The 72089-nt window shown below is 38.9% G+C and overlaps 2 protein-coding genes and 1 long non-coding RNA gene across 5 annotated transcripts in view; all 3 read right to left on the reverse strand.

Moving 5' to 3' along the window:
- Nucleotides 1-12928: 12928 nt before the first annotated feature.
- LOC311071486 (transmembrane emp24 domain-containing protein 6-like) lies at nt 12929-16030 on the reverse strand. Its single transcript, XM_084095883.1, has 4 exons — nt 13996-16030; nt 13788-13914; nt 13385-13560; nt 12929-13172 (listed from the first exon to the last, which is right to left on the reverse strand). Exons 1-4 carry the CDS (start codon nt 14206-14208, stop codon nt 12942-12944), a joined length of 747 nt encoding a protein of 248 aa, XP_083952009.1. The 5' UTR covers nt 14209-16030; the 3' UTR covers nt 12929-12941.
- An 11249-nt stretch (nt 16031-27279) lies between these two features.
- LOC311071501 lies at nt 27280-33297 on the reverse strand. The gene is made up of 3 exons (XR_014603875.1): nt 33208-33297; nt 28857-28886; nt 27280-27937 (listed from the first exon to the last, which is right to left on the reverse strand). It is a non-coding gene; the product is annotated as an uncharacterized lncRNA (long non-coding RNA).
- A 23100-nt stretch (nt 33298-56397) lies between these two features.
- Nucleotides 56398-72089, reverse strand: part of LOC311071483 (NACHT, LRR and PYD domains-containing protein 3-like) — a 54195-nt gene continuing 38503 nt past the window's right edge. For 2 of the 3 annotated variants that reach the window (XM_084095879.1, XM_084095878.1), the window contains exons 7-10: nt 63502-63675; nt 58245-58418; nt 58115-58161; nt 56398-58042 (exon numbers count right to left, since the gene is read on the reverse strand). In XM_084095879.1, the coding sequence (XP_083952005.1) occupies nt 57510-58042; nt 58115-58161; nt 58245-58418; nt 63502-63675 (928 nt within the window). In that variant the 3' untranslated portion in view covers nt 56398-57509. The remainder of the gene's footprint in view (nt 58043-58114; nt 58162-58244; nt 58419-63501; nt 63676-72089) is intronic. The other variant, XM_084095880.1, reaches the window with a different exon arrangement.

A 72089-nucleotide genomic window follows, 5' to 3' on the forward strand; every position in this document is an offset into this window, starting at 1 on the left:
CATGACCTCGAGACTAGATTACTGTAATGCTCTATTAGCTGGTTGTCCTGCATCCTCAATAAACAAGCTACAGTTAGTCCAAAATGCAGCTGCTAGAGTTCTTACTAGATCGAGGAAATATGATCATATAACACCTATTCTATCATCTCTACATTGGTTACCTATAAAGTTCCGTATCAATTACAAAGTATTACTAATGACCTATAAAGCCCTAAATGGCTTAGCTCCTGGGTATTTAACGGAACTTCTATCACCCTATAATCCATCGCGCTCTTTAAGATCACAAAATTCGAGGCAACTGGTCATTCCTAGGATATCTAAGTCCACTAAAGGAGGGAGAGCATTTTCACATTTAGCTCCTAAACTGTGGAATGGCCTTCCTGATATTGTTCGAGGCTCAGACTCGCTGTCCCAGTTTAAAACTAGATTGAAGACGCATTTCTTTAACCAAGCATTCACATAATATTTACCTTTTATACTACAGGTGAATCAGAATGAATGCATTATTGTTATGAACAGCAGCTACGCTAATTATTTTCCTTCTGCTTTTCTTTTGTTATCTCGGGACGCTAGTCCCGAGGTAAATACAGATTGTCAGCTCCAGTTTGTATCCAGCCTCCCATGGAAACTACAGATGCCCCAACACCCGTGCAGAGACGATTCGAAGCCTGTGAAGAGACGACTCGACGCTGGCGATATGTTTATGCCCTAAATTATTGCATGTTTAACTAACTGTATTTTTCTATGTACATTTCTATGTCTTTTTCTATGTACAATTATGCCCTAAATTAATGCATGTTTAACTAACTATTTTTTTTCTATGTACATTTCTGAAATGCACTTTCTGTAAAGCTGCTTTGAAACAATATGTATTGTGAAAAGCGCTATACAAATAAATTTGAATTGAATTGAATTGAATGCTGCACAGACACAGGTAATTCACATATGCACAATCTTTCTCTCTCTCCCTCGTGTATTCATTCAAATAAATGTAGTTGAGCTCTGCAGCGATCTACTGATGATTTTTAACCTTTAAAACAGCATTTTCCACAAGATGGGCAAAAATCTTACACTAAACCATGAATGGAAGTTAGAAGTGTGGGTCTTTTATAAAGTGAATTTTACATAAAGAACTGTTTTTGTATAAAAAAAATATTTATTCACAATAAATAAAATAAAAAAGATGCACTGGTAACATGTAAAAACAGAAGATAATGAAACAGATTCACTCCCAGAATTTAAAAATGATTGTGTCTTTCTGCTTTTTTCCAGAAATGCATGTTATTGGGCAAATTGTGTAGACTGTCAATGGACAGAAAGATCTCAGATTTCATCAAAAAGGTCTTCAATTGTGTTCCGAAGATGAACGAAAGTCTTACGGGGTTGGAACGACACGAGGGTGAGTAATTTAACTTCTTTTACCTGGAGTGTTCAAACTTCAAAGCTATTATTAATGCTGAACAATAAACCATAAAAAAATAACTAATTAATATGAATACTTTCCACAAACACTTGCTGACACCAAGTTAAATTTAAGAGATTAACTTGCAGATTCATTTTAAGCATAATATATGACTGTGGTGAAGAGTGTAACTGAAAGAGTTTCTCTGATTCTTTTTGTTTGTTTTTCCAGACTACATCCAAAATATTGTTTCCACATCTGAGATGAAGGCAGTTAAAAGAACCAAGTGGAATAATGAGGATAAGCAATGGATGCAGTTGACGTTTAAGAATATTTACTGACTGCCGGGCCTCTGACAGTTACATATACTGCTGAAAAACATATTACAGACCTCACCGAAACCAAACAAGACCTCTCCTCCAAATCAACCCCTACATTGCCACAAAGCCAACCTGCAACAGCCAGTGACCAACCTAATGTAACCCAGTCAACTACAACCAGTGACCAACCTAACGTAACCCAGTCCACTATAACCAGTGACCAATCTAACAAGTCAACAACATCCTGGAACGACCAACCTTCAACCTCTGACCCACCTGCATTTCCTCCTGACCCACAACTCCACAACTCCACAAAAACGTCCTGCTGACAACAAGTGTCCAACACCACAAAAGATAAAAAAAAAAACGACTGAAACCCGAAGAGTCCTTACTATGACCGATGACAATGAACCCGCTCTAGAAGACATCACACAGATGTTTGTGGAAAGTTAAACACTCCACCACAATATACATGACACATATATCACACATATACACACATACCTGTTCTAATGTAATGCATTATAAATATGTTGTTATATTTTTCCTGTGTTAAAGTTTAGTCAAATGTTTTATTCTACTTTTCCACTATTAGTATTTAAAGTGTGTTTCCTTCCTTCCTTCCACATATTGTTATGTTATATACTACAATGTAAAATGTTACATTATTTACATTGGTTATGTTACATAAAAAGTTAAACTAAATACATACCACTACTTCTTTAACATGTTACTTTCTGTGCTTCCGTGTTTCTCAACCCTGTCCTGGTGACCCCTCACCACTGCACAAGTCTCCCTCACTTAACACACCTGATTCAACTTATCAGCTCATTAGTACAGATTGCAAGACTTGAATTGGGTGTGTCTCATGAGAAAGACATAGGTAGATTTATGAATACCTGCAAAAATTAAATTTCATTCTTTGCATTTGCAGTCTATTCAAATTCATGATATATATATATATATATATAAAATATATATATATATATATATAAAATATATATATATATATATATATATATAAAAAAAAAATATATATATATATATATATAAAAAAAAAAATATATATATATATATATATAAAAAAAATAAAAATAAATAAATATATATATATATATATATATATATATATATATATATAATATGATGAAAAAGGTCGTTTTTAAGTCTCAGGTTATAAAGGCTGTTTTACATTTTACACAAACCCTGGTTTACTCCAACAAACATAAGTTTTGTTTGATAGAAACAACACCCTCATCAGTTTTTGGTTTAATTTACTCTAATCAGTCCTTCCAGAAAAATGTGGAGTTTTTTTGTGATTGTTGCGGGCAAAAATCCTTGATTATGCGGCACATTCATGCACATTATCTTTAGGTCATGTTCCAAGAACATTTAAATTGGCAGTTATAAAACCACTCATTAAGAAACCACAATTAGATCATAATAATCTAGCAAATTATAGACCCATTTCAAATCTTCCATTTATGTCTAAAATATTAGAAAAAGTGGTGTCCGCTCAACTGGGCTCTTTCTTGCAAGAAAATGATATCTATGAAAAGTTTCAGTCAGGATTCAGGCCGCATCATAGCACTGAAACTGCGCTCGTTAAAATCACAAATGATTTACTCTTAGCTTCTGACCAAGGCTGCATCTCAATACTAGTTTTACTTGATCTAAGTGCTGCGTTCGATACTATAGATCACACAATACTCTTAGATCGACTACAAAATTATACTGGTGTTCAAGGACAAGCATTAAACTGGTTCATCTGACCGCTACCATTTTGTCTATTTAAATGGAGAAAAATCTATCATAACTTCAGTAAACTATGGAGTGCCGCAGGGATCTGTGTTAGGCCCTCTGCTATTCTCAATATATATGTTGCCACTTGGAAATATTATAAGGAAACATGGAATTAGTTTCCATTGTTATGCTGATGACACTCAAATATATATTTCATCACGGCCGGATGAAAACGCTAAATTATCCAAATTGACAGAGTGTGTTAAAGATATAAAAGATTGGATGACGCGTAATTTTCTTTTATTAAATCCAGACAAGACAGAGGTACTACTTATCGGTTCAAAAAACCGCCCACAAAACCTCTCACAATACAACTTTAACATAGTAAGATGTCCTGTTACTTTATCCTCTACAGTAAAAGACCTGGGTGTTATACTAGACTGCAACCTGTCTTTTGAAAATCATATTTCATATGTTACAAAAACAGCCTTTTTCCACCTTAGAAACATTGCTAAGCTACGTAATATGCTATCAGTTTCTGATGCAGAAAAGTTAGTTCATGCATTCATGACCTCGAGACTAGATTACTGTAATGCTTTATTAGCCGGTTGTCCTGCATCCTCAATAAACAAGCTACAGTTAGTCCAAAATGCAGCTGCTAGAGTTCTTACTAGATCAAGAAAATATGATCATATAACACCGATTTTATCATCACTACATTGGCTACCTATAAAGTTCCGTATTAATTATAAGGTATTGCTACTGACCTATAAAGCCCTAAACGGCTTAGCTCCAGTCTATTTAACGGATCTTCTATCGCCCTATAATCCATCACGCTCTTTAAGATCACTAAATTCGAGGCTTTTGGTCATACCTAGGATATCCAGAACCACTAAAGGAGGGAGAGCATTTTCACATTTAGCTCCAAAACTCTGGAATAGTCTTCCTGATACTGTTCGTTGCTCAGACTCGCTCTCCCAGTTTAAAACTAGATTAAAGACACATCTCTTCAGCCAGGCATTCATAAAATATTTTTAATCTTACAGTTCAAACTACAATCCGGTCTCTAGTTCATAAACACAAGAGGAGAACTGGCCCCCGACTGAGCCTGGGTTCTCGCAAGGTTTTTTTTTTTCTCCATTAGGTCACCTGATGGAGTTTCAGGTCACCATTAGGTCACTTGCCACTGTTGCCTTTGGCTTGCTCAGTTGGGGATATTTTGGGGATATTTAATTTAATTTTATCAATCAATAAATTCCACTAGAAACAAACCTTGTTGTATTATTTTAATTTAATACTGTGAAGCTGCTTTGATACAATCTGTATTGTGAAAAGCGCTATACAAATATACTTGACTTGACTTGACTTGACATTCATACCTTCATGTTGATGTAGGTCAGCAATGTTTAGAATTAACATTTAGAATTCCCTGTGGACCCGTATATCATGTCCTAGAAAGGTAGCAAATTGATCCATTTAATTTTCTTTTAAGTTTAGTACTGTTGACAAAGTGGCAACTTGTTTCCTCAATCTTGTTGAGGTGAGTGACTTTGGGTTTTTTTCACCACATCGTTTTGAATACTTGCGGAAGCAGTCAGAGCCTCTGTAATGGGAAAGCACACATGGGCGTGCAAACGAGTACACATTCTCTGTGTGGACTTCACACTCATTCCTGTTTTTAATGAGGAGGTCCATTGCAGTGATCATGTCAGGTGTTAGAAGCACGGGCAACATTCGTGACCTTTTACCTCGAATCTCAATTCTGTCAAAGTACTTTGCAACCTTCCTCTCAAACTCCCTCTTCATCATCATTAACTAACCACTTATAAATGCCTTACAACTGAACGTTATTATAAAGTGTTACCAAAACGAATATATATTTTTAAATATAATTGTAAATACATTTAGATGTCAATGTTTCTCAGATTAACCATCTTGAGTCTCGGGTGGACACTCCGTGCAACATATATTTTTGTGCCAAATACTAATAAAACAAATATTAGGTGGGTTCGGGGGACATCGGATGACTTTTATGGGAACTATTGATACTTTGAGATACATATATTTCACTGTTTACATTATAGCATATTACAATACAGCCTATAAGGTCAAAAGAAAACTAATTTATAATGAAAAAAAGTAGCCTAAGTCTACACAAGACTAAACCAGATATGGCTGAAATATATAGGCTATCATGATCATTTTGCCAACAATGATGTAGAACCATGGATTTTTTCACTTTATAACATGTTTTGTTTATAACTTAAAGGAGAAGTTCACTTTTAAAATGAAAATTCTGTCATCATATACTCGCCCTCATGTTGTTTCAAACCTGTATGAATTTCTTTCTTCTGATGAACAGAAAGGAAGATATTTAGAAGATTATCAGTAACCAGACAGTTTTTGGGTCCCAATGACTTGCATAGTATTTTTTTTTCCTACTATGCAAGTCATTGGGACCCAAAAACTGTCTGGTTACTCATAATCTTCTAAATATCTTCTTTTCTGTTCATCAGAAGAAAGAAATTCATACAGGTTTGAAACAACATGAGGGTGAGTATATGATGACAGAATTTTCATTTTAAAAGTGAACTTCTCCTTTAAACCAACATAAAATAAAAATGTTGACTACATTATTTAGTATAGGCCTACTTGATGATAATATGTAGCCTGCCCCCTAACAGTCCTCTGGGCATATGTACAAAATAGTGAATTATGTGATACGCCTACTGATACTGATGCTGCTTGAAGAGGTTGCAACTTGAAGGTTGTTGATATTTCAGTTCCAAAGAGAATCAAATTACATCACTCCCTCTCCTCCCAAAGTAACACTGTAGGCTCTACACCTCTCCTCCTAAAATAAATGGTAGGTCCTAACTGTTATAGGCTACTGTGCCAGGATTGTGTAGGCTAGGCTATATCACTAGTTTTACAAGCGCACACACTAAATGGAGAGCTAGGATTAAAATCATAGAAATAAAATAAATAGAAACGGCGTTGAACTGTTTGGCTCGGTCATTCATTGGTACACAAGAAAATGGCGACTGTTATTTATAATGGTGACATCAAGCGTTAGTTGAATGCGGAAGTAGGTCGCTAGCTCTTTGCAATACGGACTACCGGCACATCCGGGAACTTAACTGTAAATTTCGTCACCGCCCCTTTTTTGGGGAAAATAACTAGACTTCAGTACATAATAGCGACATAAAACAATGTCTGTACACAACCGGCAGGCGTAAATAACTTAAAGGTCACATATTTGCAAAATCGAAATTTCCTGGCTTTTATCATCATAACGAAGGTCTAGGCGCTATGTACTTACTGTCTAAGGGCCCTATTTTAACAATCTGAAACGCAAGTATCAAGCGCAAAACGCAAGTAACTTTGTGGGCGGGTCTCGGCGCTGTTGCTATTATACCGGCGGGATAACTGACTCTTGCACCCGACGCAAATCTAAAATGGGTTGGTCTGAAGTAGCTTCATTATTCATAGGTGTGGTTTGGGCGTAACGTGAAATAAACCAATCAGAGCGACATCTCACATTCCCTTTAAGAGCAGGCGTGCTTGTTCCATGGCGGATTGCGATTATAATGGCGGATTTGCCAGGAGCGGTTCACAGCCGAGGAGACCGACGTTCTCGTCAGGGCCGTAAAACATAGAGAAGTGACACTGGGGATGGAGAAACACACCCAAATCAGCTTCGGTTAAACAGGCGTATACAAATTTGGGTAAATGTGTAAGCTAGATTTATGCCTATTTTTTCACATCTTCATGGACACAACAATGATATTTTCCTCGTGTAATATTTTTCCATGTAATAATGTATGGTTTTCAAAAAATGAGAAGTTCTGCGTCTGTGTGTAGATGAGATAAGCAAAGTGCACACACTACATTGATTATGGCCAAGCATGCGCCCTTAAATAGCATATGAATAACATGCGCAACGCGCCACTGACTTTTGACTAGGTTTTTCCTGGTTAGTGGCGGAATTGCCTTCTAAACCGGCAAAATACGTTTGCGCCAGAACACGCCTCCTCTTTTCGCTGAACCGCCCCCGGGAGCGCAAATGCATTTGCTAGTTTACCGACGTGCGTCTGTGGAGGGAAAAGTCTGCTGTGCGCGGGTGCAAAATAGGAATGATACATGCGTCGGTGTACAAACTCAATTGCGCTGGGTGCAAGATAGGGCCCTAAGTGTCAACACTGTGGATCGTCAGACAAACGCACACTGCCTGCATTTAGATCAGATGTAGAAGATGTGGCTGAAAACGAGCCGTTTTGACTTCCTGCATTTTGTGACGCCACAAACGGCTGAGCTCCTCCTTCAGTCACTGCACACACACTACAGCTTGTTACCTGTGGATGCCCTGCTCATGCGTCTTTCCAATCGGCAAATCAGAAGAAAGGTTCGTGAACATTAATTAGATTAATTAGATGTTTTTAGCAGAGCTGCTGAGAGAGGAGCTGCAAAACGATATTTACCTGGTGTTTGATACTTACAACTGCAAATACCCCTAGCATTTGATAGATCTAACTACCCCTCAAAACATTAAAAATTATCTTAATTTTCACAAAATTCAATGTTTTTATCTACTTCAAACACATTTATTGCCCATGTCAGCTTCTGCTTATCAGTTTACATGGTCTAACTTCTAGGGAAGTAGATCCCTGTCCATTACTGTGGAGATTTTAGCTTTCTTTTACTACAACAGTATAACTTAGAAGACAGGAACGCTGACTCTTTGTGTTCAGTCGTCATGTCCTGTGAAAGATTGAACTGTGTTTCAGATGACGTCCTGATATTGTGTGTTATTGTACAGTTTAAGATAGTGTTGAATGAAAAGCCCAGGTCCTCATATTAGCTATTTTTACTACAATTTGTGTTCCTTAAATGCAAAGTTGACGCAGCCCTTGACTTCAGCAATGAGTCTCAGCCCAAAGGTGATTATGATGGAATGGGGGTGGGATTTCTTTGAACTGAAATAGGTCGGATCATTAGTTTGTTATAGTATATATGTTTCAATATGATCTTCATGTTTTAGGTGTAATATATGATCCTGTCAATCAAACTGAACAGACTGCATTCAGTCACTTCTGCTGTCTGGACGTGATGCTTTCCATTTGAGACACACAAACTTTTACATTCTTACACAATTACTGTCACAACGGATGATTCTTGATTTATGATCATGTATTATATTTTAAATAACATTTTCATATACAGTATATTTACACCATTGCCTATAAATGTTATGTAAATATTATGTAACAATTAGTGTCAGAATGGCTGATTCTTGATCTTGATCTTTTTTATGATATTTGTATATAATAAAGTTTTTAATCTCCTATAAATGATCAGTTTGTCTGCGCTGCTTCACTAAAGCAGAAGTGAAAGTGTTCCAGTCCAGATCATGTAACCAATCAAAGAGTGAGACTGAAACCCCATTTGCATTGTCAGGGTGGAGTGATTGTGATCCTCTCAGAATAGAGCAGCTCTGTCTCCAGAGACCATGTTCAAACCCCAAGAGCTTTATTTGACATTTACTGCTACATCAACCTTCTGAAAAGCACCTGCATCTTCATCTGTTAGTTGAATGATGTTGTCAGACACAAAGTGAACTTGTTGAGAAGCTTTATTGAATGTTGCAGCAAACACAGCAGATTGAAAGATCACACACACACACACACACACACACACACTCTCTTTCAGTATTGAGTTGTAAATCACTACAGCTGCAGCACTAGACTCATGTGAATCCTGCCTAAACTAAGTTAAAAAAAGTATTAGAAAGGCCAATCGCGTTTGTTTCCAGGAGTCTGAGTAAAGCTAAGGAAAACTATGCTCAGATCGAGCGAGAAGCGTTGAGCATTGTGTTTGGAGTGCGCAAGCTTTCTCAGTACATTTTTGTGAGAAAGTTCACGATGCTAAACGATCATCAATATTTGGTCCACACCATGGCATTCCCTCACTTGCTGCCAGTTGGATGCAAAGGTGGGCTTTGTTACTATCTGCTCACACCTATGACATCAAGTACCGAAAGTCAGAATTGCACAGGAATGCGGACGGTCTGTCCAGATTGCCGCTGGCTGACAGGGTAAAACCAGTAGCTGTCATTTTCTACTTCAGTCAAGTGGAAGAGGCCCCAGTAACAGCTGGGCAAGTATGCAAGGGCACACGCAATGACCCTGTCCTGTCCAAGGTCATGGAAACTGTCATGACAGGCAATGGTGTGAGCTATGACCTGGAGCTCAAACCGTATATCTCTCAGCATCATGAACTTCCACTGCAGTCAGGCTGTTTGCTGTGAGGTAGGAGAGTGATTATTCCACCGGCACTGCACAAATCAGTTACTTCTGGTGGCCAGAAGTAGATAGCCAAATTGAGGAAAAAGGACATGTACATCATGCCAGAGCATACGCAATGTACCACAACTGGCACACTGCACCCATGGGAATATCCTGAGAAGCCATAGCATCGCAATCATGTTGATTTTGCAGGCCCAGTTGAGGATTAAATGCTGTTGGTTGTTGTTGATGCACACAGTAAGTGGCCTGAGGTGGCAATCATGAATCAACCTTAGCTGAAAAGACAATTGAGAAACTGGAAGAAATCTATAGTCGATTTGGACCACCCATACAGTTTAGCCGCTTTCCGACCGGAGGAACCTTTTCACAGTTCCTAGAACTATTGGCTAAAGTACCCGGATGTCGGCGTGTTCGCACCGCAGGAACTAGGAACGATTTTAGTTCTAGGAACTCCATTTGTAGGAATTAATTTAGGTCCTACTTCAGAGTAGGGTCTAAACCAGCACTATAGGAACTATCCGTGACGTTAGTGTTCGCTGATGACCGAACGCACGCGGAACACCAGCACCCGCCATTTTTAAAACAGCTAGAATGTAAACACAGATTATAGCCTATATATTTACTCCAGAAACTAACTACACAAACATGGAAAACAGTGATAGATGGGTCCCCAAACCTTTATGCTGAAGAGAAAATCCAACACAACTTTGAGGGGACCAAGCCAAACATAATTATGTTTATCTGCCCAGCTAGCAACACTGGACATCAACCACACGGCATAGGCTAATAACCTTTTTTCATATACTGTCTACTTTCTATAACAGTTCTATCTAATAAGATATTAAACAGTACTGTTAGACAGATCGCTAACTAATAAACACAGAGAATGCGAGCATTGTTTGCTCTGGCGCTGTCAGCGCCGCCAAAATAAAGGTCCGTCGCGCCGTCAAAATAAAAGTCACCGTGCTTGCGTCACTCCCTTACCCCTCCTACCAGTTCCTATGGCCACTTGGCCAGTGCGAACGCAAACAGCAAAACCGAGTTTGGGGGAGAGTAGTTCTTAGAACTGTTTAGAAGTGGACAGTTCCTAGAACTAAGTTCCTGTAACTACTTGGTCGGAAAGCGGCTTTTGTCTCAGACAATGGCCCCCAATTTACATCTCATGAGATGGCCACATTTCTACTAGCAAACGGGGTTCAACATATCACGTCAGCGCCTTCCCATCCTGCAACAAATGTGTTAGCAGAAAGGTTTGTTCAGACCATGAATCATGCTTTGAAAGCTTCGCTTGGGCAGGGCACATTTCATCAACGCCTTCATGCAACAACTTCTTGCTGTGCTAGAAGCTAGAAGCAAGAAACTGTCCTACGACAAAAAGAGAATCAGGTACAGTGACAGAACCTGCGAGCCAAAGACAGAACCTTTTAGACAGGCTCACCAGTGCTGGCCCAGAACTATGGCAGTGGTCTGGAATGGGTTCTGGCTACTGTGGAGGCCCATACGGGTCCAGTAAAAACATAAAGTAAAAACTGCTGGCAATCTTTCCTGGAGGACACACTGATCAGTTGCTTAGTGGAGCCAATGCATTCACAGATTTTCCCGAAGTCACTGACGTTACTGACCAGATGAGTGACAGTACACCAGCTTCAGTAGTATTCACTTCTGAGCCTACAGCAAATTGCCCATCTGCTAAGGAACCGTCATCACCTGTTGTTCGGACAGAAAATTAAAACCAGACAGGCCAGCGATATCCAGTAAGGGAGTCGCGCCAACCTCAGTGTTTGTGTTATACCTCAAAAAGAGTAAGAGGGGAAGAAATGTTGTGTATTTTATTAAAGTTGTTTATTTAACTACATTTCCCATAATGCACACTGTTACGTGTGTTTCCGGATGTTCCGGTGTTATGTCTGACAGAGCAGTCACGCTATGTCTGTGTGTGTCTTACTTTTCTGTATGAGCTGTAATATTCCCTCATAACATACAATAATATTTATGGAAGGTCCAGTGAATTTCACGTGATCGTTGATTGTTTATTATTCATTTATGTTTAGGATGGAAAATGTTTAATACAATTCAATAGTATATTTATGTATACTTTTCATAATTTGTCATTGTTTTAGACTACACTCACCCTAAACTGATGAATATGAACAAACCTCATCTCTCCATTAATCCAACTCTTCTGACTCATTTCAGAGAATAAAGTGTCGGACAGTGAAACTCATATTTGCATCATCAGGGTGATTGTGTTCCTCTCAGAATAGAGCAGCTCCATCAGCAGATGTTCAGCGTCCTCACAGGAGCTTCATGTTACTGGAATACACTACTTCTCTAGTTTCTGGAGATATACTGGGGTTACAAACCATCAAATAAAGTCTAATGTTTCTGTAGAAGACTACAGAATTACTGACATTTATCTCCTTTTCATACAACATTAACAATAATGTCATTTTGCTGAGAGTCATGAAAATCATCACCATAGTGTCATTTCCATCACATCTCAAATGTTTTGTTGTGTTTAATAGCATTCTGCCATGGAAATTACATTTTTATAATTTTTTTGTAATAAATGCCAACTCCTTGGTCTTGCCAAAGGCTAATTCCTGTTAATATGTCATGCATCCTAAAAACACACAAATAAATTATATTTTCATACTTTACCACACAGCTTAGTTGTAAATGGTGTATTCATATTCTGATATTTACTTTGACTTTTCTTTATTTTCTTCACTCATCAGATGTCTCATATTTCATCTCGAGCATCTTCACTGACACTGTTGTCTTCTTGTAATTGTTCGGTGTGATGGAAATATGATATACTTTAATATTCTAAAGTCTCTTTCTGGGACAAGGGTAAAAATAATTCAATCTGCATAAAAAGAATTTAAAAATAGGCAAATTGGACCTTGTTATAACAAAAGAGGGGGAAATAAACCAATTGTTCATTCAAAAATTCTGATGTTTAAGAAACACCTGTGTATTACTGAAATAATTCCTCAAGAGCAGGTTATAATGGAGATGAAAGAGTTTCAGGTTTAGTGTTTGTTAACAGTGGGGTTTGTCGCCCTCTGCTGGTTTGGAGATGAACAGTCGCAGGTTTAGTGTTAGTTAACAGCGGGGTTTGTCGCCCTCTGCTGGTTTGGAGATGAACAGTCGCAGGTTTAGTGTTTGTTAACAGCGGGGTTTGTCGCCCTCTGCTGATTTGCTGTTGAAGAGCCTCTTGAGGAAGCGGAGCTGCAGGAATCCAGCAGTGATGATAACGAGACTCTGGACAGCAGACCAGCTGTTCACATAAGTGGAGTTGGACTGAAGCAGGTAGAAATCAGCTCCTCGTCTCATTCGCTCGTAGTTGTAGTGACGCCACATGTGGAAGACAAACTTCTGCAGTCTGACGCTGCTCTCCTGTATGCAGTGCAAAGCTTTATTCAGTTGGGTGTGGAAAATATATATGCGAAATAAAATACATCTCTTTATTTCTCTCAAAAACATAAAAATCTGTTGAATATTTCACATTGTTTTTAAAAACGAAATGAAAAACGAGAAACTGAAACATAATTAAAAGCAAATCATGTTACAGTATGAATATGTTTGTTGAGACTGCAGTTGTTTATTACCTCAATGAAAGACAATGTACTGTTTATCTGTTTCATATCCTCTTCTTTCTTTTTCTTCTCTTCTTCCTTTTGTTTCTCAATCTTCTCTTGTCCCTCGTAATACACACCAAAGTTCAGGAAAACCTGCATGCTCCCAAAGCGATTGTGGAAATTGCTGAAGCACATCTGATAAAAACCTGTACAGATACACATGATTATTTATTGATTCATTTATTGTTTAATTTATTCAACTTTTATATTTTTTATGTTTGGAGTTTGAAAGTGTGAGTTTTATTATGGCACTTTGATGTTAATTAATTTAGTATAATGTTTTATGATAAAAAATAAAAAACAATACACATTTGGAACAATATGAATTATAATTTTCTGGGTGAATTATTTTGTGTCTGAAGATGAGACCCACCAGTCTCTTCAACACTGAAGCCAATCTGACCACTTGCATCGTCAGCTTTGCCGACTATTAAGCCGCTCGGCGCATTAACAATCACAGAAAGATGTCTGTCAATGGCCACACCAGTCACCAGCTGGACCTGAACACACACACACACTGAGCTGTAACATTCGAAGGATTCAAGTGCGCACTAATATTTAAATGCAGAACAACGTCTTACCATGAAGTGTAAGAAGAAGCGCTCTCCATAGTGAGCAAAGTGCCAGAAGCACTGGAGGTCTCCGGCGCGCAGCATGATGGCAAAGTCATACTGATCCGCTCCCCAGAAAAGCTCCTGATCTGAAAGCTCTGGATGAGGGTCTTTCAACTCTCCACTGTTACTCAGCCCAAACAATAACAGAAGCCAAAGATGATAAATGCCATTCTGTAACATTTCAGATTTGAAATATGACTGGCAATAAGCTAAATGAAACCGGAGACCTATTCAGTTTCAGTGCACTGAAGTTTCTGATGATGATTAACTTTGAGTCTGACGTGTGGCTCTAAAATTTGTTCAGCCCTTCACAGGTGGGAAAATCCCAGCTAGGCCACAGGTGCTCTGGAAAACATCTCTGAAGTATTTTCAAGAGACTAGAAACAAATGATTTTAAAAAACAATTTTGATTCCCTATACCTACTGTACTTAAACATAATTTCAAAATGAATTACTTATTTCACTGTGCTGTAACTATGTAAAATCTCAACCATTTACGTACAATAATTATTACTTCAATAAAATAATAATAAATGATTATTGTTATTACACAATATATTTTACATTATAGCTGCTTTATAGTTAATATACAGTTATGTATTTTTTTATGTTAAAACATGTCAGTAAAATATGTCATTAAAGATGTTTAAAAGATGTGGTCAGTAAAGATGACCATATTTATAAGGTGTACATAATGATTCAGACACAACATGAATGGTAGAATCCAAAATGCTTGAAACAGAGACAAGTAACAGACCCAAAGGGAGGGTGTCTTTGAGGAGGGCGAGGAGCTGCTGATGGACAGGGAACTGGAGAAGTGTGCAGAGGGGAACACCACTGCAGAGCCGATGAAGGGAGAAGCCAAGGCGGAGGCCTGATGGACCTCCTGGTTGGAGCGTGGGTGTCACGGATATGGTGGCTATAATCAAGCGCACGACGATGGAGATAATAAAGAAGACTTTAAATCGGGGGACCAGAACGGAGCCCGCAGTTCAGGGGACCAGGGCAGATCCGGCAGTTCAGGAGACCAGAACGGAGCCCGCAGTTCAGGGGACCAGGGCAGATCCGGCAGTTCAGGAGACCAGGGCGGAGCCGGCAGCTCAGGGGACCAGGGCAGATCCGGCAGTTCAGGGGACCAGGGCGGAGCCGGCAGTTCAGGAGACCAGGGCGGAGCCGGCAGTTCAGGGGACCAGGGCGGAGCCGGCAGTTCAGGGGACCAGGGCGGAGCCGGCAGTTCAGGGGACCAGGGCAGATCCGGCAGTTCAGGAGACCAGGGCGGAGCCGGCAGTTCAGGGGACCAGGGCGGAGCCGGCAGTACAGGGGACCAGGGCGGAGCCGGCAGCTCAGGGGACCAGGGCAGATCCGGCAGTTCAGGGGACCAGGGCGGAGCCGGCAGTTCAGGGGACCAGGGCAGATCCGTCAGTTCAGGGGACCAGGGCGGAGCCGGCAGTTCAGGGGACCAGGGCGGAGCCGGCAGCTCAGGGGACCAGGGCAGATCCGGCAGTTCAGGGGACCAGGGCGGAGCCGGCAGTTCAGGGGACCAGGGCGGAGCCGGCAGCTCAGGGGACCAGGGCAGATCCGGCAGTTCAGGGGACCAGGGCGGAGCCGTCAGTTCAGGAGACCAGGGCGGAGCCGGCAGCTCAGGGGACCAGGGCAGATCCGGCAGCTCAGGGGACCAGGGCAGATCCGGCAGTTCAGGGGACCAGGGCGGAGCCGGCAGTTCAGGGGACCAGGGCAGATCCGGCAGTTCAGGGGACCAGGGCAGATCCGGCAGTTCAGGAGACCAGGGCGGAGCCGGCAGTTCAGGGGACCAGGGCGGAGCCGGCAGTTCATAACATTTCATATTTAATGATATTAGATGATTTGGTAATTACATTTAAAAGACACCTTCAATAAAACATTTGCATTTGGTTTGTAAAGGTGTTTTTATGCTGAGTTTTCACTGTTCTGACCAGCGTGTGGCGTTTCCAGAGCTTCAATACAGTGAATCATTATGCAAATCAATTGGTTCAATGGTTTCTAAAAGCTTTGTTTCTCCCATCACTAGAGCAATATGATTTTGGTTCATTTTTAAATCGATAACAGCAGATTATGCGGTTGCACTTTATTTTACAGTATGTGCACCTACATGTACTTACAATGTACTAAGAAAAGTACTGGATAATATAAGGTAACTACATGGGTTCAGGGTTAGTACCTAGTTATTACCCAATTATTTCAATTACTATAATAGTATGTATAGGGAACAGGACTGTAAAATAAAAAGCTACTGACTATCAAACATTGTTTAGTGTGGAATGATAAAACACAGTTCAATAACCTTAAGAGGATGAATTTCAGAGGAACTATCCTACAGCAAACACTGAACCCTCATCATGGTCTCCTAACAAATCAGCCTGGTAGGCTTGCAGCAGTGACATTGTGTTTAGACAGCCTGACCTGGGGCCTGTACCATGAAGGTAGCTTAACAAACTCGGGGTTACAGGATTAGTTTTGAGTTGACAAAACCAAACCGATGCAATCAGGCTTTATTGGTACCATGATGCAGCTCATCAACTTTCTTTGTCAACTCAGGCTTTGATCCTTAAGCTATGATTACTCCACGCGCGCGTGCACATAAAAGAGTGACGTCGACACTGAACAACCAATCGCGGGTAGAGCGAGAGCGATATATTTTTCCGCGGAGGAGCAAGAGATAATCATTCATAATTACGATTAATTTAAATATGTATTTCAACCTCGAAACAATACAGTCTCTGCTGCCAAAGCAAGAGAAGACTGTTGGAGAAAGATTGCTGATGGTTAATGTGTAAGTTAAACAAATACGTTCTATATTTATGTAAAATTATGTATGTATATATGTATGCCTATATGTGTAATATAGCCTATAGATTATTTTTATAATATATAAAAAATGTGCATGTATGTACTAAGAAAGATTAATATTCATTGATTTTTAGATTTTTAGATGCAACCCCAACTCCAAATGTTCTTGGCAGCAGATAAAGACAAAATATAAAAATATAATTCAAAGTGGTTATTTCAAGGAGTTAATTCAAAGAGTATTTACCACAACCTTTTATTACTTTTGTGAACATTTTATCACACTTGTTTGCAGCAAACAGAAATAAAGAATTAAATTCAGAAAACCAGAATACACTGGCGGAGGAGTTGGCTAGGCAATAAGGGACGGCCGATTATGGATGGGATTACAGGTGCTGTACAATCTGACCCTGGTGCTGGCTCCTCTAAGCAAGTAACACTGGGTACGTGTGCAGTACATTACTACTTTTTTTTTAAGATTTAAATATGGCTGACTGTATGTTCTGCAGGGAAATACAGTGTCCCTGTTGAAGCTAACACACACACACACACACACACACACACATACACATACACATACACACACACACACACACACACACACACACACACACACACACACACACACACACAGTCTCCCACACAGAGGTCAGTATGCAGCAGACAGAACACCAAACATAACCTGCTTTACAACAGTTATGCTTTACATTGGCCTACTTTTATTTATTAGGGTGAAGCAAATGATGAAGACACTCTGTCTGTGTGTTCTCAGACAGTTGCTGATGTGAATGCACTGGGCTTTTTATTATGGCAAACATTTGAATGTGTGGCATAAAAAAGGGACTGGCCCTTGCACATCTCTTTTGTAGGATTTTTCACAACCTGCCACAGAAACTGAGGCCTCTACCTCAGTGGGCTTCAGAAGAAATGTGTAAGGATTTAAAACCCTTGACATAAATTACAGTCAGTCCTGTGTTTGTAGAAAGTCAAGGAACTTTTTGTGATTTTGATGAGCCTCCAGAAAACTTGTAATGATCATGTTTGTGGTGGAATTATGTTTCAGGTGGAAACCGACTCAGTCAGGGCCCTGTACAAAAGGAGTCTTGAACTAGACTGCACACTAAAGGAGACTTGAAACAGACTGTTCACTAAAGGAGCTGACTGTGAGCTGAGGAGGCTCCAAACAAAATCAAACAGCTGGATAAAACTGATCTCAGTATGTATATAGTTATATAGTGTGTATGTGTATATATATATATATATATATATATATATATATATATATATATATATATATATATATATTAGTATATATAGTATAACTTATTTAACCAAGTAACACTTTAGTATGAATATTTATTAATGCAACTTTCTCTTGCTCTCTTTCTTTCTCCCTCCCATCCCACAAAACCAATAAAACAGTTTGAGACATATCTGCAGTTTCAATGTGCTTTTATTAAGTGTAATATTGTATGGTGATTGCATCTACATCTGCACCAGCTGGGTGGTCAAGTGTGATCGGGTCAGTTTCATCGGGGAGAAGCTGGTTTTGTGTTGTTTCTCGCTCCTTTCTACTGGTGGCTATATTGTGCAGAATGGCACATACAGCCACTATCTGTGATGCCCGCTCTGGTGACTCTGAAGCACCGAACACAGTTGAAATGTGCCTTTAGGATGCCAAAGGTCATCTCTATCTTCACTCTGGTTTTACTGAGGGCCACATTGAAGCAATGCTGTGGCTCTATCTGAGGGTCATGATAGGGGGTTATTGTGTAGGTTTTTCTATCTCGGTTTAAATGAACAGTGTTTTGTACTGTACCAAATTTAACTTGCTTTCCTCAAAGCGCTGACACAACACAGACTCATGGAAAATTTGTAAGACAAGCACTGGAGCCAGGCCATTTGGCATCCAAACTTGATCATATGTTCATGACCACAAGTCGTCTGCAGATGAAATGTTTAGTAGATCATTGTTATATCTGTTAAAGTTACTATTAATTTAAAGATTCATCTCACAGAAAATAATCATCTCACATATTCACATCATCTCTACCTGAACATTAAGACTGTGATAGGACTTCCTATTAACATAATCTGCCTCATGTTCCCCTAGAGCAGTGGAGATTGGAGCAATAGACTGCATACATGTTGCAATGACTTGGGAATCCTATCATAAGATTATCAGAAGAATAATAAAAAAGATTCAAAATAATTCTTAACATGTATTATATTGTATAGTACATTTGTGAAATTTGCTTTTTGAGAAAAAAAAAAAGTGTTCATGTGATGTCACCCTATCAATATATCTTACCGGCAATTTTATAAAAGCCCTCTTTTATGGACATGGTCGATAAATGTCCGGGGAACATTATTAATTAAACTTTTCATGTAGCCTACTCCTGACGAGCGAAGAGGACCACCTTGCGAATGGTTCGACAAACATATGTTTTCCCCTAGCTTCTGTGCGTCACCCACCGTGCAAGAATGTACCACTTGCAAAAAAATAAATAAAAATGCAACGCAATACAATTTGCGGTACAGTAAGTGCATGAATTCGACGTGTTAAATTCTTTATGTGCGGCTCAAGAAGTTCGCAAAGATAAGACATTCCTTCCGCGGAAAATCTGTATCTTTCATACAAGTAACTATCAGTTAAGGCAAGGGGATTTTGTCTGGCTAAAAACTCTTTCTTTACGAAGTGCTCGTCAAACAATTTGCGCTGAGATGTCCACCGGATTTGGAAGAAAAGGTGAAGTCATTGCAACAGACACTTGGAATAAGTTACGTCACCTATATGTTTCTTTGCTGTCAGCTGATTGGTCAAACTTCGGTCTGAGATCTTGAATCCAGAACATAACCTGCCCCGGAGCAGGTTAGCCGTGCAGCATAAGATACCATGGCAACGAACACCGATTAAAGCCAAGCTACTTTCATAGTACCTAAAACCCAGGGTTGGCGGAAACTAAGCTGAAACATAGCTGGCTAGCCACCTAATCCGGCTTCATGGTACAGGCCCCAGATGCTGAATATGCCTTATCCACCAAAGCCAATGTTGTTCTGACTGGCTTGGTGGGTACCCTGGGGACTTTAGGGAAAATGCAGACTCAGGGGAGAGATAGCTGGCTAGCATCTCTTCCACCTTAGGCATCACCCCATGTGCTCTTTATAGCCCAGTATAGATAAATAGTTTGAAGCTTGAAAAAACGTGACTGCGCAGGCAGCAAGCGTTCTTCTAGTTTGCTTTTAGGACAAACGTCCTGCTTCTCTGCTAGCTAGCCGATGTTTAACCTGGCAACAGCACGAGTCACAACCTCCATCAGCTCATCATACACTGTAAAAAATTTGGAGTAGTATTTACTTGAAAAAAGCTTGCTAACTTTTTTCACTCAGAAAAGGCTAGTAAATTTACAAACATTTATTAGTAGCTTTAATTAGTAATGTTTAAGTTATGTTTACTTGGATTTTCCAAGTAAATTTTATTGACTCTTTGCCTGTACATTTTACTTAAGTAAGGCTTATAAATCTACTAGGATTTTCCAAGTAAATTTTATTGACTCTTTGCCTGTACATTTTACTTAAGTAAGGCTTATAAAATCTACTAGGATTTTTAATTTTTTTTTACATAAGAGTCCTAGTTATCTTTTTTAGTTATCCTGAGTAACCTTTACTTTAAAAATCATGTAAACATTACTTAACATCACTAGTAATAAATTACAAATTATATTTTCAATAAAAAAAAATAAAAAAATGAGAAGACATTTTCCTTGAGTTGAGTTTTATTTTAATTACATTCTTGAATAGACAAGCAATTCCCGCACACTATCGTAACTTGCAAAGAAGTAATATTTATTCACACAACGTTTCGGTCACACGACCTTCATCAGGAGTATACAAATGTTCAAATTCATCTCTTTTAAGATAAAACACATGACTAACTAACAAAGTTCCATCTGTAAACAATTAAGCTCATTAGTATAAAATTAGCATCACATCATAAACAGTTACAGACTATGATAGTTACAACAATCAATAAAGATCTCCCTGTAAGTTAACAAGATCATCTAAAACACATGATCAACACATCGTCATCAAACAGCATCAAAATGTTACAACAATCAGTCAGGCTCCACAGCCACTTAAACTCTTTGTGAATACATAGTAGAAACAGCACATCATTCAAATTGTTACAACAAACAGTCAGGCTCCATGGCCACTCAAACTCATTGTGAATACATAGTAGAGACAACATCACATCATTCAAAACAAATACATCACTATAACATTACATGAAATGGTGCTTCATCGTTCATACCCATAGGTGATAAAGTCTGAAGGGTGTAAATCCAGAACAGTTCGCGTCTCTGTAGAAGTAATTCAATATCTCCACCTCTAGGTGGCAAAGTTACTTTCTCGATCCCACAGAAACGTAAAGAGGTAACATCGTGATTCAAATTTAAAAAGTGTACCGCAACTGGATAATTCATATCTTTTCTTCTGATCGAACTCTTATGTTCACTAATCCTTTGTTTCAATTGACGTGACGTTTTTCCCACATAGCCTATACCACAAGGACAACGTATCAAGTACACAACATGAGTGGAAACACAAGTAATCACAGATTTGATGCTATATTTTTTACCCGTTCTAGGATGACAAAAAAATGATGTTTTAAAAGTATTATTACATTGAGCACAATTCCCACAACGATAATTGCCCTTCTGTATAGGACTGAGTAAACTCTGAGATGCACGAGGACTAACACTTTGAAAACGAGCTTGTACCAAGCTATCTTTTAAATTCCTGGCACGTTTATATACAATCAAAGGAGGATGTCTAAAAATATCGTTCAACTCCGGATCAGAAGACAATAAATGCCAGTATTTTTTAAAAATTGATTTTATCATGTAGGATTTAGGTGAATGTGTTGTAATACAAGCAAAAGAATACTTTCTTGTTTTCTTTGTCTTCTTTTTTAGCAATTCGGACCGTGTCTTTTTAAAAGCTGTATCGTATCCTTCTTCGACCCAATCCAAAGGATAACCTCTGTTCAAAAATTTATTTTTCATGATTTTCGATTTCTCAATAAAGTCGGAATCAGAATGACAAATCCTCCTCAATCTGTAGAACTGACTCTTAGGTAGCCCTTTTTTTTAAAAAGTCGGATGAAAACTGGTAGCAAGTAAAAGTGTGTTACGATCAGTCTCTTTTGTAAACAAAGTTGTAGTCAAAATGCCTTCGTTCTTCTGTACCCACATATCAAGGAAGTGTACTCTAGACGAATTAATTTCGGAAGTAAATTCTAAGTCGTCAACCAAGTTATTCAGATATGTCACAAATTCTCGAGCCTCATCGTGATCACCTAAAAAAATACAAAATATATCGTCAATGTATCTATACCACTTGATGATCTGTGAATAGAAAGGATTCTTGTCTGTATTCAATATATAACTCTCCTCAAAAAAACCCATAAATAAATTGGCATAGTTGGGGGCAAAATTCGAGCCCATTGCTGTCCCACTTATCTGAAGAAAAAAATCCATATCGAAACAAAAATAATTATATTTCAAAAGGTACGAAGCCATCTCGACGATAAAGTCTGATGGTGGATTAGAGTCCTCGCGTAACAAAAGATAATGTCTAAGTGCATTAAGTCCTTTTTCATGTGAGATGTTAGTATATAAACTCGTTATGTCCAAAGTTAATAATAAAGAAAAATCCGGTAAATCATACACCTCAGAAATCTTATTGATAAAATCGGTAGAGTCTCGAATGTAAGATGGTAACGAATAAACAAAAGGTTTAATAAAAAAATCAACATACTGAGATAAAGGAGATAAGAGGGAATTAGTCTGTGCCACAATCGGACGACCTGGAGGATCAATAAGTCTCTTATGAATTTTAGGAAGAGTGTAAAAGACAGGTCTAATCGGATATTGACAATACAAGAATTTAAATTCTGATTGAGATATCCAACCCTCTGTTTTAGCATTTGTTAAAAATGACAATATCTCAGATTGATAAGTATTGGTAGGATCACTGGGAAGTTTTTTATAAAACCTAATATTCTGTAATTGTAAAAGAATTTCATCTTGGTATTTTTTCGTATGGGTATGAACGATGAAGCACCATTTCATGTAATGTTATAGTGATGTATTTGTTTTGAATGATGTGATGTTGTCTCTACTATGTATTCACAATGAGTTTGAGTGGCCATGGAGCCTGACTGTTTGTTGTAACAATTTGAATGATGTGCTGTTTCTACTATGTATTCACAAAGAGTTTAAGTGGCTGTGGAGCCTGACTGATTGTTGTAACATTTTGATGCTGTTTGATGACGATGTGTTGATCATGTGTTTTAGATGATCTTGTTAACTTACAGGGAGATCTTTATTGATTGTTGTAACTATCATAGTCTGTAACTGTTTATGATGTGATGCTAATTTTATACTAATGAGCTTAATTGTTTACAGATGGAACTTTGTTAGTTAGTCATGTGTTTTATCTTAAAAGAGATGAATTTGAACATTTGTATACTCCTGATGAAGGTCGTGTGACCGAAACGTTGTGTGAATAAATATTACTTCTTTGCAAGTTACGATAGTGTGCGGGAATTGCTTGTCTATTGAAACGATCCACCTGGTCTTATTATCCTACGCACCTATTACCTGCAGGTGTGCGATGGAGCTTGTTTACTAATTGACTCTGTCTCTATTGCTTGTTGACTGAGAGTTTTATCCTACGCACCCTGAGACTTGCAACAAAGGAAACATGACTACTTTTCAAGAGATTAATAATTTGACAGACAATTGCGCTAACATATTGGCGTTTACGCAAGAAGATGCGGATAAGATCCTTTTTCCAGAGAAGACCATGGATTTTAACTTATCACATGATGAACACCGGGTGCAACTTGAAAGACTGTACCATAACGAAATGCGTCTGAAAATGCATGGTTCTACATTGAGCGAATATTGGAGGAACAAGAGAATCCCACGCGGTCTGAGAATTCCCAAACCTCCAACATTGTGCAAACAAAACAAACTGTTTTTAAAGAGATGGAGCGAGATTCTTAACAAGTGTTCTATGGACTTGATGCTTCTGATTGTGGAACAAGTATCTGTTGATGTTCATGAGACCCACGAAAAAATCGTCCTACTCGAAGAAAAGATCAAATCTATTTCCCAAATTGATTTTGATTCTTTTCTTTCTTCGATCAAGTTGTCTACTGAGAAATACCGAGATTATTTGAAAGAAATCAAGCTGAAGAAATACAAACGAGATACAGAGGATTACCTTCGGAATGAAGTTTACCCATGGGATATGCCTGACATAAGAGACAATGTTACCCGAGAGACCAACGCACCAGTCCGTGGATCATCTGGAGCTACGGCTCGATTTCGCAATCGTACAAGAAGAAATGGATCTACCTTTTTCAATAGACAGAGTGATTCCACTGAGAGTGAGTTTACCATCGACAGTGATTCGAGTGCACACGCTTCGACGACTTCTTTTTTGGACGGACGAGCCCCTCCACGGAGACTACAAAGAAGAAATGTCGAAGAGGTTCAAGAGCCTCAAAGAAATTTACGACCGTGGACCCGCAGCTACTCAAAGAGACGGTAATTAATATTTCTGAAAAGGAACTATCTGATGATCAAACTGTGGTTTTATCTAAAGGACTATCTTTTGTGCCTACTAGTGGTGTTAATTGTTTTGGTCTAAAAGTGGATTTGTTCAAATGTTTTAGACAGATGAAACTACGGTATTTTTTCTCCAAATCAGAGTCGAGTTCATCTATGACACCTTTTAGACCTAAAAGTAATTTTTGCCCTAATGTGTCTAACCACACTATTCATACTTTTTGTCGTTTGGTCGAAAAAGAGGTGATGGAGACTTGCTCGTCTAGTAAAAAAGTCTCTCATAATTTTTCATTGAATGAGCAAAGAGCTTTGACTGAATTGATAAGCGACCCAAGTATCATTATAAAACCTGCTGATAAAGGAGGGGCTATTGTAGTCCAAGATACGAAAAAATACCAAGATGAAATTCTTTTACAATTACAGAATATTAGGTTTTATAAAAAACTTCCCAGTGATCCTACCAATACTTATCAATCTGAGATATTGTCATTTTTAACAAATGCTAAAACAGAGGGTTGGATATCTCAATCAGAATTTAAATTCTTGTATTGTCAATATCCGATTAGACCTGTCTTTTACACTCTTCCTAAAATTCATAAGAGACTTATTGATCCTCCAGGTCGTCCGATTGTGGCACAGACTAATTCCCTCTTATCTCCTTTATCTCAGTATGTTGATTTTTTTATTAAACCTTTTGTTTATTCGTTACCATCTTACATTCGAGACTCTACCGATTTTATCAATAAGATTTCTGAGGTGTATGATTTACCGGATTTTTCTTTATTATTAACTTTGGACATAACGAGTTTATATACTAACATCTCACATGAAAAAGGACTTAATGCACTTAGACATTATCTTTTGTTACGCGAGGACTCTAATCCACCATCAGACTTTATCGTCGAGATGGCTTCGTACCTTTTGAAATATAATTATTTTTGTTTCGATATGGATTTTTTTCTTCAGATAAGTGGGACAGCAATGGGCTCGAATTTTGCCCCCAACTATGCCAATTTATTTATGGGTTTTTTTGAGGAGAGTTATATATTGAATACAGACAAGAATCCTTTCTATTCACAGATCATCAAGTGGTATAGATACATTGACGATATATTTTGTATTTTTTTAGGTGATCACGATGAGGCTCGAGAATTTGTGACATATCTGAATAACTTGGTTGACGACTTAGAATTTACTTCCGAAATTAATTCGTCTAGAGTACACTTCCTTGATATGTGGGTACAGAAGAACGAAGGCATTTTGACTACAACTTTGTTTACAAAAGAGACTGATCGTAACACACTTTTACTTGCTACCAGTTTTCATCCGACTTTTTAAAAAAAAGGGCTACCTAAGAGTCAGTTCTACAGATTGAGGAGGATTTGTCATTCTGATTCCGACTTTATTGAGAAATCGAAAATCATGAAAAATAAATTTTTGAACAGAGGTTATCCTTTGGATTGGGTCGAAGAAGGATACGATACAGCTTTTAAAAAGACACGGTCCGAATTGCTAAAAAAGAAGACAAAGAAAACAAGAAAGTATTCTTTTGCTTGTATTACAACACATTCACCTAAATCCTACATGATAAAATCAATTTTTAAAAAATACTGGCATTTATTGTCTTCTGATCCGGAGTTGAACGATATTTTTAGACATCCTCCTTTGATTGTATATAAACGTGCCAGGAATTTAAAAGATAGCTTGGTACAAGCTCGTTTTCAAAGTGTTAGTCCTCGTGCATCTCAGAGTTTACTCAGTCCTATACAGAAGGGCAATTATCGTTGTGGGAATTGTGCTCAATGTAATAATACTTTTAAAACATCATTTTTTTGTCATCCTAGAACGGGTAAAAAATATAGCATCAAATCTGTGATTACTTGTGTTTCCACTCATGTTGTGTACTTGATACGTTGTCCTTGTGGTATAGGCTATGTGGGAAAAACGTCACGTCAATTGAAACAAAGGATTAGTGAACATAAGAGTTCGATCAGAAGAAAAGATATGAATTATCCAGTTGCGGTACACTTTTTAAATTTGAATCACGATGTTACCTCTTTACGTTTCTGTGGGATCGAGAAAGTAACTTTGCCACCTAGAGGTGGAGATATTGAATTACTTCTACAGAGACGCGAACTGTTCTGGATTTACACCCTTCAGACTTTATCACCTATGGGTATGAACGATGAAGCACCATTTCATGTAATGTTATAGTGATGTATTTGTTTTGAATGATGTGATGTTGTCTCTACTATGTATTCACAATGAGTTTGAGTGGCCATGGAGCCTGACTGTTTGTTGTAACAATTTGAATGATGTGCTGTTTCTACTATGTATTCACAAAGAGTTTAAGTGGCTGTGGAGCCTGACTGATTGTTGTAACATTTTGATGCTGTTTGATGACGATGTGTTGATCATGTGTTTTAGATGATCTTGTTAACTTACAGGGAGATCTTTATTGATTGTTGTAACTATCATAGTCTGTAACTGTTTATGATGTGATGCTAATTTTATACTAATGAGCTTAATTGTTTACAGATGGAACTTTGTTAGTTAGTCATGTGTTTTATCTTAAAAGAGATGAATTTGAACATTTGTATACTCCTGATGAAGGTCGTGTGACCGAAACGTTGTGTGAATAAATATTACTTCTTTGCAAGTTACGATAGTGTGCGGGAATTGCTTGTCTATTGAAACGATCCACCTGGTCTTATTATCCTACGCACCTATTACCTGCAGGTGTGCGATGGAGCTTGTTTACTAATTACATTCTTGAACAAATGCACAAAAATGAATGGACACATTCATGAAGATTAACTGTTGGCCAAAAACATGGCCAAAATTGTTCAGCATCTTTATACTATCGAAGATGTTTCAATGTGTTTGTGTAGGCTATAACAGACCACAAACATTTTACGGGAGATGCTTAACTGATCTTACATACAACACTTTGATAAAACAAATAAAACTCTGCTTCTGTTTTCTTTAGCAGCACTGCATTACAATGTTTCTGTTTAACGGTACAAACTTTGCTCTAATTTAAATTATGCAACCTTTAGAGCATTCTCACTTGCTGAACAAATTAGCAAATACAAAAACTGTAAAAAAAAAAAAAAAAAAAAGGCCAACTAGCAGGCTTACATTAGTAGCTTTCTATGCAAAGAGCTAACTTTTGGAGAAAACTTTAAAGCATCCAGCCCAAGAAAGATTTTCTGAAACACTTCAAATGTGTTTCTCAGCTTTGGGGGATAGCTTAAGTTCAGGGAGTAAATGAAGCCCATGAGCAAAAGACATGCATTTGTGAGATTCTTGCATCCCAACAGCACCTCAGTTCCCTCAATGACATCAGCTATGTTGGCATCTCCCTCTCCTGCAGTGCTGCCCAGTACAATGATCTTCATTACATGATTGGTGATGGTATCTTTAATCATGTCTCTGCTTACATCCTGTCAAATACACAAATAAGAGCAAAATGGTTACAATAATGTACACTTAAGTTGCATGTTCTCTTTAATTTTATGTGACAAGTGCCCCACACAGAGATTTGGTCTCACCGTCATTAAATATATTATTACATGGAAAAAAGTGTGTACGTGTGTGTAAGTGTGTGTCTAAGTGTGTGTGTGTGTCTAAGTGTGTGTGTGTAAGTGTGTGTGTGTAAGTGTGTAAGTGTGTGTGTGTGCGCAAGTGTGTAAGTGTGTGTGTGTAAGTGTGTGTGTGTGTGTAAGTGTGTAAGTGTCTAAGTGTGTGTGTGTGTGTAAGTGTGTCTAAGTGTGTGTGTAAGTGTCTAAGTGTGAACAAGACACTGAACAAGGGCAATCAGTATAAAGACAAGGGGTCGATGACTGACAGCCAGAATTTCCGTGTTTGAGCCGTAAGTGTTTTAAAAGTTGTAGTCTTTTGTTTGACCCAAAGCTGCATTTTTTACACAACCACCTCATGCTGTGGCAGCTGCAATAAACAAAAGATGTACACACACACACACACACACACACACACACACACACACACACACACACACACCAATTCAGAAGACGTAAACAGCACTGGTTCAGAAGAACTTCCAGTTTCAGTTTTTTTTTTTTTTTTACAGTTGTAACCAGAATTAAAATTTTACAAAAATATCTTTATGATTTAATTATGTATTTAAAATGTTTAAATATGAAACAATATGAATATGAAATGCTGCTAGACCAGTGTTTACATCTTGCGAAGTGATATATAGATATATATATATATATATATATATACACCATGTATGTGTGTGTAGTTGTATATGTGTGTGTAGCCTTATTTCTATTGAAATCTGTGTCATACTGCAAGGTTAATCAGTGTTGTAAGCTGTAAGAATTATTGCCAACTTACCTTGCATGGAGCTTGAAGAGTTAGTGCAATCTGTGGAACATATTAGAAATGTTAATGTCAGAAATAAATGTTTTACCAATTTTGAATAAATATACTGATCTTATTGATTTGAAATACTAACAGTTAATTTATTTTGGAACAACTGCATTCAAGTAGCCTAAGCATCAACAATAAATGTTCAAGTATAGACATACAGTATTGTTAATTGTATAGGTTCAATATAATCTCTTTTTAACTTGATTAATATCCATCAGTGTTGGGAACGTTACTTTAAAAAAGTAATTAGTTATAGTTACTCACTACTTGTTCCAAAAAGTAACTGAGTTAGTAACTGAATTACTCTAAAATAAAAGTAACTCGTTACCAGGGAAAGTAACTATTTGCGTTACTGTAAAAAAAAAAAAGTTTCTATATGTCAAAGAATTTGTATTTTTGAGCAGTTTTTACAAGTCAGTTGAAATGAGTAGAACAGACAGGTGTTCGTACATAACTTTCAATATTTATTGCACGTCAACAGACAGCAAGAGTTTTGTCCTGAACTTCAAGTATTATCTATGAAAGAAAAGTAAACAGTTACACCATATAAAGTGCATTTAACTCTAGCAAATTAAATCAATCTCTCTCAACCTGAGACAACTGGTCAAGTAAACAACCTGTACTTTAAAGTATTTTGTTCACAACAAAAGTAAACTTCCAAGAGTTTTGTTCACAACAAAGGTAAACTTTTAAACAACAAAAAATTGTGTTTAGCTCTGTAGTCTTATTCTTAATTAAATAAATCAAACTCACAATATCAGACAACTGGTCTGGTAGACATTCTGTACTTCAATTATTTTCTTAAATAATAAGTAAACAGTTAAATAATATAAAGTGTGTTTGCACTGCAGTAACTGTAGCATATTAAATAAATCAAACTCTAACAACCTGAGATAAATAGTCTGGAAGACATAGGCTGCTGTATTTCTTTATCTTCATTAAAAAAGTAAACAGTTTAACAAGATGAAGTGCTTTTAAAAATTGAACTTTAGCTCTTAGATATTCATCTACCCATCCAAACACTCCTTCAAAAACACATCTATTCATGTGTCCGTTTTGTATCCAACTAACCCATGTAGCCTAACCATCCTACCCTTCAAACCACTGATTGTATCTAAGAAGCAGCAGCATTTCAAACCTCTTGTCTGTCAGCCTGTTTCTCTTTGGGGTGAAGACCAGCTTCCCCAGGCTAAATAGTCTCTCTACTGGGGCACTGGATGGAGTGGCTGCATTGTATTTGATTGAAATTTTCTTTATTAGTGGGAATCCGTTTAGAGTGCCCATCCCTTGTGCTCCTGATTTTAAATAGTCAGTGACTTGGCTTTCCACAGAAGCAGAGGTGTCCTCCTCATCCTCAAAGGAAAAGAATTCATCTATGGCTGAGTCGGTGCTGAGGCTGTGCGTTGGTGCGTTGGTACCTGTTGGCTGGTCTTCTTGGGCACTTTTCCGGCACTCCGCCAGCAGACTTGCCTTGGCGTTGTCCTTCCTTTCCTGTGTCCGCAGCCAACGTAGTTTAAATCTGGGCAGTGTCACCGCAGCCAAGACGGCAGTCTCACTTTCCAGCACCTCAGCAAATCTGTTTCTGATTGCCTGAAATGAGACAGACACACACACACACATTACATTTATGCATTTGGCAGACGCTTTTATCCAAAGCGACTTACATTGCATTTCAAGGTAAACATTTACATTCCTATCAGTTCTTGGTTTCCCTGGGAATCACACACACACACACACAGAGAGAGTACTGTTTGAGCTACAGGAACGAACAAACACACACACACACACACACACACACACACACACACACACACACACGCAAGCACACACACACACTCTCTCACTCTTTTACTTATATTTCATAATTAATACACATATATTCTATGTATTTGAAGAAATACTAGCTCTTACCTTGACAACAGCCTCTGGAAGGTCACCAAGGATTTGGAGGCCAGTCTTCAAGTCCAGGGTCTTGGAGATCAATGTCTCCAGTGTGGGTAGAAGGGTGCCATAGAAACAATTGTCTTCGCCCTGAAGAATGTCAAGGGCTACCGTTAGTGGCTTCATCACTGTGCAGTATTCCCTGAGGAACAGGTACTCCCGATCTGTGATGGCCTTCAACCCAAAATTGTAGGAAATGGTGTTCAGCTCGGCGATTGGGAATTCAAAGGACACGAGCAACGGCATCATGAAAGGAGTTCCATCTGGTCGTACATGGGACAAGGAGCTTCCTCTCAAGGACTTCATCCACAAGCTCTGCAGCCACTGTGGAACGGCTGGCCTTGTTCCACAAAGCTGTGCATTTGGAGGTGGCACTTCTGTACACAGCTTTTATGTCTGGCCTTGAAAGTAGCCACTTGTCCACATCAGAGCATGAAATAAGGTTTGCTGTGTGCGATGCACATCTGTGGTGTGGTGGCAAAGTCACAACATCCTCTTCCACATTCACGTCTTGTAAGGCATCATGAAGGTCGACAAAAGTCACATCATCATCAGCATCATCCTCCTCCCCAGAGTCATCACCCTGAACTGGCTGGTAAACTTTAAAGGCTTTCACAAAATTCGAACCATTGTCTGTGACAGTAGCTGTGATTTTGTTAGAAATACTAAAGAATGAGTGGATATTGTCCAGTTCAGTAGCAATGCTGTCATACGTATGACGGCCCTTGAAACGTCTGCAGGCCAAGGCTGCTTTCTTTCGCTCTAGGCTGTGTGGATCTAACCAGTGGGCAGTCACGCCGAGGTAACTGCGATTGTGCGCAGTCCAAATATCTGCAGTTGTAGACAAAAACTCCAACTCTTCAAAACTCTTTTTAAGCTCTGTGTTCATTTGGGCATACTCAGCATCTAGGTATTTAGCAAACGTCTTTGAGCATGGCGTACAGACCCCTGCTTTCCTAGGTATTTTAGCAATAATGGCTCGGAATGAATCATCCTCCACCGTCGATAATGGCAACATACTTTTAACAACATACCTGCCTATCATACGGTTGACTTCAGCCTGTGTCATAGGTTTTTGTTGTAAGGCAGAAAGATCTAGCTTTTGCTGCTTGGAGGACTTTGCTCCGAGTCCTTCTTTGCTAGTGGATGGCAAGCTATCATCATCTGTGGTGGAGGTATCGGTGTTTTTGGCCACTAGCTTTGTAGATGCGTGCGTCGTTGAAAGATGCTTCATTAAATTAGAGTTGCTTACAACGGATGTCGACAAAGTCTTCGCTCCTGGACATAATGTACACATTACATGCACGTTCTTGCCTTTTACCTCAATGAATTTGAAGTAGTGCTTATATCTCCACCTTGAAAATGCCAATTTTCCCTCGGATTGCTCCTGACTCGCCATCTCTGCTGCGAATCTCTGTTTAGCTGTGTGTGTGTGTATGTGTGGCGCGGGCGCTGCCGTCACGTCACGCGTGTGCTGGCATGTGTGTAAAAACACGGGCTCTGATTGGCTACCATGAAACACATGACTCTGCCTTAGCCAATCATAATCGCTTAACTCGTTATTAACCCACCTCCTCACTAGCTGTGTGAGCCAGGGGTGCGTTCGGATTTCACAGTTTATTCAGTCAATGCATAGTAACGCACCGCATTTAACGTCGAGTAATGATAACGGCGTTGTAACGACGGGAAAAGTAATTAGTTAGATTGCCCCGTTACTGAAAAAATAACGTCGTTACCTAACGCCGTTCTTTTAAACGCCGTTATTCCAAACACTGATATCCATCAAATGCTTATCTTTGTTATCAATAAAACAAAACAGTGTATTTGATGTGGATTAATGTGGGATTAACGTTAGCACGCAGTTTTCTCCGTCACGTTTAAAGTTAATGGCCCACCCATGCTGGGCTCGGGTATCATTCCAGCCTCGTAACGTTAAATATGACTTTCGAGGCTGTAAGCACAAGTTACATGTCCAATTTTTAATTGAAACCTTTATTTATAATTCATATAACAAGCAAGGTCACAATTATTTATTCACACAGATAAATAAACACACACCCTTGGACGCTTTCTATAGCTGCTAGCTATTTTGTCTCGACGCGTCGCGCCGCTCACGTCCGGCAAAGTTCATTTTAAAATTCACTGTAGCCTACATCAAGTGTCTCCGTAGATTAACCTTACATGTAAAATACAAGACAATTGTTTTCGACACAGACGCCGTTTGCTAATAACGGATGTTTATGCAAATCAGTTCTTTAGCAACCTCAACTATGTTAACAGTTAACTTAACGCGTTAACTCTTTAACCACCAGGACTGCAAACAGCTTCTGCAAATGTAACTTAATTGACCAATGAACAAAATGTCATAACTTACCGTGTAAAAATCACATCTGTCTTGTCTTCAAGAAAAGTTTCCGTTGCTTTCCTCTTCGCGCCACTTCCGAATCTGAACCAAGAAACAAAGCAATGCGCATGCGCATAGATTGCTTGGCTTCGTGGAGTAAGTTTTACTTGCGTTTGTCATTTTTTGCATTAGTTCATTAGATGACAAAACACTAGTAAATATTACTTGGGCAATCCATTAGAATATACTTATGTATTTAAGTACAATAAATTAAAGCGAAACCTCAAGTAGCTTATTGAATTAAACGTGACATTTTGAAGTAAAAAGACAAAATATGATTTCTTTGTAAAATTTACTTAAATCATGCTATCTTTATTTACAAGGCCAAAAAATCATTTTTTACAGTGTACGCTGAAGTGTGAGGTAGCGAGTCCTCAGCATCTCCTGCATTAATGCTAACAAAATCTAACTTCTCAGAGCTAGATAACTGTAACACCAGTGCCTTACTCTTGGCGGAAGAAACCGCAACATGTGCTTCCAAACCCTGAGATGAAGCACTGGATCTAACAACACATAAATCATGTGTATCGCCACCCGTGATGTAGCATTGTCAGGGATGAACACACTATCTAAACTGCTGTTTGCTCGCCAATATAATGATATATATGCTTGCCAGTTGGACAGACAAAATCAAATAAGACTAACGAGTTCACAGAGAGAGCTCAATGAAGACACAGAAGCTACCGTTGCATTGTGTGGGCATGCTTTATAGTTTCCAGGTCGTGACGTCACCCGCTTCTGACGTCCTGTCACACCATTGGACTTATTTCACACGAGCTTCATGACGCAATTACGCAGACAGTTCCCACAGTGTCATCTTTGACACAGCGCAAGTTCCCTTGAAAGGGATCCAGTGAATAGTTTGTATGAGTTGTAATGAAAAGTAGCCTATTAAACACTTAAAATCATATGCTTGCATCCGATTTGAAGTAAAAACTTTGTATTACTAAAGAAGCATAATACAGGTCAGTGGAGATGTCTGAGGTCCTTCATTCCAGCAAGATCTGGATGCCATGAAAAATGATGAAAGGAGATCAAATCTGTTAGACGCTCCATTATGGACACTGCAGTTCCACACAGTAGAAGAGCACAGTGTGTTTAAATGCTTGCTGGAGCTCATGGGACTTTCAGGACCAGAGAACTGATAAATGTTCCACCCTGAACACTGATATTGTGTCATACAGAAAGACAATTAAACCAAAGAGCTGCTGCAGATTTATTACATGAACTATTAATGAGCCCAGCACAGCGTAGAATAAAGAATTTAAAGTGTTCAATGATCTTACAAAATATTAAAATTGGCAAAGTCAATAATATGCATTATTCTATCATGAGTCCCTCCAGAAATGTGTGCATAATACACTCTTAAAAGAAATTGTTCTATCACCCGCTTCATGGAACTCCAATACCAGTTTAATGGGTTCCATAAAAAGAACCCCAAATGGTTCTTTGAATCCAAGTTAGATGGTTCTATACAGAACAATTTAAGGGTTCTTTATTATTTAATTATTATTGAATAAGAAAATATAACCAATCCAGAAAATTCAAAAAGTTTAAATGTATTCAATTGAAATCCCATTGTGTTATCATCTTTAAACATTTGGAAACAATTTCAACAACATTTTCATTTGGAATCACTCTCTGTTTTCAGCCCTATTTGCAACAAACACTTGTTTTTGCCATCTGTTATTGACATGCTAGGCCCTTTTTAGGGGGGCTTCAGCAAGCAAATTTGTGATTAACTGTACACTAATTTGTGATTCCAATTCGCTTCAGTCCCCTTTAAATCATATGAAACCGGCAGAGCGCACGTCAGAAACAGAGAACAGTGTGTGTATGTTCATCTGAGTACATACTTTTTTTACTTGCCCCAAACTGGCCTCATACTGGTCTTCCCTTTTTTACTTTCTTTCAGTTGCTTTGCATATTTTTCTCCCTCCTTGTCCTATTTTGTTTCTGTCTTTGGTGTGTCTGTTGTCTCTTCTCTTTTCACAAAACGACAAGATGTTATTGCTTTTGCCTCCCTGGTTGCTAGATTATGTATTTTGCTACATTGAAAGTGTCCAACTCCACCCCCAACTAACTCTTGGTTAAAAGATATGGGGCCCTATTTTAACGATCTGAAACGCAAGTGTCAAAGCGCAAAGCGCAAGTGACTTTGTGGGCGGGTCTTGGCGCTGTTGCTAGTTTCCCGGCGGGATAAATGACTCTTGCGCCAGGCGCAAATCTAAAAGGGGTTGGTCTGAAGCAGCTTCATTATTCATAGGTGTGGTTTGGGCGTAACATGAGATAAACCAATCAGAGCGTCATCTCACATTCCCTTTAAGAGCAGGCGCGTTTGTTCTAAAGCGGATTCCTATTATAACGGCGGATTTGCCAGGCGCGCGCCAGGAGCGGTTCACAGCCAAGGAGAGCAACGCTCTCGTCAGGGACGTTGGGGATGGAGAAACCCACCCAAATTAACTTCGGTTAAAAAGGCGTATGATAATTTGGGTAAATGTGTAAGCTAGATGTATGCTTTTATAATAAATTGTCTATCTATCTATCTATCTATCTATCTATCTATCTATCTATCGTAATAATGTATGATTTGCAAAAATGAAAACTGCTGCTTCTGTGTAGATGAGAGAATCAAAGTGTATGCGCGTTGTGCACACGCTTCATTGATTATGGCCAAGCATGCGCCCTTAAAATAGCATATGAATAACATGCGCAACGTGCCACTGACTTTAAACAATTTTTTCCTGGTTAGTGGCGCAATTGTTTTCTAAACCTGCAAAATAGCATGAAGGAATGTTTGCGCCGGAACACACCTCCTTTTTTTGCGCTGAACCGCCCAGGGAGCGCAAGTTCATTCCCTAGTTTAGCGACGTGCTTCTGTGGAGGGAAAAACGCGCTTTGCGCGGGTGCAAAATAGGAATGATACATGCGTCGCTGTACAAAGTCAATTGCGCTGGGTGCAAGATAGGGCCCTTGATGTTATTCCTTTCTCTAGAAAAACTGAAGTACACTACCCTGGGCTCAACTGTTAAATTCTACAAAACTTGGAACTCCATTCTAAATTTCTTTGATTCTCTAACCTCACTAGATTTTGATTTTTTACAGTGTGAGCATGTTAACATTTATGTAAAGTACAGTATGGTTGTGTGTGTTTTTTTATTATTATTATTGTATACATTTCATGTATTATTGTTATTATTATAGATATTGCAGTGTCTTGTTAATCCTCCTGAGGGGTTTATGTGTGTGGGGGATGGGGGTGTTCCTATAGTTCTTTTCTGAATTCACCCTTTTCTTTCCTTTTCTTTTTCTTTTCTTGCTACTGTTTTGTTTATCATCCAGAGTTAAATTTGGTGATTACAAAAGTGCAAATAATGTTCCCTTGACTGTATTGCTGTTTTTTTTTAACTGTCTGTGAAATAATAAAACTTGTGGAAACAAGAATATGGAAGCTAGTGATGAATATAATTAAAACCCCCAAACTGTATAGATAGTCAAATTTGATGGAATTTGGCTTTTTGACCAGGATTAACTGATTCAATGTTTCTATTATTATTATTTTTTTAATGGCATAGTTAGGGTGAAAGATTTATACACTGATGTAACACAACATTATGACCAGTCACAGGTGAAGTGAATACCATTGATAATTTCCTAACAAGGCCACATATTAAGGACTGGGTAAATTAGACGATAAGCACTGTTCAGTTCAGTACGAGACAATAAACAGTCTAGTGCTCATAATCAATGTGCTGGATGCAGGAGAAATGGGCAGGAATAAAGATCTGACCCAGTAACCTTGCCATAATAATTTGACCCTTGTCAAGAGTATCTCTGAAACAGCAAGGCTTGTGTGTTGCGGGGTTAGCTAGGCGGGGATATAAACATGCAGAAGTATAATCTTGTTACGGATATATGGACACAGGAGAGGAAGATGGATGGTGAATGGTGATTTTTTGATAAACAAAAGGATGTGATGAGGTGAGCAGGGTAGTGGAGTCCAAAGGGTGAAAGAGGTGCTGGAGACTGGAGATAGGGAGAGGAGTCCACATAACACACATGAACATGAACAATCAGGGTCGGACAAGGAACTGTGGTGAGGAGTGTGTGTTTATAGTGGTGGTAGTGTTGGGTCCGAGTCCACCTTTGTTGAGTCTGAGTCGAGTCCAAGTCCTTAACAATCGAGTCTGAGTCCGAGTCCAAGTCTGAGTCCAAAGAGGGCCGAGTCGGACTTGAGTCCGAGTCCACAAACATTTAAATGATTTAAAATTGACCTTTCACAAAGACCCGTCCCTCTTAGTTATTGTTGCTACGTCCGACAAGCCATTCCGCTCTTAGTCCACAATATATTTTTCACTGTGTGAGAACTTGTGGAGCAAAGAGGAAACTAGGCACGTTTCCATTACAGATTTGCGCAAAACTTTTGTGATTTTTTCTAAATGTCGACAAAAAACTATTGCGAAATGACGCCATTTCCATTAACCAATGTTATGCGACTAAAACAACATTTTTTCCTCTCGCGATAAGTAAAATCATTCCAAAAACCATGGCAACGGACGTTGGTAAGATTATGTACACTCACCTAAGGGATTAATAGGAACACCATACTAATACTGTGTTTGACCCCCTTCGCCTTCAGAACTGCCTTAATTCTATGTGGCATTGATTCAACAAGGTGCTGAAAGCATTCTTTAGAAATGTTGGCCCATATTGATAGGATAGCATCTTGCAGTTGATGGAGATTTGTGGGATGCACATCCAGGGCACGAAGCTCCTGTTCCACCACATCCCAAAGATGCTCTATTGGGTTGAGATCTGGTGACTGTGGGGGCCATTTTAGTACAGTGAACTCATTGTCATGTTCAAGAAACCAATTTGAAATGATTTGAGCTTTGTGACATGGTGCATTATCCTGCTGGAAGTAGCCATCAGAGGATGGGTACATGGTGGTCATAAAGGGATGGACATGGTCAGAAACAATGCTCAGGTAGGCCGTGGCATTTAAACGATGCCCAATTGGCACTAAGGGGCCTAAACCATTACACCACCACAAGCCTGCACAGTGGTAACAAGGCATTATAGATCCATGTTCTCATTCTGTTTGTAAATGCCAAATTCTGACTCTACCATCTAAATGTCTCAACAGAAATCGAGACTCATCAGACCAGGCAACATTTTTCCAGTCTTCAACTGTCCAATTTTAGTGAGCTTGTGCAAATTGTAGCCTCTTTTTCCTATTTGTAGTGGAGATTAGTGGTACCCGGTGGGGTCTTCTGCTGTAGCCCATCCGCCTCAAGGTTGTGCGTGTTGTGGCTTCACAAATGCTTTGCTGCATACCTCGGTTGTAACGAGTGGTTATTTCAGTCAAAGTTGCTCTTCTATCAGCTTGAATCAGTCAGCCCATTTTCCTCTGACCTCTAGCATCAACAAGGCATTTTCGCCCACAGGACTGCCGCATACTGGATGTTTTTCCCTTTTCACGCCATTCTTAGTAAACCCTAGAAATGGTTGCGCGTGAAAATCCCAGTAACTGAGCAGATTGTGAAATACTCAGACCGGCCCGTCTGGCACCAACAACCATGCCATGCTCAAAATTGCTTAAATCACCTTTCTTTCCCATTCTGACATTCAGTTTCGAGTTCAGGAGATTGTCTTGACCAGGACCACACCCCTAAATGCATTGAAGCAACTGCCTTGTGATTGGTTGATTAGATAATTGCATTAATGAGAAATTGAACAGGTGTTCCTAATAACCCTTTAGGTGAGTGTATATCCCAGCCAGTGCACTAGTCATTATTATTAATTGAAGGAGATGTATGTGTTTTCCAAGCATTAATGGAAGGAACGACCCTTATACTTGTGAGCGGAACATATGAGGTGTTTCTGGGTGTTTCTCACTCAGATCTGCTTCGAGGTCTTGATTGTGGCATTTATTTGAGGTTTAGAATCCATTATTCCAGTAATTATTTTGTCTTATATGAATTTAATAAAGAACTCTGTCTCATATTCTGTCCAAACACACCGCGTCATCTACGTCAGGTGACCTGTAAATGCGCAAAAACTGTTTCATTGCAGTTTTGCGAAATATTTATTTTTCGAATTGCCTGAAAAACTACCTCATGCGAGTGTAAAAAAAGATTAATTTTTTGCGATAAATGGGAGTTTTTGCGAAATTGACGTGTTTCCATTGGGCGTATTTTCAATTCGCAATTTCAATTTGCGCAATTTGAAGGGTAATCGGAATGCGGCTACTGACAATGCGCCAACAGACAAGACAGAGCAGGCTACTTTTGGTACAAAGTCTCAGCTTTCAAATTGTGTAATTTTTATGAAATGCAAACAATAAATTCTTTTTTGTGGTGCTTTAATGTGTAGGCCTCAGTTCAAGCAACATGTGAACTGATAATCTCTTCTAGTTATAGCTCAAATTAAACATGAATGAACATCAGAAATGAAAGCTTTAGCATAAAGTTCTGCCGGGAAGACTTAATTGTTATGTCACTTTACCTTTATCTATCCAATCACATTCCAACACTCGTGGTATAAAAGATCGGTACTTACTCATGTTTGAGTTCGCAGATGCTGACGCTCCAATTCACCACCATCCTCCCCACCACCTCCAAGTCGAATCCTTCCCTCCATCCTCCCCACCACCACCACCAGGATGGTCCCTTCCATACCTCACAGGGGGTCGGCTGCGCCCCTGCCTTGATCTTCAGGCAGGATATGCAGAGTCCGGACCCTCAGATTACGAGCTACGGACGGGGCCTACGCCAAAGGACTTTATTGCTTGCTGGGTTGTTAATAAATGGATAATTGTCACAGTATTTATTCTCCCGAGTCTTTCTGGTAGAACTGCAAAAATAAATCAATACACACCATTTTTCAACTTCAAGTCCATTGACTTTAATTTACTAACTGCTTTGGTTTGTTTGTCACACAAAAATGGTGGATATCTGCATTATGAGCTGGTCAGATCGCCTGTCACTCATATTCCGGCGAAAGGTCTCATCACTGAGCTCTTAAATTAATATTTTAACCTTTACAAAAGGATTGCAATGCATAGTTGCAGTCATACGTTTACGTATTGTACATCTATCAAAATCTGCAAGGTAATGCTCAAGAATGCAACACGATGCATTAAGAGCCAGGGGGGAACTTTTGAGCAAGATGATGGTGATGTTTAAATTTTTCTTATTTTGTTTTACATGCTAATATCTTATTTAGCCTCTGAAGGGCAGGACTAAATTAATTAATTAATTTTTAAACAAAATAAGAATTTACACAAATGATCCAGTTCAAAAGTTTACACCCCCTGGCTCTTAACGGATGCTTCCTCCTTAAGCATCACTGAATGTTTGCAGGGTTTGTAATAGTTGTGTATGAGTCCCAGTGTGAAAAGATGGATCTCAAAAGCATACAATCACTGCTAGAAAGCAGTCACATATGCAGAAGATGCTGGAAAAGCAAAGAATGTGCAAGAGCTGGAGGATTTTTCTGAAGACCATTGGGTTCGGGACAAACAAGGGACTCATGAACAACCATTACAAAAAACAAAAAAAAAAACAGTTGTGGATACTTCAGTTAATGAATGTTTTTATGATCCTTCTTATTAATAAATAAATAAAAATAACATTTTGGAGATTCTGCAAGGTGTATGTAATGACTAAACTGTAAATGTAACAAAAATCATAACATTATTAGAAGCCAAAATATTGCTATGGTTATCACATTCTCATGTTGCTATGGTTACCACAGCTGTGTCCCAATGTGAAGGCTGGGACAAACCAGGGCCAAGTTTCAGCAGTGGGTTTCCCACTCACACCCTCACCCGTCCCAGGACACTTGCAATCCTAAGGCAGAGCAAATTAACCATGGCTTTTTAACAACAACAGCACAATGCATTTCAGCAAAGATGTGATCTCAACTTTCTTACTTTGTATTTTTAAAATCATATTCATATTCAGAAATAATATTTATGAATACTCAAATTTGGTTAAAACCTTTGTAGACATAGCTTGCATGACAGCACTACAAAAACAAAAACGCCTTATCTACTGCTTTTCTTATTGTTGTGGGCTTTATAGGGTGAATGATATTTCTTATTTACACAAGTTAAACAGACTAGTGCAAATATTACAATAAAATTTATTTAGTTTATTTGTTTTTTAATTGCAATTTAATAAATTGAGCTGTCTGCTCCTTGCTCCCTGAAACAATTATTAAACTAATATTAGCACAAGTTTTGCCTCAGACCACCTGACAAATGAGGCCACGCAATGGTGATGGAGTTAAGATGAAGTTTAAGAAATAAAAACTTTTGGGTTTTAACTCAGGTTTCACTAGCTATTACCCCTTTTCCACCAAAAAAGAACTGGTTCAGAACTGGTGCTGGTTCAAAGTTGGTTCAACTTGTGAACCTTCTCAGAACCTGTTTGTTTTTCCACTGACTAGAGAGCTCAGCGAACGATGTCATTACGTCACTCTGTACGTTGCCATACGTCTTAGCTTTCCCAACTTCAAGCATAACAATTACAATGTTAGACTACATCGTCTTTCTGCAAATGTTTTTCCTGGCTTTGCGATCCTATATTGGGGTCAGAAGAAGACGTTTAAAACACATTTGTGCTGCTCGTCTGGATTACTATAGACGGAGGTTACTTTCGAGAAGAAGTTCGACAATAACCACGCCCCCAGCCCCCAACGTAAGTATGACGTGGTAAAAGAACGGTTCTAGTCCAGCAAAGAGTTGGTGCCGCTTTGGAACCAATTTTCCTGGCCGAGAACTGGTTCTTTGGCTGTCGAAACACAAAGAACTGGTTCGTGAGTAGGCACCGGCTCCGAACTGGCACCAGCGCTGCCTTGGTGGAAAAGGGGTATATGTGAGTAAATGAAAACATAATACTTACATTTAAATGTGAATTTGCCATCCACCACCGAACTCTCGGCCGTCAATTTTTAAAAAAATAAAAATGCTGTCGTGACCGGCGCGCGATGACTTATGGGGTAGGATAGTCCGCTAAGTGTCCATTTATGTATCCTTCCTTTCACAGGGAAACAAAGGGTGCATTTGGCGTCGCTTTAGCTTTCGTCGCGATGACACAACCGGCCTTCGAATACGGCCTTCGGAGGATGCAGAATTGAATTGGGACAGCCTTCATCGCGCCGCTGTGACGCAATCGGCCTTCAAATACGGCCTTCGGAGGATGCAGCCTTCACATTGGGACACAGCTCACGTCAGTCATCGCAATTTCATGACTCACAGGAATAAAATTTAGTGCATTAGCTCCCACATTTAAATGCAGTTATCACTCTTTATAATTTACAATGTCAAGTCAAGTCAAGTCATCTTCATTTATATAGCGCTTTTAACAATGTAGATTGTTTCAAAGCAGCTTTACAGAGATAAACGTATAATTTATGGTAACAGAGATTGTTTTGGCTTTATAGCGGTTCTTTAGTAAAGTTATTTTCCAGCTAAGGTTAGTTATGATTGATTCGCTTCCGTCGCAACAATCATTTGTTATTAAATTAGGGGCCGCTAAGACGACACAATTCTCTCTACATAGACTTTGAACGCGAACCTGTGAGAAACGCTGATGCGCATTAAGAATTGGTTCTATAGTTATGTGCGTTTGAATATATGTACGCAGGTTTGTAATTCCCTACAAACCAAGCCTAAACAAAGTACTGGTGTTTCCTTATAATTTTGATACAGAATTTTATTTTATTTTATCAATTCAGGGTAGATACGCGAATCAAGTTTCCCGACAATGCTTTTTCTGTAGAGTGGCAAAGGGAACCTCTATTGGGAGAGATTAGTTGGCACTTCAGCACAGCGTTGTCATCGGGTCCAGGCGAAGGTCCTTCATCAGATCTGGATACGGCCTGGATCCGGCAGGCTGCGGGAAAACCTCGGGATAAACAAAGACACTAAAATTAGCATAGATGCCATTCTTCTTATGATGTAACGAGTACATCAGGATTTATGGGAAGTATTCCCGGTTCCAGCTGACCTAATCTATGCAGCCTAACATTGAATTATAGAAGTCTATAATGTATTATGTGAAAGCTAGGTCAAAGAGATGTATTTTTAGTCTAGCTTTAAACTGACAGAGTGTGTCTGCTTCCCGGACAATGGTAGGAAGGCTGTTCCAAAGTTTTGGTGCTAAATAGGAAAAGGATCTACCGCCAGCTGTCGATTTTGATATTCTAGGTATTATCAACTGGCCGGAATTTTGAGATCGCAATAGACGTGAAGGACTATAATGCGTTAAGAGCTCGCTCAAGTACTGCGGAGCTAAACCATTTAGTGCTTTGTACGTGATCAGCAATATTTTAAAATTGATGCGATGTTTAATAGGGAGCCAGTGCAGTTTTGACAGAACCGGGCTAATATGGTCATACTTCCTGGTTCTGGTAAGAACTCGAGCTGCTGCGTTTTGAACTAGCTGTAGTTTGTTTATTAAGCGTGCAGGGCAACCACCCAGTAGAGCATTACAATAATCTAGCCTTGAGGTCATGAACGCATGAACTAATTGTTCCGCATTTGTCAATGAGAGCATATGACGTAATTTAGATATATTTTTAAGATGGAAAAATGCAGTTTTACAGATACTGGACACGTGACTTTCAAATGAAAGATTGGTATCAAAGAGCACACCCAGGTTCTTAACCGACGACGAAGACTTAACAGAGCAGCCATCAAGTGTTAGACAGTATTCTAGGTTATTACGTGAGGAAGTTTTTTGTCCAATAATTAGAATCTCTGTTTTTTTCAGAATTTAGAAGTAGGAAATTACGAGTCATCCAATTTTTTATATCAGCTATGCATTCTGTTAATTTTGTGGATTGGTAAATTTTGTTAGGTTTTGAAGAAATATAGAGCTGAGTATCATCAGCATAACAACGAAAGCTAATGCCATGTTTCCTAATGATATCTCCTAATGGTAGCATGTACAGAGTGAACAGTGTGAACCTAACCTCTGGTCGTCTAGAAGCATGAAAAACAAAACTATTATTTAGATCAATAGAGCTCCCTTTAAGCCATCACTTACCGCGTTCTGCACTCTCACTAAAACTTAAAACTTCAGTGCCTGGACTCGACTGTACTCAGAAAGTTTTCTGAGTCTAAAATGTCGGAGTCCATGTCAAGTCCGAGTACAAATTTACCCGAGTGTGTGACAAGTCCGAGTTCATTCAAAATTGGACTCGAGTCCGAGTTTGAGTACCCCAACTCTAAGTGGTGGTGATGATGAGGAGCAGGTGTGATTGACTGGGAATGTCATGCAGGTGGGAACCAGAATGGTTGCTGGGAACTGTAGTGCAGATGATGGTCGATAGGGTGATCTGTGACAAATCTGTAGCTTTCACGAAAGCCCTGGAGCTGTCAAAAACTTTTTCTTTTTTTTTTATCTGATTATTGAACTATTACAATAATACCAGGATACAGATACAGGAGAATAGTGGAACAGTATTGTCAGTATGAACATGGGACAGGATCTGGTTCCAAGTCTCATCATCAAATGTGAGGCATAGATCTCACTGTTGTCTAATAAAAGACAGAGAGGAAGTGGAGATGGATGAAATCAGCCTGTATATCGTAGACAATGCACCCCTTTTATCTAAGATTAGATTTTGGGATCAAGCAAAGATTTTGGCGGATGATTCGGAAAGTCAGAGAATGAATTTGTAACAAAATTTCTGATCTCCAAATATCTAACATATTGTGCACAAGAGAGAGAGAATTTTTAATTGAATAAAGCTGGGAAAACCATAATCAATGTAAATATCATTGTTACGTCCCAGGGCGTAATTATTATGTGTACAATGTTTTGGTGTTTTTTTGTTGTTGTGCTCTCTCTCTCTTTCCCCCTCCTGAGTGCAAATGAAGACCAGCTGACGCCAATTACAATCATCTCCTGGTTGTCAGTGATTGGCTCTTGATTGAGAAGGCTTGTGGATAAAGCTGGAGAGGAAAACCCAGTTTGCTGAGCTCCTCTTTGACTCCAGGCTGCCAAGACTGTCTTCTCCTGCCTCACAGTTGTAGCATGTGTGTTAAAATTCTCATTGTTGATTGTAACTTGTTGGTTACTTGTTGTTGTTGTTGACCTAAGCAGACTTGGGGCCCGTTCTTCGTACGTTGCTTATTACATCCGAGATCAAATGACACATCCAAGATGATATCATCGTGCGAATCATGATCCGGCTAACTCGGTTCTTCGAACACACTTGCCGGATATGATTAGTATCGCTGGATTGAGTTATCTGAGATAATTGCGCGTTCATGCGCTGGTTAAAAGGGGATATGTATCAATAGTAGAAACATTGATCAGCAACGCTGCTATTGGCTGTTCAGCGTGGCCAAAGAGCGCGCTCAGTTTTTCTCCTCAGCAGAGCAAGAACTAATAGTCGAAGTTTATTCGGAATTTTAATGTTTAATCAAAACGCCAGGGAACACCTCAAAGTCTGCAAAAGCCAGGAGAGAGGGCTGGCAAAAAGTAGCAGACAATTTAAATCCGTTAGAAGTGGCCATGTTAGATGTTTTTATCACTTATTAGCCTATATTTTTGTATTTTAATAATTGCATATTACTTTGTGCATTGTAATGTCAGTCACCACACTAGAACATGGGAACAAATAAAAGTGAAGTACAAAAATATTCTACATAATGGTAATTTTTAGTTATATTATAGTCTCTTTTATAAAAGGCACTGTTAAATAAATGGTTGTCTGTTTATAAAAGCAACCAAGAAAAAGGCTGAAAAAATAGAAAAGATCTTAGTAGCCTACACTGTAAAATAATTTTTGCTGCATTAAATTAAGGCCGTATAGTCATTTCAACTGTTAAATCTTGAGTAATGATGAATTACTTTGACTTGTGAAAGTGAAAACTGATAAACTTATGTTAATGTAAAAATATTTTGCCATGAGTTATTGATCACATTTTTCCCGAGTGTAGTTCATTGTAATGACATTGTGTTTTCCTCTTTTGTGCACTTTTATATAATACACCAACACTTGTATCTGTTCACAAGAAAGTGGTGGCTGAAATATGTGCAGTAAGTGGACATTTTCTAACTTTCCAAAGGAAAGAAAGTATAAGACTTTGTAATGTCCATTTGTTTCCATTGCACTGGACAGTGAATAAACCCTCTCAGATAACTGTCATATGGAGGAACTAGCCTACCTGCAAGTGCATAAATAACTTTACTTAATTTATACTTGTATGCTTTATGGCTGCAATATAAGTTGCAGGATTCCACATCTACAGAAAGGCCTACAGAAGAGTCTGCACAGACAGAGGAGACATAGGCCTACAGGTGGGCAGTGTAGAGCTAAATTTTCCTTTTTATTTGTTGCATGAGGCATGTGTCTAATATCTCTTGTTGCAGGCACTTGACCACTGGCTTTTCTTTACAAAGAACAATTGAAATAAAACTCAAGGAACTAAGCATATTTGTCTTTTATTAAACATTTAATGAAAAGTGGGTTTTTTTTTGGCAATGTTGTGTAATATGGCACATGCAACAATGTCACAGGCCCTGTCAGGTGTGCAACCCTCAGACTTTTCAGACACTGAAATCTTCCCTTTAGCCAAAGTTCATTTCATTGTGTGCCCTTGTCCTGGCTAGAGCTGCATTGTAACTGGTTTGGGTCAGGGAATGGGGTCATAAAACACCTGTCTGCAGGCAGGAACATGTCCTAATCACCTATGAAAAAATGCAGTTCTGTTAGGATCAGCATAAGTGTATGTAATACAGTGAGCTTGATATTTAATTGTGGAACTTTTCTTACCACTTTAAAATAATGTGCATAAATGTGAATCTCTGAACATTCTTAAGTCATGCACAGATCCTGGCCATTTTGCTTTCACATTTGTGATATGGAAGATGTTAGTCAACTGCCTTTTTTTTTTATTTGATATAATATTACTAATCTGGAATATTAAGAATCACAATAGTAACTGGGCTGCACATTTACATTGTGAACCCCCTTTCTGTTCACATAATCCCCCTTTCTGTTCACATAATTCCCTTCATTGAGGCCTTGATGGCAGTCTATGGTACCAATCACGTTAGTGAAGCCTGAGTGACATCTGTAATCGGCATGGTCATGATTGTATGATCTTCATAAAAAATGATGATAGCCTAAAAAAAAAAAAATTGCTTTACAACATTGGGTCTTACGTGGCTTGGAAATGCCACAAAAAAAACTAAAACTGTTTTTTAAACCTAAAAGCGACAAAAAACGACAATCTCACGAGTCACGAGAAAAAATATATCTCTCAGAAAGTGCACTATCGCGCTTCCCTGGACTTCCCGTATCAGCTCCGCTCATGAAGCCGGGATCTAATCCTGTTAACATGAAATAAGCCTGCTCCCGAGCAGGTTTAAGATTGTGCACCTGTTGCTATGACAGCAAGTCCAGGATGAGCGTTGAAGAACCAAACAATCCAAGATCATGCCAAATCGCCAACAATCAAATCCAGCTAAGTGAGTTAGCGACGTACGAAGAACGGACCCCAGGACTGCAGTTGAGCTAAGTTTTCTTAACTTCATTTGACTACTGTAAGAGCCTTGAGTTTAAAACATTTACAATTTTGACTTTGATTATAAAATTTTGGTTTAGTTAATTTGGGAAGCCGTAGGGAAGTGGATGCCATTTTTGTTCACATCCATGTTTTCTCCTGTGTTTGGTTAGAGAGGGAGTAAGGTAAGAACTTTGTCATTTATTTTGAATCTTGCTTTGAAAAGTTAAGAAAGTACACCCCCTAAAAGGTTAGAACTTTATGTTTGTTGTTTTGGCCTTGTCCCCTCCTGAAGCCTATTGATGCTTTCCCTTTTCTTTTTTTTTTGTACTCTGGACTAAATAAAGTCATTGTTGAGTGTTACAAAAATCAGTGTGATTTTTCTTTGTAGAGTGGTGGGACAGAAGATGAGAGTTCTTGGTTGCCTACTCTTTAGTAATTTCCTTGTTACTGCCTCCCTGACCCCCTAGACTGGGAGGCACGTAACAATCATTGACAGACGAAATTCTTGCTCTCTGACAAATATGAAATGCTTTGTCATTAGGGGCTGAAATGGGTCCAGAATTGGGACCAAATCCATAACTATTGTCGGACAATGGAATTGCCGTAAGGACAGCGCGAGATGACAGAAATAGGACCACACAATAGTGCAGCAGGCGAGGCTAGGGAGCAGGAACCCTCTTTAATACCGACCCAAGCCGGGACCTAGTCGCTGAGCCCGAAATGACTCTGAAACCAGAACAATGTAGAGTGTATATCTGCTGCCCAGTAGTAAAATAAGAAATTAAGAAGGGCCCTCAAGCTCTGGTTTCTTAAATATTTCTCTATGAATTCTGGTTGGTCCTTTGTTCCAAAAAAAAAGATGAAATGTGTTTTTATTTAGAGTCTTAAAAAAGATTTTGGTATAAAAATTGGGACACATTGAAATAAATACAGAAATCTAGGTAAAACATTAATCTTCACCAAATTCAAATTTGCTTTGAAGAGATCTAAGTACTTATGTGTAAATATTACTCCTAAATATTTAAAACTATGGGTAGCAACTTTAAACTTTGAAGCACTCGTTGGTAAATCAGAAATTGGAAAATTTATTGGATATAACTCTCTTTTATTTATATTGTATTTATAACCGGAGAAGAGGCTAAAGGAATTAATAATTCTCAAACTTCGGGTAAAGAAACATCCGGATCAGAGATAGAGAGTAAGACATCATTGGCATATAATGAAATTTTGTAAACAGCACCAGCTCTCCTCAATCCCTGTAGGGTCTGCTCACTACGAATGTCAATTGCCAAGGGTTCAATTACCAATGCAAAGGTGAAAGTGGGCAGCCTTGTCTAGTGCCACGTTTCAAGGGGAAAATAGAGGAGGATACTTCATTGGTCCAGACGGAACATATTGGGGAGGAATATAAAAGTTTTATCCAGGATATGATAAACAGAATTTCTGTAGCACATAGAAAAGGTAATCCCATTCCACCCGAGTTTTTCAAACTCAAAGAAATACAAGAGTGACGGAGGGTTGGAGGCAGACAGACATTATTAATGGAGTCTAATTGCAGTTTTAGAGGGTTGGGCAGGTTTAGTGGATGAACTAAACTTCATATGAACTAGAGAAGGGTTCAGAGAACAATTAAAATCACCTCCCATAGGGCTGTAGTTAAGACCACCTTTGTCGAGTCCAAGACCAGCACTAGTCGAGTCCAAGTCAAGACCAAGTCCAAAGAGGTTTGAGTCCAAGACAAGATCGAGTCCAAAAAGGTTTGAGTCCAAATCAAGGCCGAGTCCAGGGGTCTCATTTATAAACGTGGTGTATGCACAAAACGGGGCTGAAAATGTGCAAACGCCACTTCCGACGCATAAGTTGTGATTTATAAAAACAAACTTGATGGGAAAATTTGCGCACCTGCACGCAAACTCTGACCCATGCGTACGAACGTTTTGGAGATGGAGCAGTTTGGCGACACCGATGGTGAGCTGGAGTTAAGTGTCTTTTTGGTCACTTTTAGACAGAAAATCTGAAGAAAATGAAAGATAATACAAATATAATTTCACTCACCAAGCCTGTCACTTGAAGCAAATATCCATCCCTTCTTAAATGTCCGTGCCAGCGAGCGCGTTGGGCCGTTTAGTGAAACTGACGCAAATAACAATTTAAATAAATAAAATAATGATTTAAACTATGTTTTACTTCTGATATAAACATTTAGATTAAATATGCCATTCAAATTAATGGAGTTAAACACTTAAACATGAAATCATTACTGAGAAGTTACAACATTTTTTATATTCAAATTCAATCAATAGAAATATTTGTTGTGGATACGATGTTTTTGAACACTTTTCCTCTGGCATGCTGTGTTTTAATGTTTTGACCACAGAGATAATTGCTTCTCATGATAATACCAGATTGTCTGAGAAAATAGTTTCATGCAAATAATGCCCAAGGCCTATCTGTTTCCATTAAAAATATAAATCAATTAAAAATACAATTGGGCCAGTGGAAAAGATTGAGAAAAACTTTCTCTGAAATGTATTTTACACTATTTGATTTATGTATTCAAAAACAAGGAAAGGATAGGCAACTACTTAATTTTTATTAATGTAATGTGTCTTGTACCGTTAAAAGTTATCACGTGGATGAATAATCATATGCAAATGATATGCAGATGAGGATCTGCATAGTAAAACTAGGCGTTGTAAGCTCCATATATGGTTATTTCGGGAAGAGACGCATGTGCGCACAATCTTCCGCTGACTGGGATTTATAAAGTGAATTCTGCGCAGGTTCTGGCATACAAACGGTTTTATAATCTGAATATTTTTTGCGTACGCCATTTTTGGCTTTCGGGCGCACGTACACTGTTCCTACACACAGTTTTATAAATGAGTCTGCTAAAAAATATAGCCTATAGAAATTAAATCATTATGTAATAATGAAATAATTAATGATTTTAATTTTATTTAAAATAATTGACTAATTCAAAGAACAAAAAAAAAAAAATTATAATAGCATAAAGGATCTGATCAGCCTCACATTCTGTTCCAGTCAACCTTACACGCAATGTCAACCAATTAAACTGCATGAGGGAGGGCCGAGCCAACTCACACACACACACACACACACACTAAAGATGCGGATAAACCGCGGATCGGTCGGATGACATGACGAAAAATAATATTTTAATTAAATTCGGGCGGGTGGCGGTTGAACCAATCAAATGAAAAAAGTTTACCACTAAGCAAACCTGCAAGCTATGAGCCCAGCTGTCAGTATTATTGGAGGAGGCCTAAACATCTCATAGATGAGACTGCCTGGGTTATTTTGTTTCGATATTAGCTATATTTTAAAACAGCCAGTCATTGGAGCCTACCACTCGTGGAATAGGCATTTAAAAAAGAGGCAGATTATGGAGTGATATGACTCAGAAATTACATTGGGCACCGTTCAGATGTCATTCAGCGAGATGTTCAGAAGAACGCAAGAGCTAAACTTCTACAAGTTCAATAACATTCACATAAAAAAATATTTTAAAAAAAGGTAAGAAAACAAGTCGGAAAACTTTGCCCATTAATTAGATGTGCAATGCAAGCAGGCAAGTTTTCGGGTTGTTATGGACAATTAAAGCTGCAGTCGGCAAGTCTGGCAGATTGGGTTGACTTAGCCAAAATTTTGAATGTTTACAACTCTCATGCCCCTCCCCCACTACCAGCGAGCACCCTCCCATCGAATTTTTGCTCGTCAGTGCGTCACTGTGCGTGTGTACATGATTTTCTGTGAATGCGTCCGTCTCTTCAGCATCGATCAACACCATGGACTCGGAGGTAGGCTGCCCTGGCTAATCTATCCATAGATAGCAATAACCGACGAATTGGAAGCTTGTTAGTAGATTTTTTTCTCCACCATCACGCTTCATGCAATCTTCAGGCGAACTTCAGGCGTGGCGTGTGCATGTGATATTGTAACGTGCGCGAGGGAGTGGGGATCTGTGGCGTGTGCACGACCTGTGATTGACAGTCAGATCTCACACCCCCCTGCGCTGATTGGACCCGATGATCCGGGAGCGGTGGATTTTTGCAAAACAAATAACACGCTCCAGGTGGAGTTAGAAGCTCGTTTTTTTTTCTAAAACCAACTTATTTATGTTGTTCTGTCAGATTATAGAGTCAATTTCACTGAATATGATCAAAAAAATGTTGCTGACGGCAGCTTTAAAAATGTGAATATTCACGTTGCACTAGCGGTGGACTTTCAGCGCGTTTATTTAAACATTTATTTTTTAAAGAGCAGTTTGTGTGTCAAAAGAGCCAGCTCTTTTCAGTGAGCTGAGTCAAACGAGCCGGCTCATGAAAAAGAGCCGAAATGCCCATCGCTATTATGCCTATCGCTAGTTATTAGGTGGCCAGTGTTTCACTTTCCCTCCAATAAGTTTTAATATCACGGCGACGTACAGTATGTGTGCTTACTGGGAACATAATAAAGACACCTGGACTTGGTTGAGACCAAAAGCCATATTTGGCAAGACCAGTGGCCGAGACCGAGACAAGTCCAAGTCCGAATGCCAGCGAGTCCGAGACCATAGAAAAACGGTCTTGAGTCCGGACTCGAGTCCAAGAACGGACTTGAGTACTACAGCCCTACCTCCCATAATAAGATAGTGTGAGTTTAGGTCAGGGAGTAGATAGAATATTTTCTGAATAAAATTTAATCATCGTAATATGGTGTGTATATATTAGCCAGAGTCACGGTTAAACTATAAAGAAGTCCTGAAACAATAACATATCTACCACCGGAATCAACTAAGGTTTGTGAAGGAGAAAACAGAATACACTTATTGATAATAATTACCACCCCTCTAGATTTATTGAGAAATTTAGAATGATAAACTTGTTCAATCCATTTATTACAAAGTCTGGCATGATCTGAGTTTTTTAAATGGGTCTCTTGCAAAAAAACAATAGAAGTATTTAAATGTTCTAAATGTGACAATATCTTGCAGCGTTTGATTACATTGTTTAAACCTTTGACAATCCAACTGGTAAAATGAACACATGAACCACCGGACTGAGCATTGAGTAAGCTAGTGGTCATTGGTTGCAACAACAACAACAAAAAGATAAAGTGTAAAAGTGTGACTCTTTTGTCTTGATATACAGTGGGTATGGAAAGTAAAATTATTCCCCTTAAATGTTTCACTCTTTGTTATATTGCAGCCATTTGCTAAAATCATTTAAGTTCATTTTTTTTCTCATTATTGTACACACAGCACCCCATATTGACAGAAAAACACAGAATTGTTGACATTTTTGCACATTTATTAAAAAAGAAAAACTGAAATATCACATGATCCTATTTAGTAAAAGCACCCTGTTGATCTAATACAGCCATGAGTCTTTTTGGGAAAGATGCAACAAGTTTTTCACACCTGGATTTGGGTATCCTCTGCCATTCCTCCTTGCAGATCCTCTCCAGTTCTGTCAGGTTGGATGGTAAACGTTGGTGGACAGCCATTTTCAGGTCTCTCCAGAGATGGTCAATTGGGTTTAAGTCAGGGCTCTGGCTGGGCCATTCAAGAACAGTCACGGAGTTGTTGTGAAGCCACTAGCTGTATACTTAGGGTCATTGTCTTGTTGGAAGGTGAACCTTCGGCCCAGTCTGAGGTCCAGAGCACTCTGGAGATGGTTTTCGTCCAGGATATCCCTGTACTTGGCCGCATTCATCTTTCCCTCGATTGCAACGAGTCGTCCTGTCCCTGCAGCTGAAAAACACCCCCACAACATGATGCTGCCACCACCATGCTTCACTGTTGAGACTGTATTGGACAGGTGATGAGCTGTGCCTGGTTTTCTCCACACATACCGCTTAGAATTAAGGCCAAAAAGTTTTCTTGGTCTCATCAGACCAGAGAATCTTATTTATCACCATATTGGAGTTCTTCAGGTGTGCTTTCATGTGTCTTGCACTGAGGAGAGGCTTCCGTCAGGCCACTCTGCCATAAAGCCCCAACTGGTGGATGGCTGCAGTGATGGTTGACTTACTACAACTTTCTCCCATCTCCCGACTGCATCTCTGGAGCTCAGCCACAGTGATCTTTGGGTTCTTCTTTACCTCTCTCACCAAGGCTCTTCTCCCCCGATAGCTCAGTTTGGTCGGACAGCCAGCTCTAGGAAGGGTTCTGGTCGTCCCAAACGTCTTCCATTTAAGGATTATGGAGGCCACTGTGCTCTTAGGAACCTTAAGTGCAGCAGAATTTTTTTTTTTTAACCTTGGCCAGATCTGTGCCTTGCCACAATTCTGTCTCTGAGCTCTTCAGGCAGTTCCTTTGACCTCATGATTCTCATTTGCTCTGACATGCACTGTGAGCTGTAAGGTCTGATATAGACAGGTGTGTGGCTTTCCTAATCAAGTCCAATCAGTATAATCAAACATAGCTGGACTCAAATGAAGGTGTAGAACCATCTCAAGGATGATCAGAAGAAATGGACAGCACCTGAGTTAAATATATGAGTGTCAGGGCAAAGGGTCTGAATACTTAGGACCATGTGATATTTCAGTTTTTCTTTTTTAATAAATGTGCAAAAATGTCAACAATTCTGTGTTTTTCTGTCAATATGGGGTGCTGTATGTACAATAATGAGTAAAAAATGAACTTAAATGATTTTAGCAAATGGCTGCAATATAACAAAGAGTGAAAAATTTAAGGGGGTCTGAATACTTTCCGTACCCACTGTATCTGAGATTCTGAGATTAAGTGAAAGTACAAAGAAATCGCAAAAGAAAAGAAAAAAGAAAAGAAAAAAGAACATGTACTACAAAAGTAGAATGAACATTACTCATTATCACACAACACAGTCTTAGTCAAAGAGAGCTCTGTAACAAATTGAATATCTTAAGAAATAGAGAAAAAAAACACAGTTCAAAGACCGCATATGAAATTGTAAATAATAGAAAGTCAAAGCTGCATGGTCTGTAAATGTTCTTAATGCAAAAAGTCAATAGTCTGATGCAACGCAGAACTTTTAATGACATTACCAATCAATTACCTATACAACTGCGCTCACATAGGCCTACTGCCCTGAGTGGAACATTGTCCAAAAATCTGTCATTTATCTGTAACCACAGCAGCTACCTCCCTTGACTGTTTGGGTTTAACCACGGTGGTCAGGAACGTAGAAACGGCATCGGGGGTGTCAAAACTGTGCAATTCACTGTTGAATGAAAGGAGAAGTCTGCAGGGATACAGCATCCTGAATTTGACACCAACTCCGTGCAGTTCAGCCTTAAGTGATTTAAACTGATCCCATCGTTTCTTGAGTTCCGCAGAGAAGTCAGGAAAGATAAAAATCTTGGAATCCTTATAGTGTAACTCTCCATGCTTGCGTGACAAACGTAAAATTTCTTCCCTGGTTTGGAAGCGAAGAAAGCGTACGATCATATGGGTCTCGGTGGTGCATGTGTCCCGGATCGCAGTTTGGTTGCGAGGGACCGATGTGCGCGCTCAATCTCCGGCATCTGATGTAGTTTATCCCCGAAAAGTTCCAAGAAGAACGATGTCATGGAGTGAGAGGGCTTGGGCGTTTCAACATTCTCGGGGATACCTAATATACAGAGATTGTTCCTCCGGAGTTAAGAGCTGGAGTTAACCCCGCGCCCATGTTACCAGCATCGTCAGCTTCATCAGGAGCAGGAGAAGCATGTTTAGATTTAGGCATTGCAGCGATAATGACAAGCTATCAATCAAAGGTTCTTTGTAGACGTTGTCTTAAAGTATTAGGAATATTAAATGTTCCTGTTGACTATTGAAAAGAAATAACATTTATGGAGCAGCTCCCAGACGCGCCTTACTCACTCAACTGCATGCCGGAAGTCTGTCAAAAACTTATGTTGACAAATAAATTGGAATTTCTCTGTCCAGATAGCACAAAGAAAGAGAAATATTGTTCATATACATATAACAGGTTGAAAATCTGCGAACTTACACTTTAATAAATGGGTATATATTTTCCATAATAAAAATGGGTCAGAAATGTACTCCTATCACATACTTTGATTATCAATTTAAAATTAATATATTTAAGCAAAATGTTTTTCTAAAGATTTCGACAGGGGTGGCTGGCCAATAGAGGGCGCTAGGGCGTGTTTGGGTGGCAAATTGTGTTTGGGTGGGTAATAATAATAATAAAAATTATTATTATTTTTATTTATATAGTGCCTTTCCAACGCCCAAGGTCGCTTTACAAATAATGTAAAGGCAGTGGTTCTCAAACTGGGGTACGTGAAGTGACAGAAGGGGGTACGGGGACAAAATGCTGAATTTTGCCGTTCATTTAATTCTACCTCACGTTAAAATAAGATTTAAACTGAGCATGCATTTCTATCAGGTAAAATGCTGTAAATGCATGACATCTGATCAAATTACCTCATCTTTTGCGGTCAAAACTGTCTGCATTTAAGCAGCGTGTAGGCTATATGATAGGTCTCGTGCAGATTTCTGCCTCTGCAAATCGCGCTTTACTACCATTCTCAACAATGTACATTACCTTTGTAAAAGTTGGGATTTAGCACTTACTAGCATGAAGAACAAATATAGACAGGCTGTGCATGGAGATCGATTTAAGATTCAAGCTCACTTCGATACAAATTCCAGTGTTTAATGTTGATCACATTATATGAAGATCCACACAATTGCAAATGTGACATTGATTTTATACAACAGTTCAACAAACGAAATATTACTATTAAGTGATGTTCATTTTCAACATTTTTTACAACAAAATAATAGCTCCACAGCAGAACTGTAGCAAACAGCAGAGTTTGTGAACGAATCTGTGGCTTTGAATGAATCATTAGTCAATGATTCAATGATTAATTCATAAATACAGCCACTTGCTTCGTTACTGAATGAATGACTCGATGACTCACCACCTACTGGAGGTTTTAATTTAATATTTAAAAGCATCACTTAGTTTTTACCATCATTGCATATTTCTCTATTTAACATTTTTTTATTTAAAGCATTATTTATTTTATAAAGGTATTTGTAAAGGTAAAAATGCACTTGAAAAATCGATTTAAGGGGGCAAATATTGTCCCTTACTGAAAAAGGTGTGACTGAAGACTGGGGGTACGCAGAAGGATGTTAAAAGCCTCATGGGGTACAACTCTAAAAAGTTTGAGAACCACTGGGACAGGGTTAAGGAATAGAACAAAATAAACATCAACATCAAAGCACAATACACATACCAAGAGCAGAAAGTAGGCCTAATATACAGAGGTCACTTACAAAGTTAGGTTAAAGATGCAAACAAAGAGGGATTCAAACAAATAGCATATCAATAACAATGTATAATTTACAGTCTGTGAGCTGAAGAGTAATATTCAGATAAAAAATGTGTTTTTGAAGGAGAGAAGGGTGGATGTTTGATGGATGTCTTGAGGAAGAGCATTCCACAACTTTGGAGCCACTACGCTAAAAGACTCCCGTGGTTACCAGACTATTGAAACCAACTGAAAATGACACAGCCCTACCAAAGATATTTTTCACCAGCCGCCACTGGATTTCGAACAGTATGTGTGTATGATTTGTAACTTCCTTTTGATTGACAATGAAAAACCATAACTAATTTAATATGTACTAATAGAAATGTAATGTGAAATTTGTGTGAAAGTGGATGTAAGAAAGAGGATTTACAAATGTGTGTGTGTGTGTGTGTGTGTGTGTGTGTGTGTGTGTGTGTGTGTGTTATGTAATCTGACACAGGGACACAGAGGAATCAGGATAAACTTTAAATCCGGCATAGAGGAGTTCAGTGAATGTGGTGTTGAGTGTGTGTAAGTGTGTGAATATGTGTCTGTCAGAGATGCTGTAGAAGGACAGAATGCCGGCCGACACGTCCACATACACTCCTGCTCTTTTAGATGAACAGATGGCAGGTATACGAGTGTAGATATTATTGTGACGGACAGTGAATCTGTCATTATAGCAGTTCAGACTCCAGGATTTGTCATTGTATCCAAATTCACAGTCATCACTCTCTCCTTTCCTGCTGATTCCTTTATATGTCACTGATATTTCAGCACATCTGCTCCATTCAGCCTCCCAGTAACAGCGTTCAGTCAGACTCTCTCCACACAGAACCTGTTCATACTTCTCAAATCTCCCTGGATGATCAGCATACAGCTGATGCTCTTTCACACGTGTTACCTTCCTGTTCTCCTCAGACAGAATGAGACGACTGTTTGCTGTGTTTGGATCCAGTGTGAGATCACAGGCATCTGAACAAGAGAAGAGATACTCTGTAACATAACTTAATAGTGATGTGTCTGTGTTTGTGTTTGTAGACCTACACTTTCTTAGTCCTGCTGTCATCCTGATCTCTCCTCCATGATCCACACTATAAACACAAAAACACACATTAAAGATGATATGCATCATACACACACATGTTCAGTATGTCAGTATTAGAGTTTGATTTACTTGAGTATCTGCAGTGAGCAGTTTGGATCATTCAGTTTGTCAGACAGCAGCTTGACTCCTGAATCTCCTGGGTGATTGTAGCTCAGATCCAGCTCTTTCAGGTGTGAGGGGTTTGAACTCAGAGCTGAACACACATAACCACAGCCTTCCTTTGTCACCATACAGCCAGACAACCTACAGATGGATCAAAACAGCCTCATCATCCTCAAGACAATGACCCGCATAATGAGCTGCATAATGAGCCTTTCATTCAGGTGTGTCACTGAGAGTACCACAAGAATGTGAGGACTTATTTTGAATGCATGCAAATTGTATAATATCCAAGGTAAAGATTTCTAGTAACTATATGCAGTTAATTCTCATACTGTATATTCAGAAAGTTTTGGAATATATCCTCTCCCCAAATGTGTCATTAATAAAAAACAATAATAAATAATTTAATGAGAAGGTTTATATTGACCTATTAAGATGTTGCTTACATCTACCTTGTAAATATATGTTCCTATTTTATTAAAACAGTTTTCACATATAAATCAACAACAATTATAATTTTAACAATATTTCATGTGTATTTTTTTTTTTTTAAGTATGCATTTTATGCATTTTACATATTTCAAAGTTAAGGATTCATTATTTTGAATATTGAAACAAACACTATAATAACATCTTAGTTGATAATTCAATATACCTACTTTATTTTTGACAAAACATCACTATATATTTAACATATGAGCAGAAATTGGTGAACAAAAGCTTATTTGATGTGACAATAGTCTTTTTTACAGTAAAAACTTTATAATATATACAAAACTAATCAACGAAATATTGTCTAAACATTGTCTAAACATTCATATTTCATCTGTTTTACTCATCTCAGTATAGCAATGTAGTTTGGTAAAAGCTAAACTAGTAGATAACATGTTTACTAATGTAAGTCTAATGTAAGTCCAAGTGTGAATGAACGGCACACTTTACTACAGCTGAAGTAAACATCTGTACCATTCATTCATTCACACACAGACACGCGATTCATATTTAAACAGTCTTTTTGCGAGCTGTAGTAAACAACATTGCACATCTGTGCTTTCATTAATTCACACGCAGACACACGATTCATATTTAAACAGTATTTTTGTGGTTTACAGACACTATTGCATATCACGATTAGAACAAAGCAATTAAGAATAAAGAACTTACTACAATTCTCATCTGGATCTGTTTGTCCTCGAAATTAAACTAAACCAGCATTTCTGAGGTATATTTCCCAGGATTATTATTACGATAGTATTATTCCTCACAGCGAAGCAAGAGGACGTAAACTGAATGTAAAATAAACTTGATGTGTTTTATCCAGCTGATGTGGGCGTTGACACGTTTGCATGGATCACCTCAGATCATTTGTGTGTGCCTTGGCTTTTGGAATTAAAATAGCCCCACATCATCACATAGCCTTTACCATACCTAGAGATTGGCATGGTTTTATTTCAGTTAGCCTAATAGCTGGTTTGATTTGCATTGAGAGATGATCTTATGGAAAGTACTCCATGCCAAACTCTAGGTATGGTGAAGGCTATGTGATGATGTGGGGCTATTTTAATTCCAAAAGCCAAGGGAACTTTATCAGGATGCATAGTATTCTGGATCCATGAAGTAACTGGCCTTTAAAAATAAAAATCTGCCTGCCTCTATGGGAATTTAACATAGGGGTGTCCAAAATATGCACCCTGTATTTTAAGGAAGAACATTTATTTATTTACGATACATTATTCATTCACAAAGAAAATTGGAGTCCTTAAAGGTTGGATTTTTCCTAATTTTTTTAATTAAGGCATTAAGTTCAATTTCCAAAAGATGATTTTTTATTCCTCTTTTTAGTCAACTTTAGCATGGTTGTCTAAACTTATGCATAGCACTGTATCTGATAATTCCTTACTTTATTATAAGTCCAGCATTTTAGCTAATTCATCATCAACAAACTTTTGCTTATGGATGGGTATTGGATATGCTCTCTTCCTCACCAGTACTTTGTCATTGATATTGATCTTATGAGTAACGGCGGAAGTACATCCCAATAATCTGTGCACACCGTGGGCCAATTGAACAACAATTGTTCCAATTGTCTTTTTTCACTTCTTGAAGCCTCCGCTGTATTCACCAACTCCTTTAACATAGCTTGACTAGCATCGTTTAGCTGTCTAGTTGGAAGTGCTACATGCAAACTAGGAAAGTAGTTATACTAGTGCAGGTAGGTATCAAGTAGGTATACTTGAGGGTGATGTAACAGCGAGCTTCAAGTCAACAGGGTTAGTAAAATACTGTAGCTACTCAAAAAATCCATCTTCACCCCAGAAAGAGTCAGAAATTCAAGTCCCACGATGAGAGGAGGTTTGGCCATACACTATACACTGAGAAACTTTACCAAGTGCATGTTGAATATGGTCATTTGCCAGGGAAAATGGTTGACCCCTACTAGGCTGTAAAACCTCCCTTTCATGCTTGATCTGAGTCCACAGAGACTCTTGGATCAAAGAATAAGTACTACCTGTATCAATAATTGCCTCCAAATGTTGGTTACAAATATCTAAAAGCAGCATCAGAGTAGACATGTATGACATACAGCAATGTTATGGTTGTTTGACCTACCTCGACTGGATTTCCCACCTTCACATAAAGTTGCTTGTTCAGCTTGCCTCTGTCTCTGGAAAAATTCTCTTCTCATTCAGGTCCCATTCCACCAGCGTGCCCACACAAACTAGCTCTATTGTGGATACAGTCCCTCTCAAGATACTGGCAATGTGCGGATTGCAGTTCCTCAAAATAGCTTGAAGAATCTCATGTTCCATCATGGTTGGCTTTAATCTCAAGCACAAAGCTCTGTACTGATAGACAAAAGATCAAATGTTCTCATCCACTCCCTGTTTTCTTTCTCTGAACTTTCTCTTTGCCTCCACCTCATGATCTTCAGGTAAAAATTATTAAAGGGTTCATAGACTGAGAATTCAAATGTTCCTTGATCCTTTGACAGTTAAGAGTTCGTTATACTATAAAAATACCCTGTAAGTTTCAAAACTCAAAACTTCCTAAATCATTAATTAGGATAACTATAAATCATTAAATAGAAAACTTTCAAACTTCCTAAATCAATAATTATTCCAAAATCTGCTTTTATTGAAACCAAGGCCAGCAAACGACAGGATCTAAAAAGTGGAGACTTGTGACGTCACTGTCAGGTTTCGTACAGGAAGCAGACAAGAAGGTAAGTTTTAAGTGCTTTATTTGCAGAACGGAACGGATCCAGTGGAGAATGTTGAGTATGCAGATAACAGATAAACAATGGTAACTTAACTCAATGATAATAATGTCTCTATTGCAGGTGATGATGGCAGATGACAGATGAACCAGGCTGAAGAAGATCGGGAAAGCATGCGGATGACGAGAGGTGAGTCTGTGTGTCAATGTTAGAGATGTGTATTGACGTGACCAGACCAAGAGTGAGTGACTGACTGAGTGCTGAATATAAAGGTGAGCTGGTGATGGGATCCAGGTGACGGTGATTACTACTTAGAAGAGAGTGAGTGCAGGTGTGCGCCAAGGAGGATTCTGGGGAGTGTAGTGCAGAGACAGATGAGGAAGAGAGACGGTGAATGTGACATTACTCCCCCCTGCCACAAGGCGCGACCCACGCCGAAGACGGCAGAACACGGGAGGGGGGTGGGCATCCTGGAGTCCGTGACGGGGAGGTGGACCGGGTGTAGATGGACGGACTCCAGGATGGTCCAGACGGCCATGGCGGAGCAGACTGGTCAGGGGGCCATGGCGGAGTAGGAGACCACCCCTCGGGCGGTCCAAGTGGAGACGACCCCTCGGGCGGCCATGGTGAAGCAGGCTGAGGAGGTGGCCATGGTGAAGCAGGCTGAGGAGGTGGCCACGGTGAAGCAGGCTGAGGAGGTGGCCACGGCGGAGAGGACCCTTCAGGTGGCCATGGCGGAGAGGACCCTTTGGGTGGCCATTTCGGAGAGGACCCTTCGGGTGGCCATGGCGGAGAGGACCCTTCGGGTGGCCATGGCGGAGAGGACTTATTGCCCCCGCCCAAAATTTTCTTGGGGAGGTTGACGGGCTTAGGCTCCGGGTAGGAGAAGTCCAGCGGTGAAGGCGTGTCAGGGCTGGACGAGACCAGTGGCGAGGGCAGGTCAGGACTGGACTGGACCAGCAGCGAAGGCGGCTCTGGGCTGGACAGGACCAGCGGCGAAGAGGACTTTGAGCTGGGCAGGACCAGTGACGAAGAGGGCTTTGAGCTGGGCAGGACCAGCGGCGAAGAGGGCTCTGAGCTGAATGGGACCAGCGATATCCGGATGACGAGAGGTGAGTCTGTGTGTCAATGTTAGAGATGTGTATTGACGAGACCAGACCAAGAGTGAGTGACTGAGTGCTGAAAATAAAGGTGATCTGGTGATGGGATCCAGGTGACGGTGATTACTACTTAGAAGAGAGTAAGTGCAGGTGTGCGCCAAGGAGGATTCTGGGGAGTGTAGTGCAGAGATAGATGAGGAAGACAGACGGTGAATGTGACAGTCACAGGGCAGCTTTGGCCCCACCCACTGGAGCATTAGTGAACAGTGACATGAGAACAAGAAAAGATCGATACAGGATCAATAATACCATTACCTTCCAAACTATCCTAATGCTAGGATAGTGGGTTTTTTTCCCAACAATGTGAACGCAAGTTTATCTAGACACTTGCCAAAACTCATTGAAATCATTCATCACAAAATTATGATGCTGTTACAATGTACAGTACATCAAAGCTCTTACTGTATTTGCATTGTGTTTGCATTGTTATTTGGTGAAAGCCAGGGGTATAAAGTCCAGGTTCAGAAAGTAAAAGTCCTCCTCAGTAGTTATTGTTCCAATCACTTGGATTTGCTAATTAGCACAGTTTTTCAGTCAGGAGATAGAACTAATTAGTGAAATCAGCTGGCTGAGGTCATGGGTGGAAAAAATATATGGCAGAAGTTTTACCTTCTGACCCCTGGACTTTACACCTCTGGTGAAACCTCTGAATTGCGTTACAATCTTTTAATACGCGATGTAACATTAGTACATTAATTTAGACAGCTCTACACTGCTGCTTGTATCATATAGTGTTATCCATGTAAATACAAATACACACTTTCAAGATGAAGCTCATTGCTAAAATTTAATTTATATGTTTTTTATTTTCAATTCACACTGACATGTTAAAATCTATCTTAAATACCTCAGAATCTGCAGGTGACTGTTTGGACTCTTCAGTCCATCAGAGAACAGCTTCACTCCTGAATCACACAGGTCATTGTTACTCAGGTCCAGCTCTCTCAGGACACAGTTTGAGGATTGAAGAGCTGATGCCACAATTTCACAATGATGACCACTGAGATTACAGATGGACAATCTATAATAATAAAAATGTGATTACACACTGATTAAAATAAGCACTGAGACAGCTGGACTGACAATTACTTAATGATTTAAATAATTAATTATCAGTTCTGACTGAAAAATATGACCCTCATTGTTTTCCAAAATAATGTACAGTAAGTTCTGCAGTCTTTGAAACTCTTAGTTAAATGCAAAAGTTTAAATATTAATCATTTACCTTTTATTTAGTGTAATACACAGACATGAATGTAAACTGCACATTTACAAAGCAAAAAAGTTTACACCAAAGACAGTTAACCTCTCTAATAGAAAACGCTGTTCGGCTCTCGGGAGAGTTTAACCCAGTTTAAGAGCCACTCCTTGGATGGATTAGACGATAGTTGATATGATAATAGAAACAAAGCCTTTTCAAAAAAAATATAGGAGAACGAAGGACTTATGTGATTTTGAAAAGTTTAAAGTTTCTAGAAATTTAGTACAGAAAAGGATAAAGGAAGCTAAGAGTAATTTTATTCATGAAAAATTAAGAGGAAAGAATGTGGATTCAAAATCATTGTGGAATGTATTAAAGAAGATAGTAGCAATGAAAAATCTGAACCTACCTCAACTAAGATAGGATTGGATGATGATGGAGAGAGTGAATTTGATAGAAGTAAATTTGCAAATAAATTGAATGATTTGTTTACATCAATCGCTTCTAGATTAGCAGAAAAGCTCCCCTTGGCTAAGTGAAGCAATGGGAGTGAATTTGTCTGATATTTTTATGAAAGAAAGGGTGTTTTGCCAAACTCCTTTTCTTTTAGAAAAGTTTCAGTAGAAGAGATTAAGGTAATATTAGAGCAATTATAAGTGTCTAAAGCAACTGGGCTGGATGGTATTCCAGCAAGGTTTTTAAGGGATGCAGCGATTATCATTGCACCTTCTATCACCTATATTGTGAACGGTACTGTACCTTTCATTGGGGAAAGGTACAGTACCGGCAGATATGAAGATTGCAAAAATTATTCCAATATATAAGAAGGGTAACAGACAGGATCCAAGTAACTATCAACCAGTTTCTATTCTGAGTGTAGCTTTTAAAATAATAGAAAAAGTTGTGTATAAACAGATTTATACAGAGCCCGGGAAGTCACCTGTGTGAGAAAAAAAAAAAAAAAATCCGTGGCGACGGTTTTGCAATGTGTCCGCTCAGTTTATAAACCATACTCACAAATTCTCAAACTGTTCCCTCGCTTTAACAAATCATGCCCACGGATTAATAAACCGTACCCACAAGAGTTTCTAATCCGCGCTCTCAGATTTGTAAATGGTGCCTTCAGTTTTTGCAATCTGTACCCACAAATTCATAAACCGTGCCCATGCTTTCGCAATCTGTTCCCATAGGTTTGTAAACTGTATTCACGGATTTGTGGCTCACCCTCATTTTAGAAGAACACGTTTTTAACTAATCTTATTGTATATTGTTTATTGTGTATTAACCCTCTCGGGACGGATTGGGCGGTACCGCCCAAAATGGCATACTTTTACAAATGTGTAATTATCTTAAAAACTATTAATGATAGAAAGATGCAGTCTTCCTCAGATTCCGCTGAAAACAATGGTATATGGTATACACACTTCCTTGTTGCATAATACCACTGCGTATAAGGCCAATGAAATCGATGTTGTTAGGAATATTCCACGCGCAAAGACCAATGGAAAAATTGCCGCTGGGAGGAATATTTTTCTTACCCAATCAGAGGAAGGTTACCATGACGGATTCTAGCTAATCAGAGGACTCTGTAGCCTTGCAAGGGGTGGTACTATAGTAAGTGATATGACGCAAACAGCGTCGAGTGGAGAAGGAGACAGAGAGCGAACAGAGCGGAGTATTACACACAGAGATTTATATGAGAGAGAGACAGAACGATTATAATATTTATTAATATTAGCAATATTTAATAATTATAGCATATTAGCAATTATAGCATTATTATTTTATTGTTTTAACACTTGTATGATGGCAAGCAGTAAAAGATTTACCTCAGAACAAATTCTGGAACAATTACTGGAAAGTGACAAGGCGAAATCCGAAGCTGACAGCTTTTTGAAAAAACGTTGTATATAAAGTTCATTATTTCATTGTTCTTTACACTTTTGATTGAACAATTACAAATATCTGTCTAGCAAAGTGTTTGGAAAATATATTTTTTGTTGAAAAACTGTTTACTATTGTTGTGTGAGGTGTGATTTTCAGTAATAAATGACTAAAATTAAATTTTTGAAATTCTCTAGTTTATTGTACATTTTTTACTCATACTTCCTTTTTAAACACATTACATGCATTCTTATGTTAGCTTAGGGTCTTCTGAATCCATAGATACCAAACACATGGTGTTCCATCTCCATTACATATGGTTTATAAGCCCAAATGTAAAAATAGAGAAAACAGACCAAAAAGGGCTTAGTCCCCAGAGGGTTAAGTGGAATACATCAAATTGTCTTAACTGCATCTGCATGCTTAAAGTGATTCTCAATTGTAGCGGGTATGGGGTGGAATATACGATTTAATTTGAATGACGTGCATCAAATTCTTTTGTTTATTTGCACTTTATTATTATTGTCTAACCTGTATTATGACTGATATTTGACGAATTGCTTTGTTCCTTTTTTGTAAGTTTTGAACAAAAGCGTCTCTTAAGTGTGGTTACCCAAGCCTGCTTAAATGCCGTGGGAAAGGTACCAGTGTGAAGAGAGGTGTTGATGATGTGCATGAGTGCGGGTACAACTGAGGAAGAAATGGCTTGAAGTAGATTAGTGGGAATAGGATCAAGCGGACAGGTAGTAGGGCAATTGGAAAGGAGAAGTTTGGAGAATTCTGCCACTGAAAGCAGAGGAATGTGTGTGTTAGCTGGTAAGATGTGTATGTCAGTTTGTGGTTTGGTAAATTGGCCACTGATGGTGGTTGTTTTAATTGTGAAAAATGTGGCAAAATCGTCTGCTGTTAGGGTTGATGAAGGGGGAGGAGGGGAGGGTTGAGATGAGAGGAGAAGGATTTGGAAAGCATGCAAGAGTCAGAAGAATTGTTAATTTTGTTGTGATAGTAAGTCATTTTAGCAGTAGAGATATTAGCAGAGAAGGAAGAGAGGAGGGATTGATAAAGAGCAAGGTCAGTAAGATCTTTCAATTTGCGCCACTTCCTCTCTGAGTTTAGAGCGATGTTCACAGAGAACATCAGATAACCAGGGGGCAGAGGGTGTGGCGCGGGCTTGCCTGGAGGAAAGGAGACAGAAGTTGTCCAAGCAGGATGTTAAAGTGGAGAAAAGTGTATCACTTGCACTGTTAGTATCTAGTGTTGAGAGCTGATCAGGTGGAGGAAGTGTGGATGATACCAAAGAGGATAGGCGAGAGGATGAGAGTGAGCGTAGGTTTCCCCAAAAGGATTAATAAGATTTAGGTCTAGAAAAAAAAAAACATTGTATCTAATCAGTCACTGATTCTTGGGAATTTGGCTAAAACAGGTTTTAATTTTGAAAATAAAAAGTTAGTAAAATTACAAAATCTGAAGATATATTATTATTGACCAAGGTCTTGGCTGTTCAGCAATATATCGGTGCAACCTCCTCATTTTGTATTTTTTTCATAAAATAGGCGTTTTTCCAGTTAATACTTTGTTTTTGTCAACACCGTCAGACACAATAAAAAGCAAATCATTTTTTATTTATTTGGTCTAATATGTATTTAGAGTTTTTAAATCATTATCTGGCATTCTTAGTACACATATTTGCTGTTAAGTGTTAAATATTCACTTTTTTTCATGTTTTATACTGTTTCACGTGTACTCCTTTAAAAGATCTAACATCATACAACGTTTACTTTAAGCCTAAATAGAAAAAGTGATGTTTTTTTATTTAACAAACATATTTTTTGTATTAAAAGATACCATTACTTTAATAACTCAACAGCACTGAAGAAACATATTGTAAGCATATTCATTTAAAACAAATAAAACTCCCTCTGACGGTGGTGACTTTAGAACTGAGGGTGGTGACACTAATCTGACGGTGGTGACAGTGGCCTCATTACAACATACAATTCCAAAATTTATACAACTCAAGTCAATGGCTTCTTGCTTAACAACTTTATTTAACTATTTGGTCCAAAAAATAACAATCCTGAGCACTGTGATAAACATTTAGCCTGCCTACTCCGAGCTGGATCGTGTATGGCCTGATCCACCGGACTGTTTGGGGGAGTTTCTAGGTGATCTGAGCCCTTTCTCTTACGTTCTCTTGATACTTTTTGTCTATGTTTCCAAGCCTTTCTCTGACTTCTCTTTTCCCTTTCATTCAAGTCATTGCTATTTTTTTAGCTTCCCTTCCTCCACCCTCTTCTTCCATCTTTGCCTTTCCGTTCTGAGGTATTCCGCCTTTAAAGGAGAACTTGGCAACTTTTTTAACTTAATAAAACTGTCTAGAAATAATTTGGATGGTTAAACAACCTGTTCTGGTGATATTGGTGACTTTCCCCGCTCCCCCCAGCGTTCCCATGCGGAAAACCAACCTTGCAACTTGGGGACTACCGTCCCGGCAAGATAGAAATTGGAAGTCTTGTGAAGAAGCGAGAACGAGAAGCGAGAAACACGAACTGCTTTACAGTAATTCGACATAAACACATGCCATATGATACTGTGTATGATGTATTACCCACCTCGGCTGGCTACGATAATAACATATGCACATGAGCAGTGGTAGAAAGGGGGAGGAGGGTGCCTCAAGTGAGTTTTTTTTACGACTGTGTTGTGAAATATACGGCCCACAGCTGTAGGGGGAGCTCTTTGAGAAAACACGCGACAACAAAAGTGAAGATCAGCGAAGAAATTACTAGAGTTGCCGAGTTCTGCTTTAACTCTGCCTCACTGTGTATTATCTCTCTCCGCTTCTTTTAATATTCCCTGTTTCTTCTCCTCCACAGATAGCTGCTACCTAGCAATAACTTCCTAAAATACTTAGTCAAAGTTGACCTAAAGTAATGACTATGAAATTGGGGGGGGATTACAGTGAATGTTAGATTTGGTTAAATGTTGTCATGCCATTTTCATTTGGCTTTAGTCATGGGAGATGCATAGCCTACAAGGGATATTGTATGTGCTATATAGGTAGGTAGTAGGTGCACTATGTGCATCCCAAATGACGTAAGCCAAATGAACATGGCATAATAGTGAATTGAGAGAGAGGGAAGGTTACCAATGGTTATACCGCAGTTAGGTCCGGTCTAATTACACTGAACAAAATTATAAACGCAACACTTTTGTTTTTGCCCCCATTTTTCATGAGCTGAACTCAAAGATCTCAGACTTTTTCTATGTACACAAAAAGCCTATTTCTCTCAAATATTGTTCACAAATCTGTCTAAATCTGTGTTAGTGAGCACTTCTCCTTTGCCGAGATAATCCATCTACCTCACAGGTGTGGCATATCATGATGCTGATTAGACAGCATTATTATTGCACAGGTGTGCCTTAGGCTGGCCACAATAAAAGGCCACTCTAAAATGCAGTTTCATCACACAGCACATTCCAACAGATGTCGCAAGTTTTGAGGGAGCCTGCAATTGGCATGCTGACAGCAGGAATGTCCAGCAGAGCTGTTTCCCGTGAATTTAATGTTCATTTCTCTACCATAAGCAATCTCCCAAGGCGTTTTAGAGAAACTCGTGTTCGTGAGGATGTTCATGGATATCCACGAACATCCTCACTCTCACTCGTGCTATATTGCTTAATAGTAGCATGCGGTGTAGGCCTGTATGGAAGAAATATAGGGAGAATTACATAAATACAAATATAAAACAGGTTAATGAAACATTACAGGCCATATTGGTATTTATTGTGATGAACAATTATATTCTAGCCTTCGTTGAGGACCATTTGGAGGTTTTTGTCACCACCGTCAGACTGTACGTCACCACCGTCAGACAGAAAACCTGATGGTGGTGACGTATGACGGTGGTGACAAAATATACTCTTTCACATGATATGCATGAGTTGTTCACATTAGCCATCTTTTTTTCCCTCTGTTGCTATCTACTTCAGACCTCTTCTTAAAAAGTATACATTTATGTCATAATCTAATCTAATGTTTTTTTATACAAAAGAGACGGTGTTGACATGTTATGGTTGTGACAGTAGCAGTGTCCAAAAATATGAACAAGTCTAAGAGAAATTAGCAAACTTACAGGAGCTTGAGTGATCTTGAAGCATGCAGAACAGTTGAAGGTTTGAAAATGGGGTCCCCAGGAATTAAGTTGACCTTGTAGTTGCCTGATTTTATTGCTTTTTATAAATATCTGACGGTGGTGACGAATATGTGGGACACATTTTGAGCAACCACAAAATAATTGTAATATGTATTAAAAACTACAAACAGTGAGGTTTGAACAATATTTACTATGTACTCTTTCATGTGGTAAAGATATTTTTCAATTTAATTATTACGTTTTGTTTTTTTAATCAAGTTGAAATGATTATCTCCTATCCGAGGACAACTGATTTTGTAGGCAATGGGCCAGCATATAATCATTAAATTAATACAAATTAAAAATAAACCTATAAAATAACCTTACATATGTGCAAAGGACCCCCTGATTCTAACCTTGATTCTTTTTATTCATGAAAATGTTATTAATTTCCAACAGAATTAGCACTTTTCTTCGTGGGACATGTTTTATCCAAATTCCCAAGAATCAGTGCAGTATATGCATCTCTGCTCGGTCACGTAAATTCACTATGAGTAACTTTCTTCAAGGCAGGGCTTTTATCTCTTGTCTGTTGATGCCCTAAATGCCTTAAATTAGATGATCTGTGTAATCCAGCTAGACTATAAATCACTAATGCTGCGTTCACACCAAACTCGAATATGCGTCTGGCGCGAGTGATTTCAATGTTAAGCCAATGGTAAGACGCATTTACGCGCATCTGGAGGTCTTAGCGAAATGAGGCGTTTAGCGCGGCGCGGTAGACGCGAATTCGCCTCATTGCCGCCCGAGTTGAAAAATCTGAACTTCTGCGTCAATTCGCGCCGCGTTAACCAATCAGGAGCCTGCTTGCTGCTGTCACGTGGTGAACTGAGAGTTTATAATGTTATTTTATGTTTGGCCTCAATACATTATTTTGTAATATGACTAAAATGCACAACAAAGCAAATATTTCACATAAAAAACTCGATTTCAATATGAGAGATACACATTTTGTATTGAATGCTATTTATTCCATATCTATTCTAGATTATATGAAACTTTATTAATCTAATGTAAAGACAACAAACACAATTTAGTGTATAAAAACTTTTAAAAAAAAATCACAGGACAGGTTTCACTTTTGGAGGCTGGCTCCATTTATTATCAAAACAAAAATTAAATGACAGATTAGGTGCGGGAGAGGGTGAACCTCGCGCCGGGCTGTACAGCGCGGGCTCGTCATGCAGTGACCACTCGAGGCCGAGGCCTTTTATACGGCCTACGCTGTCCTCGTCAGCGTCCTAACCGTTAGGTCCACCAAACCTACCTCCTGGAGCAAATTGTGAAACTCCTGAAACCCTCCGGAGGGTTTGGTGGACCCGAGTACAGCGACGAGGTCCCCTACGCAGCTGTTTCTGCTCTCCAGAGCATATACGAGCGGTGACTCTCTCGATTAATGCTAATGCTCGATAAACATCTAAAAAAGATGGCCACCAACAGGTTTCGAATCTTTCGCCTCCGGATTTCGCCTCTGATGCGTGTGACGCGCGTAAATTTCGCTTCAAACTTTTGATTTTACGCGCGTCAATTTCATTCTTGACGCGCAAATGCACACAAAGTGGTCACGGCAGGCGCGAATTTTGATGCATATTCGCGTTTGGTGTGAACGCAGCATTAGGCGAAGCTCCCTCTACCTTAAAAGCTTATACTTCTGCTTGGTCTCCGTTATTAATGCTTTGCTTTTCTTCCTAGATTCATCTAGCTCATCTATATTTATGGAAATCGTAATTTAAATATTTCTACATTAGTAGATTGCACGCAGGTATTCAATTTTACGCAAGTATATCAATCAAGTCTTTTCACTGCTACTTTGTTACTCAAAGGCATAGCAAAATCCTCTAGCAATTCCCCAGATAAACGGTTGCCTTTTACTTTGCTTTATTGCAAAGATTATTCATCTCCGTTCGCAATGGTCTCTTTTCCACGTACACTCATTCTGCTAGAAGCCGTGTTTCTAACTGCTTTACGGATTTATGCGTCAGGGGAATTCACTTCAGTAACCAAACAATTCGATCCTGGCCGTATTCTTTTTTTTTTCTGATTTACACTTTTCACCTAATTTCTTTACTCTCTTTCTTAAGCACTCTAATAATAACTCTCAAAGATCTAGCTTCACATTAACAATTTCTAAATTAATAATTTATTATGTTCCTT

The sequence above is a fragment of the Abramis brama genome (genome assembly GCF_963993115.1).
Source record: "Abramis brama genome assembly, chromosome: 20".
In the NCBI taxonomy this organism is placed as follows: Eukaryota; Metazoa; Chordata; class Actinopteri; order Cypriniformes; family Leuciscidae; genus Abramis; species Abramis brama.

Bases quoted from the DNA above. Each gene is read 5' to 3' on its own strand.
- LOC311071486 (XM_084095883.1), bottom strand. From the start codon at position 14,208: ATGTTACAGAATGGCATTTATCATCTTTGGCTTCTGTTATTGTTTGGG. The intron at 13,561-13,787 runs GTGGGTCTCATC...GTATCTGTACAG, and splicing joins CTTCAGTGTTGAAGAGACTG to GTTTTTATCAGATGTGCTTC. The intron at 13,173-13,384 runs GTAATAAACAAC...CACTGCATACAG, and splicing joins GTACATTGTCTTTCATTGAG to GAGAGCAGCGTCAGACTGCA.